At 42.2% G+C, this 72,089-nt stretch overlaps 3 protein-coding genes across 6 annotated transcripts; 2 read left to right on the top strand and 1 right to left on the bottom strand.

The window, feature by feature from the left end:
- Window positions 1–15,718: 15,718 nt before the first annotated feature.
- LOC121572545 (forkhead box protein H1-like) lies at window positions 15,719–16,839 on the top strand. The gene is made up of 3 exons (XM_041884597.1): window positions 15,719–15,892; window positions 16,003–16,098; window positions 16,186–16,839. The coding sequence occupies exons 1-3, from the start codon at window positions 15,719–15,721 to the stop codon at window positions 16,837–16,839; spliced, it is 924 nt and encodes a 307-aa protein (XP_041740531.1).
- Window positions 16,840–18,672: 1,833 nt separating this feature from the next.
- On the top strand, window positions 18,673–61,226 carry LOC121571815 (protein NDRG1). 4 transcript variants are annotated; one of them, XM_041883510.2, is made up of 16 exons: window positions 18,673–18,887; window positions 50,992–51,050; window positions 51,380–51,415; window positions 54,309–54,414; window positions 54,786–54,906; window positions 55,434–55,496; window positions 55,759–55,819; window positions 56,246–56,332; window positions 56,514–56,558; window positions 56,741–56,844; window positions 57,264–57,326; window positions 57,931–57,982; window positions 58,470–58,517; window positions 59,121–59,156; window positions 59,457–59,508; window positions 59,882–61,226. In XM_041883510.2, exons 1-16 carry the CDS (start codon window positions 18,689–18,691, stop codon window positions 60,094–60,096), a joined length of 1,347 nt encoding a protein of 448 aa, XP_041739444.2. In that variant the 5' UTR covers window positions 18,673–18,688; the 3' UTR covers window positions 60,097–61,226. The 4 variants fall into 4 exon arrangements, with proteins under 4 accessions (XP_041739444.2, XP_041739446.2, XP_041739447.2 ...); XM_041883512.2 differs by lacking the exon at window positions 18,673–18,887 and adding an exon at window positions 40,763–40,917; XM_041883513.2 differs by lacking the exons at window positions 18,673–18,887; window positions 50,992–51,050; window positions 51,380–51,415 and adding an exon at window positions 40,766–40,917.
- Window positions 61,181–69,435, bottom strand: LOC121571816 (CCN family member 4). Its single transcript, XM_041883514.2, has 5 exons — window positions 69,233–69,435; window positions 65,636–65,924; window positions 64,777–65,031; window positions 62,934–63,127; window positions 61,181–62,720 (listed from the first exon to the last, which is right to left on the bottom strand). Exons 1-5 carry the CDS (start codon window positions 69,278–69,280, stop codon window positions 62,415–62,417), a joined length of 1,092 nt encoding a protein of 363 aa, XP_041739448.1. The 5' UTR covers window positions 69,281–69,435; the 3' UTR covers window positions 61,181–62,414.
- Window positions 69,436–72,089: the final 2,654 nt, after the last annotated feature.

Raw genomic sequence — 72,089 nt, 5'->3', positions numbered from 1 at the left:
TGATTGGAGTCTGTTGTGCATGGCTATGTTGGGGATAGGGGGATATGTTGGGTCAGTTTCAGCCTTGTAGCATTTTGGACATGGGTGTGTCTGTGGTCCATTTGGCCTGGAATGATGGAGTCACAGACCTCTGGATACATTTATTAATAGAACATCAGGACAACAGAATATGTGCATTCCAGGTTAAGTAGGACCTTTTCATACCGAGAGAAAGTGTTAAAGATGGGGCAGGGCCCTGAGGTGGACACTTCCCACAGACATTTTTAATTCAACTGGATTAATCTGTTTTTAGATTTAATTTAATTTTTCATTTATTAATTAGGCTATGTGGTTATTTTAAAATAATACAGATCAAAATCATTAATCTGTTTTAGTTTAGATTTCCTTTTGTTTTTCATTCATTAGGCTATGTGGTTATTTTTAAAATCTGAGGTTAAGGTTATCTTTCTGAACATACTGTATCTTTTAATATATCACGTCATGTGATAAAACAGTCAGCGCAGTCCATTTTGTTTTCTAATCATAGTCTGATTTTCTTCTCAAATAGGCTGTTTATTTTCCTTCTTTTTACTAATAACTGGATTGCTAAATGGACAGCTGCAATGTAATTGATAGTTATTTCACTGTTCCATCTTGGTCAGGTCGTTATTGTAAAAGAGAATGTGGTCTCAATGACTTACCTGGTTAAATAAAATACCAATAAAAAATTGAGTTATGAGATAAAGGACGCTGGCGTTCACTGTCCCCTTTTTGGCATTAAATTGATCACAAATGAGATGTAGTACTGTAAAAAAAAAAAGTATACTAGGCACACATTGATATTACATTTAATATGTAGATTTTGTATTTCAGCCTAATATTTATCCTAATACAGTCTACTCGAATCCCAGGGATGATTTGATTTGGGTAGGATTTTTTCCACAAACTACTAGTTATAAAGTTAGTTACCAATTAAAAAATAAAGGTTTGGCAAATGAACAAAAGAGGGCAGAATCCTAACAACAAAACATAACTGTAGTCTGCTATTTGTTTTAAATTACTATATATCTGTAAGTCGCTCTGGATAAGAGCGTCTGCTAAATGACTAAAATGTAAAATGTAATGTAAATGTATATATATTTTTACAACTAAACCGTGTAGGCTATTGCATACTGTGCGTGCATGTAGGAGGAACATTAGCCCTGTTTCCACACGCCTATAAGGGTAAACATAAGTAAGTAATCCTGACTACTTTTCTCGGGTATTAAACTTTAGTCATTTAGCAGACGCTCTTATCCAGAGCGACTTACAGTTAGTGAGTGCATACATAATTGTTTTATGCTGGCCCCCTGTGGGAATCAAACCCACAACCCTGGCGTTGCAAACGCCATGCTCTACATCCCTGCCAGCCATTCCCTCCCTTACGCCAAATTGTGCGCCACCCATGGGTCTCCCGGTCACGGCCAGCTACAACAGAGCCTGGATTCGAACCAGGATCTCTAGTGGCACAGCGATGCAGTGCCTTAGACCACTGCGCCACTCAGCGACATCGACAACCAAATACGTCCACTCCATGAACAATCGTGTACTAAATTGAATTGTCTGCTTCTGGTCAGGTAAAAAGATGGCTTTGTCAACGAACCCTTGGTGCACATACCCACAAACTTCCAGCGAGCCTAAGCATTCCTTTTGGGGACCATTTCTGTAGATTAAAAACTAACCCATTCTAAAGACTTTAATAGACATGTGTTGGCGTAAGAAGAAATTGATTTCACTTGAGATTTAAATTAGTCTATGGTCGCAATGTTACAGGCACCCATAACGGAATCAAATATTTCCTCAATAAAGAGAGAAAGACACAGTTATTTCTTGGTTGCAACAAACATGTAATGTATTAATCTGACCAGGTATACTCCAGATAATAACCTATAAAAAGATTCCACGTGATATTGATAACAAAACCATAACTAAAAAATATACATAAAACTGCAAGGTAAAAAGTATGGGGGAAAAAATATGGATACATTAAGTGGTATCAACGGTTGCAAACTATTTATCTTGGCATCTTTCTAACCAAGCTCCTATCACCTGTTCCAATTATATTTTACTGACGCCATCTTCCTATTAACCTCTTAAATGTCATTGTACAGGTAAGCTCATGGCCACCAGGTGTCAAAATAACAATGAATAGGCTTTCCATAAAAACATTTCCCATAATAAACCGTTTCCATACATTTCTATATCTTTCTCTCCAATAATAATAATTTATATATCAACCAATATCATTTATATACATTCATATTCAATAATAAACCAACCAAAAACAAATTCAATACATTTAATTTTATGCAAAATGGCTCTAACAAATGTTTTACTGTCCCTTCTTGGCAGATTAGACATTGATTACAAATATGCCCATCTTTTTGAGAATAACTACTGATGAAATTATACTGGCAACAGTAGCAAGAAATTAAATTTCAATAGCAAAAATGTACCTCATTTAATTCTGCTCTGTAATTCATTTCATGTAGATCTTCTATACTATAGGCTTCAACTGTGAGTGTCCAGGCAGGGCGAGGCAGCACTTCACAACATTCCAATGTTATAGTCCTGTGAATCTCTAATACATATTTAGTGAATGCAAAAGAGAGACCCAGCCCCCCTTCTCTCACCATCACCGCTCTAGCTCAGCCCAGTTAATCACAAAGACTAATGGTTGATGCAGAAAAACTAGACGAATCCAATGGTGCAACCCAGAAGTTTAAAAAGGTCCTAAATCATGCCAGCGCAACGGTGGGACTCTACCAAGACTTACAATGGGAAACATATAAACCATACAAAACGCATTAACTAGTACTGGACAATATCAGCATTTTGAGTAAACAGGCTTGCACGTTTGTCATATAATTGTTTACTTATAAATAACGAAAAGTCTAACACTGATAAACTAAAAAGAAGAAAATCCTAAAGAGAAGGACCAAATGGACATGTCACCCCTCAGCGCCCCGCCATTTAACACCTTCTCCCAGTATGAAAAGGTCCTATAGGCCTAGTTAATGTAGAATGCACACGTTCTGTTGTCCTATTGTTCTAGCAGGACATATATCCAGAGGTCTGGGACTGCATCATTCCAGGTCCACAGTTCCACTGAGCAAGGTCCTAATATCAGTGCTCTATGTGTGACTCGGTGTGAGAACAACTCTACAACGAACAAGATGCAGAACATGACAGAGAACATCATGGGAACTCTCCTACCTCTCCAGGCTCCATCCAACGTTGTTCAGCGAAGGAAGAACCAACGTTATGGCAAGAAGAAGAGCACAACCTATCTGGGACTGATTGCATATGTCATTCAGGACTCTCCAGACAAGATGCTCACATTTAGTCAGGTAAAACCAATATCTTTTAGCACCCACGGTGTAATTTCGATGTTGATCTGAAAAAGAATACTGGTGCCTAATTAATGACGAGTGCTAATATGGAGTGTTATCATTTGCAGTTGATGGACAAGTTGGGAGCATTCCTCTCAGGAGACAGAAAAGGCATCGAGAACAACATACGGGTCTGCTTATCATCCAACGATTGTTTTGTCAAGGTATGTCCACAATACTTATATCAACTATATCAGACATTATTTATTGTCTCTTTGATCAACAGACATTAATTTATTTATCGTATTTATCTATTTCAGGTTCCAGTCAGTCCATATATGCCACACTCAAAGAAGAACTTCTGGAAAGTCGATGAGAGTCAAATTACAGCGAAGATGGCGAGACGCCACTTCAAGGGCATACTGGACTTGTTCCCCGAGTTGTCCACCAAAGTGCGAATGGAGGCAGACAGGATATCAGAGCGCTTTGCCGCGGTCTACTCACCAACACCAACCCTCACCAGCCCTCATACCCAGAAGAGAAGTGAGGTGAAGTTCAGCAGTCCTTTCTCCATCGAATCCATCTTGAACAGAGACAGTCCTTCTCGTCTGTGCCCAAGACCCGCTGCATTGTCGGTTGTGTCCAGCACGCCAACGGATGAACTGCCATTGCGCGCTGAGAGGAGTTGGAACCAAGAGGATGAGCTGGGACTCTCCACCTGTGGAGATGGAACCCTGTTTCCCGCGCGGGTAACAGTTACTCCAGCTACCCCACAGTGAGAAACACAGTCCACTGACTGGTGATGATGATGGAAGGCCTGTCAAGAAGACGCCCATGTTTGCTGAGCCCTCCTATCTGATCTACTCCAGGTTTTACCGTCCCACTACGTAACTGTTATTTGAAGTACCCTGTGCCTACATATGCCTATGATGTTCACCTTTTTTTCACTTATTATCATTGTGCACTTTTAACTTGTATATATGTTTTCAATAAAGTCTGCTAGGAAAATACATTCGGTTATCTAATTATTTTAATTGATACGATAACTGGTTAAAAAGCGCCCCACTTCGACCTCTATTTTTGATTTACATTTGGTTGAGTTGTCAACTAACATGAATTCAACGTGAAATCAACAAAACATGTCATTGGATTTATGCTAAAAGTTGGGCATACAAAAGACGAAATGCACTTACATTGATGACTTTTCTCAAATCCAGTTAAGTTTCCCATGTTATTTCAAAGTTAGCACATATTTTGGGGGGTTGAAATGACATTTTACCAGACGCTCTTATCCAGAGCAATTAGGGTTAAGTGCCTTGCTCAAGGGCACATCGACAGATCTTTCACCTAGTCGGCTCGGGGATTAGAACCAACGACCTTTCGGTTACTGGCACAACTCTCTTAACCACTAAGCTACCTGCCGCCCATATATGACTTGGAAACAACGTTGATTCAACCAGTTTTGGCCCAGTGGGGCAGCGCTGTATATGCTCATGTTTCTTCCAGGCACTAATCAAGAGATATCCATGGCTAAATAGACAATATTTAGGCCTAGGTCTATACACTTTTTTTCCTATAGAAAATATAATGGCCTATGTTTAGCCTATGTTGTTAAACAGTTTGAACGTGTATTTGAAGAAAAATAGCGCAGGCCTATATCCTATTATATAACACAGGAAGCTAAGACACGGCGAATGTGTTGCCATAACGTGAATGGTGAGAAAGTTATATTAAATTCACATTTTGCAAATATTACACAAAAAATAGTATAGAACCTGATTTCATTTTCCATTTTCAACAGTAGCAATGGACATATCCATGCGCCGTGTGTTGTCTAATTTAATTACTTTAAGAACTCAAATTGATTATGAGAATGCTGAAGACCCCTTTCACTTCAGAAACCCTTTTCACTTCACATTATGCACTTTAAACTTGTTTTGTGTTTGTGTGATGTGTGTTCAATGAATTTCACTTTGAAAATTGTAATATTCGGTTATAGCTGTGTTTTGAATGGTAAATACAATTTTGTCCAACACCAAAAACTTTCCCATGAATAAAGAGTGGTACCAACACATCCTCCGAGAGCAACTTCTCCTAATCATCCAAGAACAGTTTGGTGATTTGGGGTCCATGGCCAGGAAACTCCCCAGACATGCGGATGCCTCCGAGCGGTCAGGTAGGCTGTTTGGAGTGTTTATCCGACTGAACAAAAAATAAATAAATAATGTCCCCCCCCACTTCTAAAGTTGCGTCCCTGTATATTACAGTATGTGAGGTTCTTTTCTGCATATGTATCCATCTCTTGATGTCAAATCCACCTCTGGTGTGCATGGCCAATTACCTCTATTTCGTGTCATATCACCATAGCACCTGGTTTCAATCCAAGTGCCAATGCTGTTTAACAAGCTCCTGATGTTTACATGTGTTGGTTACTCTCAATACTTTTCTTTACCTCCAGAACCATCTTCCTCACTGTGTGTGGGGACAAGATACACATCCATCGTCTACCAGGCAAGTTTACCACTGTGGTTTTAAACTTCTTAAAGGTTTTTAAAATATCAATATCAAATCATTTCTGGATAACAATTAAGTACCTTACTGTGATTGTTATCAATTAAAATGGTCAGAAGGAAACAAAAATAGCTTATTAGCAAAGAGCCATTTCTCAAACAGTCTGAGTGGGTAGGGAAAAACAAAAATAGCTGTTATTGGCAGAGAGGTTAGGAACTCTTTCTTATTGGTCTGTTAAGTAATTTACCACCTGGTGATGTCACCAGGCAGGCCAAAACTCCATCCCACCAAAACAGGTTGAAATATATAGCAAGATCTATCAAGAATGACTTCGAAATTGGATGTCTATCCATGTCCTGAGGATGTTGGGAAATGCCGTCAAAACTGGCCACCAGGGGCAACAGTGGGCGCTATTACCATCAAGTAATCCCATGACTGGATCAGAAGGTTGCATTTTCATCCTTTGTTCTTTAATAGGATGTAGGCCTAGGCTATTTATCATTGACTATATTTTTATTCATATAGAGATTCAAACTATGTAATTATATACATTAATAAACAGGCCATGGACATACAAGTGTATAAACCTAAATATTGTCTATTTAGCATGATGTCCCTTTATTAGTACAGTGACCACATACTGCACGTGTCAAACTCATTCCACAGAGAGCCTAGTGTCTGGGGTTTTTCACTCCACCCTTGTACTTGATTGATGAATTAAGGTCACTAATTAGTAAGGAACTCCCCACACCTGGTTGTCTAGACCTTAATTGAAAGGAAAAAACTAAAACCTGCAGACACTAGGCCAGCCCTCCATGGAAGGAGTTTGACATCCCTGATATACTGCATGCGTCAAGTAGGTCTATACCTTTTAACCGTTTTTTATAAATCAATTAAAATCAATAGATATGGCAGAATTTTCTTTTTCCAAGTAAACTTTATTGAAAACATATCAACAAGTTCAAAGTGCTTAATGTGAAGTGAAAAAGGTTTTTACTATGTAAAATGGTGATCATCATAAGCATATGTAGGCACAGGGTACTTCACATAACAGATACGGGGAGGGTCGGCAAATGGAGGAGCAGCGCTGGGTCTGGAGTAGATCAGGTAGGAAGGTTCAGCACCACAGGAGGTTGGTGGCACCTTAATTGGGGAGGACGGGCTTGTCGTAATGGCTGGAGCGGAATTAGTGGAATGGTATCAAATACATCAAACACATGGTTTTATGCCATACCATTTGCTCCGTTCCAGCCGTTACTATGAGCCGTCCTCCCCTCAGCAGCCTCTACTGTTCAGCACACATGCGCATCTTCTTAATGGGTTTTCCACCATCATCTCCAATGAGTCCTTGGGCTGTGACTCCCCCGTCGCATAGCTGGGGTAACCGTCACCTTCAAGGTGCATCTCCACAGGTGGAGAGACCCAGCTCATCCTCCTCTTGGTTCCAAGTCATCTCTCTGTGCCCAATGGCAGTTGATCCGTTGGCATGCTGTACGCAAGGCTGGGTGGATGTCTTGGGCACAGACGAGAAGGACTGTCTCTTTTCTGGATGCATTCGATGGAGAAAGAACTGGTGAACTTCACATCGCTTCTCTTCTGCATATGACGGCTGGTGGGAGTTGGTGTAGGTGAGTAGAATGCGGCGGAGTGCTCTGGTATCCCTTCTGCCTCCATCTCACTTTGGTGGACAACTCGGGGAACAGGTCCAGTATGCCCTTGAAGTGGCGACGCACCATACTCGCTGTAATTCGACTGTCATCAACCATCCAGAAGGTTGTTTTTCATTTACTGGAACCTTAAATAGATAAGCAAACAAAATAATAAAATGAATATTTATTTTGACCTCCGGGTGGTTTAATGAAATAGTCTATATTAGACAGCATAATGTCTGAAATAATAACCATTGTGGACATGTTGTGAACGTACAGTACATTCAGAAAGTATTCAGACCCCTTCCTTTTTTCCACATTTTGTTACGTTACAGCCTGATTCTAAAATGAATTAAATAATTTTTTCCCCTCATCAATCTACACACAATACCCCACAATGACAAAGCGAAAACAGGTTTTTAGACATTTTAAAAAATCTGAAATACCTCATTTGCATAAGTATTCAGACCCTTTTCTATGAGACTCGAAATTGAGCTCAGGTGCATCCTGTTTCCATTGATCATCCTTGACATGTTTCTACAACTTGGAGTCCACCTGTGGTAAATTCAAATGATTGGACATTATTTGGAAAGGCACACATCTGTCTATATAAGGTCCCACAGTTGACAGTACATGTCAGAGCAAAAACCAAGCCATGAGGTCAAAGGAATTGTCCGTAGAGCTCCGAGACAGGATTGTGTCGAGGCACAGATCTGGGGAAGGGTACCAAAACATTTCTGCAGCATTGAAGGTCCCCAATAACACAGTGGCCTCCATCATTCTTAAATGGAAGAAGTTTGGAAACACCAAGACTCTTCCCAGAGCTGGACTCCCAGCCAAACTGAGCAATCGGGGGAGAAGGGCCTTGGTCAGGGAGGTGACCAAGAACCTGATGGTCACTCTGACAGAGCTCCAGAGTTCCTCTGTGGAGATGGGAGAACCTTCCAGAAGGACAACCATCTCTGCAGCACTCCACCAATCAGGCCTTTATGGTAGAGTGCCCAGACGGAAGACACTCCTCAGTAAAAAGCACATGACAGCCCGCTCTGAGTTTGCCAAAAGGCACCTAAAGGACTCTCAGACCATGAGAAACAAGATTATTTGGTCTGATGAAACCAAGATTAAACTCTTTGGCCTGAATGCCAAGCGTCACGTCTGGAGGAAACATGGCACCATCCCTACGGTGAAGCATGGTGGTGGCAGCATCGTGCTGTGGGGATGTTTTTCAGCGGCAGGGAGACTAGTCAGGATCGAGGGAAAGATGAACGGAGCAAAGTACAGAGAGATCCTTGATGAAAACCTGCTCCAGAGCGCTCAGGACTTCAGACTGGGGCGAAGGTTCACCTTCTAACAGGACAACGACCCTAAGCACACAGCCAAGGCAACACAGAAGTGGCTTTGGGACAAGTCTCTGAATGTCCTTGAGTGGCCCAGCCAGAGCCCGGACTTGAACCCGATCAAACATCTCTGGAGAGACCTGAAAATAGCTGTGCAGCAACACTCCCCATCCAACCTGACAGAACTTGAGAGGATCTGCAGAGAAGAATGGGAGAAACTCCCCAAATACAGGTGTGCCAAGCGTGTAGCGTAAAACCCAAGAAGACTCAAGGCTGTATTTGCTGCCAATGGTGCTTCAACAAAGTACTGAGTAAAGGGTCTGAATACTTATGTAAATGTGATATTCCCGTTTTTGATTTTTTATACATTTGCAAACATTTCTAAAAACCAGTTTTTGCTTTGTCATTATGGGGTATTGTGTATAGATTGATGAGGGGAAAAAACGATTTGATCCATTTTAGAATAAGGTTGTAACAGTAAAAAAAATTGGAAAAAGTCAAGGAGTCTGAATACTTTCCGAATGCACTGTACCTTGCCAAAAATCCTTGGATGATAAGCATACCCTGATGCTGTTCTCGACGAATTATGTGACTTCCGAGGACAATGCTCCCAACTTCTCCATCAACTGCAAAAGAAAGATACAATTCCATATAATCACTGGACAATAATATTGCCATATTCCGTTTCAGATCAACATGAAAATTACTACAATGTGATTGCAAAAAGACATACATTTTTACCTGGCTAAATGTGAGCATCTTGCCTGGAGAATTCTGAATGACATATGCAATCAGCCCCAACCAACGGTTCTTCCGTCGATGAAGACCTTCACTGAACACTCTCCAGGCTCTATACATGGATGGAGCCTTGTGAGGTAGGAGAGTTCCCGTGATGTTCGCTGTCGCGTTCTCAAATCAAATCAAATCAAAAATGTATTTGCCACATGCGCCGAATACAACAGGTGTAGACATTACAGTGAAATGCTTACTTACAAGCCCTTAACCAACAATGCAGTTTTTTAAAGATTTTTTAAAAATAAAGTGTTAATTGAGAAAAATTCAAAGCAAATAGCTAAAATAGTCCGGGTAGCCATGATTAGCTGTTCAGGAGTCTTATGGCTTGGGGGTAGAAGCTGTTGAGAAGCCTTTTGGACCTAGACTTGGCGCTACGGTACTGCTTGCTGTGCGGTAGCAGAAAGAACAGTCTATGACTTGGGTGACTGGAGTCTTTGACAATTTTTAGGGCCTTCCTCTGACACTGCCTGGTATAGAGGTCCTGGATGGCAGGAAGCTTGACCCCAGTGATGTACTGGGCCGTACGCACTACCCTCTGTAGTGCCTTGCGGTCAGAGGCCGAGCAGTTGCCATACCAGGCAGTGATGCAACCAGTCAGGATGCTCTCGATGGTGCAGCTGAATAACTTTTTGAGGATCTGAGGACCCATGCCAAATCATTCCAGTCTCCTGAGGGGGAATAGGTTTTGTTGTGCACTCTTCACGACTGTCTTGGTGTGTTTGGACCATGACAGTTTGTTGGTGATGTGGACACCAAGGAACTTGAAGCTCTCAACCTGTTCCACTACAGCCCCGTCGATGAGAATGGGGGCGTGCTCAGTCCTCTTTTTTTTCCTGTAGTCCACAATCATCTCCTTTGTCTTGATCACGTTGAGGGAGAGGTTGTTATCCTGGCACCACACGGCCAGGTATCTGACCTCCTCCCTATAGGCTGTCTCGTCGTTGTCTGTGATAAGTCCTACCACTGTTCTGTCGTCGGCAAACGTAATGATGGTGTTAGAGTCGTACCTGGCCATGCAGTCATGGGTGAACAGGGAGTACAGGAGGGCACTGAGCACGCACCCCTGAGGGGCCCCCGTGTTGAGGATCAGCGTGGCAGACGTGTTGTTACCTACCCTTACCCCCTGGGGGCGGCCCGTCAGGAAGTCCAGGATCCAGTTGCAGAGGGAGGTGTTTAGTCCCAGGATCCTTAGCTTAGTGATGAGCTTTGAGGGCACTATGGTGTTGAATGCTGAGCTGTAGTCAATGAATAGCATTCTCACGTAAGTGTTCCTCTTGTCCAGGTGGAAAAGGGCAGTGTGGAGTGCAATAGAGATTGCATCATCTGTGGGGGCGGTATGCAAATTGGAGTGGGTCTAGGGTTTCTGGGATAATGGTGTTGATGTGAGCCAAGCCCAGCCTTTCAAAGGTACAGACGTGAGTGCTACAGGTCGGTAGTCATTTAGGCAGATTATCTTAGTGTCCTTGGGCACAGGGACTATTGTGGTCTGCTTGAAACATGTTGGTATTACAGACTCAGTCAGGGACATGTTGTAAATGTCAGTGAATACACTTGCCTGTTGGTCAGCACATGCTCGGAGTACACGTCCTGGTAATCCGTCTGGCCCTGAGGCCTTGTGAATGTTGACCTGCTAAAAAGTCTTACTCACATCGGCTACGGAGAGCGTGATCACATATTCATCCGGAACAGCTGATGCTCTCATGCATGCATTCTGCATCTTGTTCGTTGCAAAGTTCTTCTATAATAATAATAATATGCCATTTAGCAGACGCTTTTAGCCAAAGCGACTTACAGTCATGTGTGCATACATTTTTACGTATGGGTGGTCCCGGGGATCGAACCCACTACCCTGGCGTTACAAGCGCCATGCTCTACCAATTGAGCTACAGAGGACCAAGTCACACACAGAGCACTGATATCAGGACCTTCTGTGGACCTGGAATGATGGAGAGCAGAGACGCTAGACACTGGGCCTGATTTGACAGCTCAGAGTTTCTGCTCTTTTCTGTTCATATAAACACATGGATGGGTGGGGGAAGGAGGGGGGTGGGGGGAATACAGACCCTTGTTAGGGTAAGGGGTAGGGGTTCGGGTGGGGGGTGGTAGAGGATACGAACCCAGATTAGGGGAAGGGTTAAATATCTCTAAATCGGATAGATGAAGAAAAAATTAAGAACTTTTTAAAAAAATTTATGAAAGAAAATATGGTAATATGTGATTGGAGTCAGTTGTGCATGGCTTTGTTGGGGATAGGGGGATATGTTGGGCCAGTTGCAGCCTTGTAACATTTTGGATATGGATGTGTCTGTTGTCCATTTGGCCTGGAATAATGGGTCCTCTGTAGCTCAGCTGGTAGTTGGATAAAAGCGTCTGCTAAATGGCAAATTAATTAATTATTATTATTAATTAATTAACCTCTGGATACATCTCCTAATAGAACAATAGGACAACAGAAGGTGTGCATTCCAGGTTAACTAGGACCTTTTCATACCGGGAGAAAGTGTTAAACGACGGGGCATTGTTAATTCAACTAGATTAATCTGGTTTAGATTACATTTTGTTTTTCATTTGTTAATTAGGCTATGTGGTAATTTTAAAATAATACAGATCAAAATCATCATAAATCAAGATCTAGGCCTATCTGAGGTTCAGTTTCTGAACATACTGTATCTTTTAATATATCACGTCATGTGATAAAACAGTCAGCGCAGTCCATTTTGTTTTCTAATCATAGTCTGATTTTCTTCTCAAATAGGCTGTTTATTTTCCTTATTTTTACTAATAAGTGGATTGCTAAACAGACAGCTGCAATGTAATTGATAGTTATTTCACTGTTGCATATTGGTCAGGTCGTTATTGTAAAAGAGAATGTGGTCTCAAGGACTTAACTGGTTAAATAAAAGACCAATAAATAAATAGAGTAATGAGATAAAGGACGCTGGCGTTCACTGTCCCCTTTCTGGCATTAAATTGATCACAAATTAGATGTAGTACTGTAAAAAAAAAGTATACTAGGCACATATTGATATTACATTTAATATGTAGATGTTGTCTGTCAGCCTAATATTTATCCTAATACAGTCTACTCGAATCGCAGGGATGATTTGATTTGGGTAGGATTTTTTCCACAAACTACTAGTTATAAAGTTAGTTACCAATTAAAAGATAAAGGTTTAGCAAACGAACAAAAGAGGGCAGAATCCTAACAACAAAACATAACTGTAGTCTGCTATTTGTTTTAAATTACTATATATCTGTAAGTCGCTCTGGATAAGAGTATTATACCGTATAGGCTATTGCATACGGTGCTAAAGTGACTTTGTGTGCTTGTAGGGGAACATTAGCCCTGTTTCCACACGCATATAAGGGTAAACATAAGTAATATTATATTATATTATTATTAATCCTGACTACTTTTCTCGGGTATTGAACTTCAACTTGATTTTGTGCCTCAGCAACATCGACAACCAAATACGGCCACTCCATGAACAATCGTGTACTGAATTGAACTGTCTGCTTCTGGTCAGGTAAAAAGATGGCTTTGTCAACTAACCCTTGGTGCACATACCCACAAACTTCCAGCGAGCCTACGCGTTCCTTTTGGGGACCATTTCTGTAGATTAAAAACTAACCCATTCTAAATACTTTAATAGAAATGTGTTGGCGTAAGAAGTAATTGATTTCACTTGAGATTTAAATTAGTCTATGGTCGCAATGTTACAGGCACCCATAAAGGAATCAAATATTTCCTCAATAAAGTGAGAAAGACAGTTATTTATTGGTTGCAACAAATGTAATGTAATGTATTACTCTGACCAGGTAGACTCCAGATAATAACCTATAAAAAGATTCCACGTGATATTGATAATAAAACAATAACTAAAAAAGATACATAAGGATAAGATAAAAATGATTAAATAAATAAAAATATATGGATAAATTAGGTGGTATAAACGGTTGCAAACAGTTTCTCCTGGCATCTTCCTAACCAAGCTCCTATCACCTGTTCCAATTATATTTTACTGACGCCATCTTCCTATTAACCTCTTAAATGTCATTGTACAGGTAAGCCCATGGCCAGCAGTTGTCACAACAACAATGAATAGGCTTTCCATAAAACCATTTCCCATAATAAACAATTTCCATACATTTCTTTCTCTCCAATAATAAGAATTTCAATATCAACCAATATAATTTATTTACATTCAAATTCAATAATAAACCAACCAAAAACAAGTTAAATACATTTTATTTAATGCAAAATGGTTCTAACAATTTTTTTACTGTCCCTTCTTGGCAGATTAGACATTGATTACAAATATGCCCATCTGTTGGAGAATTATAAAATGTACCTCATTTAATTCTGCTCTGTAATTCAGTTCACGTAGATCTTCTCCAGGCTTCAACTGTGAGTGTCCAGCCAGGGCGAGGCAGCACTTCACAACATTCCAATGTTATAGTCCTGTGAATCTCTAATACATATTTAGTGGATGCAAATGCAACAGAAGCCCTTGTTATACAGAACGCATTACCCGGGACAATGGAAGAGATGAGTGAGGTGAAAATCGTTAGAATGTGGTATAGGGCCTTTGCATTAAGGAACTAAAAAATAAAAAAAATACACTGTGTGTAGACAACACAAATGAAATAATCTCGTATTACCAGTTATTTTAGTAAATACAATTTGACATTGAGAGGACAAATACTGATTACAAAACAACATGGACTACTCATTCTCATTCATCTTATCAAGACATGAGGGGATGTATAAAAATAGAGTTTTCAAAGATGCCCTTGGAACCTCCGATCTTACACTATATTTTCATTATCAAATTACATTTGGTCTATATATTAATTTAAAATGTGAATTACCCTGTTATATATTCTAACATTTGTTTTTGGAATATTACATCTCTATATATGGAAAATGGATAACCAGGGTAAGAAAATAAAGCAGTGCGGATTCAAAACGTTGAATAGACTTGATTCCTCTTGGGCAGGTTTAGGAAAAGTGCACAGGCCTACAAAACCTATAAGCACCAATACGTTTCGAGAGACCAGCAAAAATCGGCTTTCATTTATTTTACTTTAATTTATCTGCATGTCCAGCCGTTATAATGTGCTTATAAAAGTGTTTCCCAGTTTATTTTCAGGACAACCAGGGTTAGAAGTACAACACAATAATTGCATTGATGAGTTTTATTGACAAAGCAAAAACCTGATAGAAAGGAATTCATATGAATGCTGTAAGTACAGAAATTGTTTGCTCAGAGTGATATGAATATCCAACTAGTCAGTGACAACTCTTTGGAGTTTTGTTCTTGGGGGTTTTCAGTTTGTGACAATGTTCTGGATTTCATATCATATTCTATGTAGAATAACCCCTTACCTTCTAATGACTCTTGTGTAGCTTGGTTAGCCTTACTGATCAAAACATGTGACACGTGCATGTTCGTGAGAGCTTTTCATAGATAGCTTTTCGTAGCTTTTAATTCTGACTTTACCGACGTTTTTGTAAAAAAAAAAAAAAAAAAAAGAACCGGCCCCCATGCCCCTTCAGGATCCGCTCTCACATAGACTAATGGTTGATGCCAACGGATGCAGAAGAGAGACAAATCCAAAAGGTACAACCCAGACGTCTGTAGCTCAAACACACCATTTTAAAAAGGGGTTAACATTCCTAAATCATGCCAGCGCAAAGGTAAGAATGCATGAACTAGTACTGGACAATATCAGCATTTTGAGTTCACAGGCTTGCATGTTTGTCATATAATTGTTTACTTAATAACGAAAATTATGGTCTAACACTGATAAACTAAAAATACAATCTTAAAGAGAAGGACAAACTGGACATGTCCTCTGGACCCCGCCCCGCCGATTAACACCTTTTCCCAGTATGAAAAGGTCCTATAGGCCTAGTTAATGTGGAATGCACACCTTGACCTATTGTTATAGCAGGACATATATCCAGAGGTCTGGGACTGCATCATTCTAGATCCACAGTTCGACTAAGCAAGGTCCTGATTTCAGTGCTCTGTGTGTGACTTGGTGTGAGAACAACTCTACAACGAACAAGATGCAGAACATGACAGAGAACATCCTGGGAACTCTCCTACCTCTCCAGGCTCCATCCAACGTTGTTCAGAGAAGGAAGAACCAACGTTATGGCAAGAAGAAGAGCACAACCTATCTGGGACTGATTGCTTATGTCATTCAGGACTCTCCAGACAAGATGCTCACATTTAGTCAGGTAAAACCAATATCTTTTAGCACCCACGGTGTAATTTCAATGTTGATCTGAAAAGGAATACTGGTGCCTAATTAATGACGAGTTCTAATATGGAGTGTTATAATTTGCAGTTGATGGACAAGTTGGGAGCATTCCTCTCAGGAGACAGAAAAGGCATCGAGAACAACATAAGGGTCTGCTTATCATCCAACGATTGTTTTGTCAAGGTATGTCCACAATACTTATATCAACTATATCAGACATTATTTATTGTCACTTTGATCAACCGACATTAATTTATTTATCTATTTCAGGTTCCAGTCAGTCCATATATGCCACACTCAAAGAAGAACTTCTGGAAAGTCGATGAGAGTCAAATTACAGCCAAGATGGCGAGACGCCACTTCAAGGGCATACTGGACTTGTTCCCCGAGTTGTCCACCAAAGTGCGAATGGAGGCAGACAGGATATCAGAGCGCTTTGCCGCGGTCTACTCACCAACACCAACCCTCACCAGCCCTCATACCCAGAAGAGAAGTGAGGTGAAGTTCAGCAGTCCTTTCTCCATCGAATCCATCTTGAACAGAGACAGTCCTTCTCGTTTGAGCCCAAGACCCGCTCCATTGTCGGTTGTGTCCAGCGCGCCAACGGATCAACTGCCATTGCGCGCGGAGAGAGGACTTGGAACCAAGAGGATGAGCTGGGACTCTCCACCTGTGGAGATAAACATTTCCCCCCGCGCAGGTAACGGTTGCCCCAGCTCCCTGACAGTGGGAACCACAGTCCACGGTCTCATTGGTGATGATGATGGAAGGCCTGTCAAAAAGATGCGCATGTGTGCTGATCCCTCCTATCTGATCTACTCCAGACCCACCTTTGCTCCTCGTTTTGCCGACCCACCACTTAACTGTTATTTGAAGTACCCTGTGCCCACATATGCTTGTGATGTTCACCATTTTGGATTGTAACAAACGTTTTTTCACTTATTATCATGGTGCACTTTTAACTTGTATATATGTTTTAAATAAAGTCTACTAGGAAAATACATTCGGTCATCTAATTATTTTAATTGATAAGATAACTGGTAAAAAAGCACCCCACTATTTACATAGGTAGAGTTGTCAACTAACATGAAATCAACAAAACATTTCACAATGTCATTGGATTTATGTTAAACGTTGGGTGAAAAAAAATATGAAATGCTCTTACAGTGATGACTCAAATCCAGTTAATTCAACGTCAGTACATACATTTTTGGGATTGAAATGACTTGGAAACAACGTTGGCCCAGTGGGACAGTACTGTGTGTACTCATGTTTCTTCCAGGCACCAATCAAGAGATATCCATGACTAAATAGACAATATTTAGGTCTATACACTTTTTTTCTATAGAAAATGTAATGGCCTGTGTTTATGAATGTATGTTGTTACACAGTTTGAACCTGTATTTGAAGAAAAATAGCGTATGCCTATATCCTATTAAATAACACAGGAAGCTAAGCCACAGCGAAGAAGGTGCACTGCTACGCATAAAGCCCCTGGCATATGTGTTGCCATAACGTGAATGGTGAGAAAGTTATATTAAATTAACATTTAGCAAATATTACACCAAGAAATAGTAAATACCCTGGTTTTGTCTCCTGAGTGGCGCAGTGCTAACTGTGCCACAAGAGATCCTGGTTCGAATCCAGGCTCTGTCGCAGCCGGCCGCGACCGGGAGACTCATGGGCGGCGCACAATTGGCCCAGTGTCGTCCATGGTAGGGGAGGGAATGGTCGGCAGGGATGTAGCTCAGTTGATGGAGCATGGCGTTTGCAACGGCAGGGTTGTGGGTTCGATTCCCACGGGTGGCCAGTATAAAAAAATATATGTATTCACTAACTATAAGAGCGTCTGCTAAATGACTAAAATGTAAATGTTTCTCGTCCATTTTCAACAGTAGGAATGGACATATCCATGACGCATGCGGTTGTTATCTAATTTAATTACTTTACGAACTCAAATTGATTATTTGTATTCATACAGTTCTACTGTTTATCGCGTGTGCAATGATGCCCGGTGGAAAAAACAACAAGTGTTTGTTGTTTTGCAGTAACTTCTTTGTTGTAATACCGCAAATGTACGTGAAAGATTCACCATCAAGGATTACAGTTTTAAGGCTTGATTCAATCAAAGGCCTACTACAATGTAGTTCTAGTTCGTTTGCCAAAATCAATTCCCCATTTTATTATTGTTTATAATACTATTTCAGTAGGCCTATTTGGTCTTGACATGTGCAATATACCTGGTTTATGGCCTACACTGTAACTGCATGTAATATGATTAACCACTAGATGACAGTAGTACGCCTACTTGAACACTTCACCACAACCTTTAGCAAAGCCCTGGCAGAGTAAGCTATATATTTCAAAAGTCAGTTCAGTCACAAAGCAACTCCTTTGGCAAATATACCAGTAAAAACATTGTAAATGAGCACTACTTGATGATGTAGCTATTCTGCAGCGAATAATATTCATTGCATAATTTTCAATAAACAATGTAGGTATATACTGTATGAATTTGGAACCATAGACAGCAACTTGCTGGAATATTTGGGCAACCTCAATTCTGACCATTCTACTTGATCAGTGTTCTCGGTTGGCTCCAGTTATCAACACAGTTGAAGGATGATGTAATTCAAAGTTGACTGAGCACCTGACCACCATCAAGGTTAGCAAATATGTGAGTGAAATCCATGTTTGCGGTTCTATCTAGAGTTGTCTGTGCAGGGTGTATGCTACGTGGTCGGCACCTTGCCGCACTGCATCTGACTGACACATGGACTATATGCCAGATGAGTTTGTAGAGGGTATAACGGCATTGTGTGAGTGTGTGCGTTTGTGCCTGCAGTCTGTTAGGCTACTTCTGTGGCCCATTCAACTCAGCAAGGTGGCCGACTTGACCTGCAACCACTTCCTGAATGGCACCAAATTCTGCCGGGTCAATGCAAGAAGATGCAAAGGTCAAGAACTAAAAGGTATGATGGAAACCACCTTAAATATATGCCCCTCTCCACTAGTGTGTGGCAATATGGCATGTAGGCCTACACTTAGTCTGTTTGTTGTTCTGACACACCCACTGTTCAGAGGACACATTAGGTTTACTCACCCACAAACCGACAGGCCACAGGTGAGATGTATCATAAAGTCTACGTCCTGCTGTAAAGTCACAATCCAGGATGATGTGGATCTTTATGACTTTATTTGAGACTTTGCCGGCATCCCAAATGGCCCCCTATTCCCTACATAGTGCACTACTTTTGACTAGAGCCCTATGGGCCCTGATCAAAAGTAGTGCACTATATAGGGAATAAGGTGCCATTTGGGACAAAGCCTCAATCAGAGTCAGACATGTTTGCTACCATGTGTATAGTACAACAGCATCTGTGCTAACTGGCACATTGTCTGTTTGCCTCATAGTCCACAGGAAGGCCTCAGTTGGTTTTATGACCATAAAGCCTTTAACATACTTATTGTGTTTTTATCTTTCTCACCTTTTAATATTTAGTTTGTTAAGCACTTTAAATTGCATTTTCTGTAAGAATTGTGCCGTATAAATAAAGTTTGATTGGTTGATTGATACATCTCATGAAAGAGCAGCACAAGGTGATCCTACCTTATACTACATGTAGGATATCTTGTCTATAACAATATCAGAGACATGCTGTTTTGAATTTTGTCAGACTAAGAACATAATTCAGCCAATGACTTTCAAAATATATATGCCATTTAGCAGATGCTTTAATCCAAAGCGTGCGGGTATGGGTGAATGAGATTCGTATGGGTGAATGAGATTCGTATGGGTGAATGAGATGTTATGTTATGACACCTATCACAATCTTTGTTCAAGTTTTTATTGTTACACCACATATTAGCTTTGCATTCCAGCCTGGTATAAGAGACTACCCACATATCAGTATTATGAACAGAGATCTGTAGGCATGACATTAGTCTTAGCTGCCTCGTGTGAATGTGTGACTGTGGAGGGAGCTAGTCCCGGGTCTGCAGTCCAGAGAGGAAGAAAGAGAGGAGGATGGTGCAGTCAGTCAGCACTCTGTGTCCACAGCATAATTCCATGCTATGGATTACTGATGGCCGACCTAGATTGCTCTCTCTCTCTCGCTCTCTCGCTCTCTCTGTCTCTCTCTCGGCATGGGAAACATATGTTAACATTTCCAAAGCAATGAAATAAACAATCAAAATGAACAGTAAACATTACACTCACAAAAGTTCCATAAAATAAATACATTTCAAATGTCATATTATGTCTATATACAGTGTTGTAATGATGTGCAAATAGTTAAAGTACAAAAGGGAAAATAAATAAACATAAATATGGGTTGTATTTACAATGGTGTTTGTTCTTCACTGGTTGCCCTTTTCTTGTGGCAACAGGTCACAAATCTTGCTGCTGTGATGGCACACTGTGGTATTTAAATATGGGAGTTTATCAAAATTGGGTTTGTTTTCGTATTCTTTGTGGATCCCTGTAATCTGAGGGAAAATAGTGTCTCTAATATAGTCATACATTTGGCAGGAGGTTAGGAAGTGCAGCTCAGTTTCCACCTCTCTCGCTCTCGCTCTCGCTCTCGCTCTCTCTCTCTCTCTCTCTCTCTCTCTCTCTCTCTCTCTCTCTCTCTCTCTCTCTCTCTCTCTCTCTCTCTCTCTCTCTCTCTCTCTCTCTCTCTCTCTCTCTCTCTCTCTCTCTCTCGACATTGTAGCGTATTAATGAGATTTCTTTAAGTGTTTCCTGCCAGATGTGGTCTCTCTCTCTCAGCTTTTTGTTCCAAATATTGACTTCCCATGCAAACAGGATGATCACACCAATACGATGTTTATAAAGGTAAATATGATGAGATGTGGTATCAGAAGTGCATTTTAGGAAAACAAACATCCAATCCAGATTACTTAGATGTCAGAGGGAGAGAGAGAGTGAGAAACAGAGAGGGTGATAGAGAGTGAGAGATAGACAGACAGAGAGAGAGAGATGTGGATGGATGGCCCTGTGTGGTAGTAGGGTCTAGTATACTTCTCATTTTGGCAGTAAACCTGTAGTGCTTTTTTCACTTTCACTATATTTTTTGCTCATGTCCTTTTAGCAAACTGTGGGAAAACTAGGTCAAATCCATTAAAACAGGCTATAGAAGTAGGCTATTGCACAATACTGCTGCAGAGTATGATACATTGATAAATTAGCTGCTAAAGGCATGTTCTCAATGGTAGCATTTCATCCACTTGTTATGAAAGTAGAAATTAAATTAGGTTCAACACATTAGACATAATAACCAACCCCTTAGTGCAAGTACTGTTCGATTGCCTCAAGCTGCGCCACAAGCTTGCAGACGCAGGAGGATAAAAAACACAAAACACACACTTTGCGCCCCGCCAAATAATAGTACTACAGCAAACACGCGGCAGTCACGCTGCACTCGTCTTTCACGTCAGGACAACGCCTTGTGATTCACACCACTTTGATAAAACGACCAAGCTGCGGTCCAGGGATAAGCGAATGTCACCTTACTGTTCCAAGTTACATTCTAGCTTATCCCACTGCCATGCGCATTTGCACGCGCCAAAAAATGACACTCATAAAAGGCCTACATTTGGTTAATTAAACCAAATGTAGGCCTTTAATGAGTTTCTTATGTGTTGCTCATACTTGTCAATACTCTATACTGCATAGAGACTAATATTCAGTGCTGAAAGATGAAGAGAGTAGAATTGCAATTCTGTTTATTTGAATTGGCTTTTCTTTAGACTTTTTTTAACTAGATAAAATGTTGTGTCTGTAGGTCTATAAGAACTCCCATTTTGAGATAAGAAGCCATTGATAGTTTGGCTTCTAACAATATTATCCACATTTACAACTTAATTCATAACTTTTAATAACCCTATTTATAATGCTTAATGAATGATAGATAATACAACAACAATGTAACCTTGTGTGTGTGTGTGCGCGCTCATGCAGGAAGGGGAGTGTAAAAACGCTTAAAGGCATCTCATGACTAAGGTTAGGATAGGTTAGGTTAACAAAATCATTAACAGGTCTCTTCTGATATCCAGGCCAAATACTCAAGTGCCCACCGACTCCACCTCAAACTATAATCATTAACCTCGGTCACAAGCAAGTTAGGGCAGTCTGTATCCATATTTACTGAATAACATGGAGCATATCAAAGATAACAAAAGGGTAATTGTTTACCTATTTTGAGGGGGAAGTTCTTTTCAAGGATGTAAGGGCTGTAGTGAAAACCAATAGATCAGGGGTCTCCAGCAGGTTGATCGGGAGCTACCAGTAGCTACCAGTAGCTCGCAGCCCACCTATGAGTAGTATCAGACACCGCAAACTCCCAGCTACTATCTAATCAACGCAACTTTTACATTATCCCACCCCTGGTTAGCTACTATTGGCTTAAAAAGCCAAACCTAACACAATATCTGCCAATTAATTTCCAGCAATATTGCCCCTGTCTGTCTGTATGGTGCTTGCGTTTGTCTATCACTCCGTGTGTAGCCAGTTGATGTCATGGTTATCGTGGTAGCTGTGGTCGGGAGAGGTTGTGTTTTCTCTAGCAGGAGGTAAGCTTGGCTTCTTATATGGTGTTGAGTAAAGCTTAAACCATGTATTTAGATTGTAGGTAGGTAGTTGTAGTTAGGTATTGTAGGTAGTTTATTTAGGTAGTTATTGTAGGTTTCTGTAGGTAATTATTGTAGGTAAGTATTGTTTACGGCGGAGCCCGGCGAAGCACGAGGCTAGCTATCTAGCGGGTAGCTACTGGTAACGTTTAGCAACGGTGGAGAGTTGTTTCCAATGTTATTTCACGCTTAAAGAGTACCTGTAATTAAGCCAGCTAGCTACCTACCATTCAGCCGTTTTTCTAACCTCATTATCTGAGCCATCAACGTTAGGTAGTTAGTAGCTACTGTACTTAATTACACCTACTGATTGCAGAAGACAAATGTCAGCTGGTGTCGGGTAAGGTTGGCTTTATACATAGCTTGGGCTTTGTCGAGTAAGGCTTAATTATGTATTTAGATTGTAGTTAGGTACTGTAGGTAGGCCCGCAGCACGAAGCTAGCTAGCTAGCCGTTTTTCAAACAAAGTCAACACAGTAGCCATTGCTAGCTAGCCAACACGACCAGCTAACTGTACTGTAGCAGCTAAATACAATATATTTGTGCTAGCTAGCCAACGTTTAATTTTTGCTGCGTTATGAAAGGAACTAGACACGGACACGAATTATCTGTTTAGTGTGTTAACACACTATTGGTAGTTTGTTGTAACCAAGTATTGGTGCTAAACTGTGTGTTATTGGATGCTAGCATGCTAGTTAGCTATGGCGTCATAGTTAGGCATCGTGGGCTGTTGTGGGTAGTTATTGTAGGTTAGCATTGTTTTCCGGCGGTGCCGGGTGTAGCACGAAGCTAGCTAGCTAGCCGTTTTCAAACAAAGTCAACACAGTAGCCATTGCTAGCTAGCCAACACGACCAGCTAACTGTACTGTAGCAGCTAAATACAATATACTTGTGCTAGCTAGCCAACGTTTAATTATTGCTGCGTTATGAAAGGAACTAGACACGGACACAAATTATCTGTTTAGTGTGTTAACACACTATTGGTAGTTTGTTGTAACCAAGTATTGGTGCTAAACTGTGTGTTATTGGATGCTAGCATGCTAGTTAGCTATGGTGTCATAGTTAGGCATCGTGGGCTGTTGTGGGTAGTTATTGTAGGTTAGCATTGTTTTCGGCGGTGCCGGGTGTAGCACGAAGCTAGCTAGCTAGCCGTTTTTCAAACAAAGTCAACACAGTAGCCATTGATAGCTAGCCAACACGACCAGCTAACTGTACTGTAGCAGCTAAATACAATATATTTGTGCTAGCTAGCCAACGTTTAATTATTGCTGCGTTATGAAAGGAACTAGACACGGACACAAATGATCTGTTTAGTGTGTTAACACACTATTGGTAGTTTGTTGTAACCAAGTATTGGTGCTAAACTGTGTGTTATTGGATGCTAGCATGCTAGTTAGCTATGGTGTCATAGTTAGCTAGCTGAATAAAGTAAGTTGAGTCTATTCCCTGAAACATTGAACTGCTGTAGTTCACAACAATTCTAATTTCTAAAAGTGGAAGTTGGGAGAGTTTTTGTTCGGGTGGTTCAGTGAAACAATTATAGTTTCTGAGGTGGAAGTTTTGGTGAGGGAGGCCCTACTCTCTCCTTTCCCAGATGTTTAGTTCATTTCATTCCGATCTCCTCTGCATTATTGTAGCCATTTGCTACAGCCTGTCAACTATGCCTCTGCCTATCCCTGTTCTCTCCTCTCCGCACAGGCTACACAAACGCCTCACACCGCGTGGCTGCTGCCTCTCTAACCTGGTGGTCCCTGCACGCACCCCACACCTGGAGTTCCAGGTCTCAGGCAGCCTCTGGAACTGCCGTTCTGCTGCCAACAAAGCTGACTTCATCCCAGCCTATGCTAACCTCCAGTCCCTCGACTTCCTGGCGCTGACGGAAACATGGATTACCACTGAAAACACTGCTACTCCTACTGCTCTCTCAGAGGGGTGGTGGCACAGGAATCCTCATCTCTCCCAAGTGGACATTCTCAATTTTTCCCCTAACCCATCTGTCTATCTCCTCATTTGAATTCCATGCTGTCACAGTCACTAGCCCATTTAAGCTTAATATCCTTGTCATCTATCGCCCTCCAGGTTCCCTTGGAGAGTTCATCAACGAGCTTGACGCCTTGATAAGTTCCTTTCCTGAGGATGGCTCACCCCTCACAGTTTTGGGGGATTTCAACCTCCCTACGTCTACATTTGACTCATTTCTCTCTGCCTCCTTCTTTCCACTCCTCTCCTCTTTTGACCTCACCCTCTCACCGTCCCCCCCTACTCACAAGGCAGGCAATACGCTTGACCTCATCTTTACTAGATGCTGCTCTTCTACTAATCTCACTGCAACTCCCCTCCATGTCTCCGACCACTACTTTGTTTCCTTTTCTCTCTCGCTCTCCTCCAACACTACTCACTCTGCCCCTACACAGATGGTAATGCGCCGCCGCAACCTTCGCTCTCTCTCTCCCACTACTCTCTCCTCTTCCATCCTATCATCTCTCCCCTCTGCTCAATCCTTCTCCCTCCAATCTCCTGATTCTGCCTCCTCAACCCTCCTCTCCTCCCTTTCTGCATCCTTTGACTCTCTGTGTCCCCTATCCTCCCGGCCGGCTCGGTCCTCCCCTCCAGCTCCGTGGCTTGATGACTCATTGCGAGCTCACAGAACAGAGCTCCGGGCAGCGGAGCGGAAATGGAAGAAAACTAAACTCCCTGCCGACCTGGCATCTTTTCACTCCCTCCTCTCTACATTTTCTTCATCTGTTTCTGCTGCTAAGACCACTTTCTACCACTCTAAATTCCAAGCATCTGCCTCTAACCCTAGGAAGCTCTTTGCCACATTCTCCTCCCTGCTGAATCCCCCCCTCCTCTCTCTCTGTGGATGACTTCGTCAACCACTTTGAAAAGAAGGTTGACGACATCCGATCCTCGTTTGTTAAGTCTAATGACACTGCTGGTCCTGCTCACACTGCCCTACCCTATGCTTTGACTTCTTTCTCCCCTCTCTCTCCAGATAAAATCCTGCGACTTGTGACTGCAGGCCGCCCAACAACCTGCCCGCTTGACCCCATCCCCTCCTCTCTTCTCCAGACCATCTCCGGTGACCTTCTCCCCTACCTCACCTCGCTGATCAACTCATCCTTGACCGCTGGCTATGTCCCTTCCGTCTTCAAGAGAGCGAGAGTTGCACCCCTTCTCAAAAAAACCAACACTCGATCCCACTGATGTCAACAACTACAGACCAGTATCCCTTCTTTCTTTTCTTTCCAAAACTATTGAGCGTGCCGTCTTTAGCCAACTCTCTTGCTATCTCTCTCAGAATTACCTTCTTGATCCAAACCAGTCAGGTTTCAGGACTGGTCATTCAACTGAGACTGCTCTTCTCTGTGTCACGGAGGCTCTCCGCACTGCTAAAGCTAACTCTCTCTCCTCTGCTCTTGTCCTTCTAGACCTGTCTGCTGCCTTTGATACTGTGAACCATCAGATCCTCCCTCTCCACCCTCTCCGAGCTGGGCATCTCCGGCGCGGCTCACTCCTGGATTGCGTCCTACCTGACCGGTCGCTCCTACCAAGTGGCGTGGCGAGAAGCTGTCTCCGCACCACGTGCTCTCACCACTGGTGTCCCCCAGGGCTCAGTTCTAGGCCCTCTCCTATTCTCCCTATACACCAAGTCACTTGGCTCTGTCATATCCTCACATGGCCTCTCCTATCATTGCTACGCTGACGATACACAACTAATCTTCTCCTTTCCCCCTTCTGATAACCAGGTGGCAAATCGCATCTCTGCATGTCTGGCAGACATATCAGTATGGATGACGGATCACCACCTCAAGCTGAACCCTGGCAAGACGGAGCTGCTCTTCCTCCCGGGGAAGGACTGCCCGTTCCATGATCTCGCCATCACGGTTGACAACTCCGTTGTGTCCTCCTCCCAGAGTGCGAAGAGCCTTGGCGTGACCCTGGACAACACCCTGTCGTTCTCCGCTAACATCAAGGCGGTGACCCGATCCTGCAGGTTCATGCTCTACAACATTCGGAGAGTACGACCCTGCCTTACACAGGAAGCGGCACAGGTCCTAATCCAGGCACTTGTCATCTCCCGGCTGGATTACTGCAACTCGCTGTTGGCTGGCCTCCCTGCCTGTGCCATTAAACCCCTACAACTCATCCAGAATGCCGCAGCCCGTCTGGTGTTCAACCTTCCCAAGTTCTCTCACGTCACCCCCCTCCTCCGCATACTCCACTGGCTTCCAGTTGAAGCTCGCATCCGTTACAAGACCATGGTGCTTGCCTATGGAGCAGTGAGGGGAACGGCACCTCCGTACCTTCAGGCTCTGATCAGTCCCTACACCCAAACGAGGGCATTGCGTTCATCCACCTCTGGCCTGCTGGCTCCCCCTCCTCTGCGGAAGCATAGTTCCCACTCAGCCCAGTCAAAACTGTTCGCTGCTCTGGCACCCCAATGGTGGAACAAGCTCCCTCACGACGCCAGGACAGCGGAGTCACTCACCACCTTCCGGAGACATTTGAAACCCCACCTCTTTAAGGAATACCTGGGATAGGATAAAGTAATCCTTCTACACCCCCCAAAAAAAAAAAAAAAAAAAAAAAAACATTTGGCTATAGGGTGAATGCACCAATTTGTAAGTCGCTCTGGATAAGAGCGTCTGCTAAATGACGTAAATGTGCCCTTGAGCAAGGCACTTAACCCTAATTGCTCCTGTAAGTCGCTCTGGAAAAGAGCGTCTGCTAAATGACTAAAATGTAAAATGTAAATGTATAACCATCTTGTGGGTTGACAGAAATACTTTCATCAAAACCTTCTCAATAAAATGTTAACTGCAAAGTAGGCTTACCTGGCAGAAGTACACTATATATACAAAAGTATGTGGACAGCCCTTAACATTAGTGGATTTGGCTATTTCAGCCACACCCGTTGCTGACAGGTGAATAAAATCGAGCAAACAGCCATGCAATCTCCATAGACAAGCATTGGCAGTAGAATGGCCTTACTGAAGAGCTCAGTGACTTTCAACATGGCACCGTCATTGGATGCCACCTTTCCAACAAGTCAGTTCGTCAAATTTCTGCCCTGCTAGAGCTGTCCTGGTCAACTATAAGTGCTGTTATTTTGAAGTGGAAACGTCTAGGAGCAACAACGGCTCAGCCACAAAGCGGTAGGCCACACAAGCTCACAGAAGCACGTAGCACGTAAAAATTGTCTGTCCTCGTTTGCAACTCACTCACTATGAGTTCCAAACCCCTGTACCCCCTGTACCCCCTGTATATAGCATCGTTATTGTTATTTTATTGTGTTACTTTGTATTATTTTATTTTAGGTTATTTACTAAATATTTTCTTAACTCTATTTCTTGAACTGCATTGTTGGTTAAGGGCTTGTAAGTAAGCAGTTCATGGTAAGGTCTACAACTGTTGTATTTGGCGCATGTGACAAATAAAATAAAATGTGATTTGAAACTGCCTCTGGACGCAACGTCAGCACAAGAACTGTTCGTCAGGAGCTTCATGAAATGGGTTTCCATGGCCGAGCAGCCGCACACAAGCCTAAGATCACCATGCGCAATGCCAAGCGTCGGCTGGAGTGGTGTAAAGCTCGCCGCCACTGGAGCAGTGGAAACACGTTCTCTGGAGTGATGAATCATGTTTCACCATCTGGCAGTCTGACGGATGAATCTGGGTTTGGCGGATGCCAGGAGAACACTACCTGCCCGAATGCATAGTGCCAACTGTAAAGTTTGGTGGAGGAGGAATAATGGTCTGGGGCTGTTTTTCATGGTTCGGGCTAGGCCCCTTAGTTTCAGTGAAGGGAAATCTTAACGCTACAGCATACAATTACATTTTAGACGACTCTGTGCTTCCACCTTTGTGGCAACAGTTTGGGGAAGGCCCTTTCCTGTTTCAGCATGACAATGCCCCTATGCACAAAGCGAGGTCCATACAGAAATGGTTTGCCTGGTACAACATTTACAACACTAGTTAGATGTGGCCTACATCTCTCTGCGTCCTAAATGGCACCCTATTCTCTACATAGTGCACCACTGGCAGCCTGTACCCTACATAGTAGTGCACTACAAAACGAAGGAGCTGATCGTGGACTTCAGGAAACATCAGAGGGAGCACGCCCCCATCCACATCGACAGGGCCGCAGTGGAGAGGGTGAAAAGCTTCAAGTTCCTCGGTGTGCACATCACTGACAACCTGAAATGGTACATCCACACAGACGGTGTGGTGAAGATGGTGCAACAGTGCCTATTCAACCCCTAAGACCGTCACAAACTTTTACAGATGCACCATTGAGAGCATCCTGTCGGGCTGTATCATCGCCTGGTACGACAACTGTACAGTCCGAAACCACAGGGCTCTCCAGAGGTTGGTGCGGTCAGCCCAACACATCACCGGGGGCACACTGCCTGCCCTCCAGGAAATCTACAGCACCCGGTGTCACAGGAAGGCCAAGAAGATCATCAAGAACCTCAGCCATCTGAGCCACATCCTGTTCATCTCACTACCATCTAGAAGGCGGAGACAGTACAGATGCATCAAAGGTGTGACTGAGAGACTGAAAAACAGCTTTTATCTCCAGGCCATCAGACTGTTAAATAGTCACCATAAAATATTGATTTGATTTGAATAGGGTACCATTTGGAACGCAAACATACTCTGTCTAATTTTTCATCTCAACTGCTGAGCATATGTTTTTTTATGGCACAATAATAGGGAAAGCGGTGTCATCATCCCTAACATTTCTTCTTTGTTTGTGTTGGATGTGTTCTTGTGGAAACCCACATAACAAATATTACAGTTTACTATAGAATAATACAGTACTTACTATAGAATTCTGTAGTTAACTGTAGTATACTGTAGAATACTATACTACACACTGTAGTATCCCTCGATCATGTGTAGTACTTAGTATAGAATTGTGTAGTATACTGTAGAATAGTATAGTAAATACTACAGTATTATCCCCCAAAAACACTGTAGTAAATGCTACAGAAATGTTCGCAAAAACACTACAGTCCGCAAAAACACTACATGTTTTAAACTATAGTAAACACTACAGTATTTAATTGACATATACCCTGCCCAGTCCCCTCCCCATATCCCAATTTGTGCCACTCCTAAGTGAGAAACCTACATGCCAAGTATAGACCATATATTGTGTTCCCTATGGTCATAGAAAAGAGCAGAAGCTCTGAACTCGCCGTTCAGAACCCAGTCCTACATACAGTTGAAGTCGGAAGTTTACATACACTTAGGTTGGAGTCATTAAAACTCGTTTTTTCAACCACTCCACACATTTCTTGTTAACAAATTATAGTTTTGGCAAGTCGGTTAGGACATCTACTTTGTGCATGACACAAGTAATTTTTCCAACAATTGTTTACAGACAGATTATTTCACTTATAATTCACTGTATCACAATTCCAGTGGGTCAGAAGTTTACATACACTAAGTTGACTGTGCCTTTAAACAGCTTGGAAAATTCCAGAAAATGATGTAATGGCTTTAGAAGCTTCTGATAGGCTAATTGACATCATTTGAGTCAATTGGAGGTGTACCTGTGGATGTATTTCAAGGCCTACCTTCAAACTCAGTGCCTCTTTGCTTGACATCATGGGAAAATCAAAATAAATCAGCCAAGACCTCAGAAAAAACATTGTATACCTCCACAAGTCTGGTTCATCCTTGGGAGCAATTTCCAAATGCCTGAAGGTACCGCGTTCATCTGTACAAACAATAGTATGCAAGTATAAACACCATGGGGCCACGCTTCCGTCATACCGCTCAGGAAGGAGACCCAGTCTGTCTCCCAAAGATGAAACTACTTTGGTGCGAAAAGTGCAAATCAATCCCAGAACAACAGCAAAGGACCTTGTGAAGATAGTGGAGGAAACAGGTACAAAAGTATCTATATCCACAGTAAAAAAGTCCTATATCGACATAACCTCAAAGGCCGCTCAGCAAGGAAGAAGCCACTGCTCCAAAACCGCCATAAAAAAGCCAGATTATGGTTTGCAACTGCACATGGGGACAAAGATCGTACTTTTTGGAGAAATGTCCTCTGGTCTGATGAAACAAAAATAGAACTGTTTGACCATAATGACCATCGTTATGTTTGGAGGAAAAAGGGGGCCCCTTGCCAGCCGAAGAACACCATCCCAACCGTGAAGCACAAGGGTGGCAGCATCATGCTGTGGGGGTGTTTTGCTGCAGGAGGGACTGGTGCACTTCACAAAATAGATGGCATCATGAGGAAGGAAAATGATGTGGATATATTGAAGCAACATCTCAAGACATCAGTCAGGAAGTTAAAGCTTGGTCGGAAATGGGTCTTCCAAATGGACAATGACCCCAAGCATACTTCCAAAGTTGTGGCAAAATGGCTTAAGGACAACAAAGTCACGGTATTGGAGTGGCCATCACAAAGCCCTGACCTCAATCCTATAGAAAATGTGTGGGCAGAACTGAAAAAGCGTGTGCGAGCAAGGAGGCCTACAAACCTGACTCAGTTACACTAGGTCTGGCTCTATCAGGAGGAATGGGCCAAAATTCACCCAACTTATTGTGGGAAGCTTGTGGAAGGCTACCTGAAACATTTGACCCAAGTTAAACAATTTAAAGGCAATGCTACCAAATACTAATTGAGTGTATGTAAACTTCTGACCCACTGGGAATGTGATGAAATAAATAAAAGCTGATAGAAATCATTCTCTCTACAATTATTCTGACATTTCACATTCTTAAAATAAAGTGGTGATCCTAACTGACCTAAACAGGGAATTTTTACTAGGATTAAATGTCAGGAATTGTGAAAAACAGAGTTTAAATGTATTTGGCTAAGGTGTATGTAAACTTCCGTCTTCAACTGTACCTACCTACCTACCTACCTACCTACCTACAGGTTATGGAATATTTGCTATTTTGGTATTTCTCCAGTAGGTTTCCTCAAGGAGAAACCTCCCCACTTCTATGGGAAAGACAATTGTCACGCCCTGGCTCTGGGGACTCTGAAATGTTGAGCCAGGGTGTGTAGTTTCTGTGTTATATTTTCTATGTTGATGTGCTAGATTGTTTAGATCAATGTTGGCCAGGGTGGTTCCCAATCAGAGGCAGCTGTATCTCTTTGTCTCTGATTGGGGACCATACTTAGGCAGCCTGTTTGGCACTAGTCGGTGTGGGATCTTGTTCCGTAAAGGTTTGTTTTGTGTAACCTAGGACTTCACGTATCGTTTGTTTGTTGTTTTGTGTCGTGTTAAGTACTTAATAAAATGTACGCTTATCACGCTGCGCCTTGGTCCGTATCTTCCGTTAACGATCGTGACAACAATAAAACAAAAACACTTTAGTAAATACTACAGTAATGTCCCCAAAAACACTACAGTAAATACTACAGTATACTACAGTCCGCAAATATACTACAGTAATTACTATAGTATATAGTACTATTTTTTTTACTACAGTATTTATACTATAGTAAACTGTAAATACTACAGTATACTGCAGTAAATACTACAGTAAAGTCAGCAAAAACACTGCAGTGAATACTATAGTATTTGTACCATAATATACAGTATAGTCTTTTTTCATGTGGGAATGCTAAGTACCATCAATGGAAAGAGCCTCACTACATCATTGGCCTGGCCAGCATTTAAGATGCAATCCATACTTGCCTAACTGTCATGTCACAAGTGTCTGAGTCACAAGCCCTCATCATTGTTACACACCAGTTGCATCACTCTACCTCTGAATGCTGATTCGATCCAGTCAAAATGGATATCCTGATGACATCGCCACAGACTTATGCACACACTATACTGTAAGTGGCTTTGGAAAAAAGTGTCTGCTAAATGGCATATTATTACTGAATATCCATACTCCCTCTGAAGAGTGCTACAGACTAAAGACCTACATGCAGGAATGGAATTTAAGGATTTTGGCCACTGGCTAGTAGACTGCAATTTTTACTAGCCCGCGTCCAAAATCTGTGCCATGCGATATATGAAAATACAATATTTGACTAGCCGAGTGGCTAGTTAGGCACATTTTCTACTTGCCGGTCTGAAAAGTACTAGCCACGGGCTAGCGGGCTAGCTTAATTTCCATCCCTCCATACATGTCCTCTCTACTCTACCTTGTTTCCCAGGAGCCTGGGGTGAGGGGAGAAAGGTTCACTCCTACACATCCAATAGATTTGACCTCACCACAAAGAGAGGACAGGTGAGGTGGGACAAACAGGACTTGAATTGTATTTACAGTGAAGATCAGGGCAGTAGAGCAATGCATGAACACAGCGTGCTCACAAATCAAACAGGACCCTAAACTCTATGACCCTCAAATGGTAGGGCGGCAGGCATCCTAGCGGTTAAGAGCATCAGACCAGTAACTGAAAGGCCGCTGGTTTGAATCCCAAAGCCGACTATGTGAAAAATGTGTTGACGTGCCCTTAAGTAAGGCACTTAATCCTAATTGCTCCTGTAAGTCGCTCTGGACAAATGTAAATCAGAAAAGTTTGCAAGGGGGAAAATAGAATGTGGAAAAATATTGATGATGATTATAAATCAAATAAATTACCACTCAGCAAGTCCTACACCCCTCATAACCTGAGTCCCAATGTCCCAGACTCTTGTTCACATACATAGTGCACGTAAATGTCAGACACCAGATAGTGTGTGAGGAACCCTGGCCCTCTTTCAGCTGCGTATACATGAACACACACACACACACAGTTGCCAGGAGAGGCATTTCTGACTTCTCTCACAAACACCGTAATCAGCCAGGTAGAAGTCCACTATTCTTATCAAGTGTTGAGACAGTCTTTGACCCAAATACACAGTCCTAAATCTCCTATTAACTACTCACGTCCTGCACTATATCAAACATGAAATCTATTGAGAATCATCATCATTCAAGACTGAAGTTACAGGTAACTGCCAAAATAAAGGAAACACCAAGATAAAGTGTCTAAATAGGGGGTTGAGCCGGAACAGCTTCAATGTACCTTGGCATAGATTCTACAAGTGTCTGGAACTCTATCGGAGGGATGCGACACCATTCTTCCACAATAAATTCCATCATTTGGTGTTTAGTTGAAGGTGGTGGAAAACGCTCTCTCAGGTGCCGCTCCAGAATCTCCAATAAGTGTTCAATTGGGTTGAGATCTGGTGGCTGAGATGGCCAATCTGGAGGCAAAAGAAATGCACACCTGCCAGCGGAGCAGAACACTTGAAAAAGAAAATGAGAGCCTCACACTCAAGGAGCTCAGATGCAACAACTCTACAACCAACATTTCGACAGACAAGCTGTCCCCATTCGACTGAGACTGAGACTGCCATGGCATATGGTTTACATTGTTTTCATGCTCATAAAACCATTCAGTGACCACTCGTACCCTGTGGATAGGGGCAGACAAAATAATGACATGCCCAGCATTTTTATACATGACCCTAAGCATGATGGGATGTTAATTACTTAATTAACTCAGGAACCACACCTGTGTGGAAGCATCTGCTTTCAATATACTATTTATATTTGTATTTATTATGGATCCCCATTAGCTGCTGCCAAGGCAGCCAAGGCAGCAGCTACTCTTCCTGAGGTCCAGCAAAATTAAGGCAGTTATACATTTTAAAAACCTTACAATTAATTCATAACAGATTTCACAACATATTAAGTGTGTGCCTTCAGGCCTCTACTCTCCCACCACATATCTATAACACAAAATGTATAGTGCGTATGTTATTGTGTGTTTGTATGCATGTGTCTATGTTTGTGTTGCTTCACAGTCCCCGCTGTTCCATTAGGTGTATTTTTATCTGTTTAAAAAAAAATGAATTTTACTGCTGGCATGAGTTACTTGATGTGGAATAGAGTTCCATGAAGTCATGGCTCTATGTAGTACAGTGCGCCTCCCATAGTCTGTTCTTGACTTGGGCACTGTGAAGAGACCTCTGGTGGCATGTCTTGTGGGGTATGCATGGGTGTCCGAGCTGTGTGCCAGTAGTTCAAACAGACAGCTCGGTTCATTCAATATGTCAATACCTCTCACAAATACAAGTAGTGATGATGTCAATCTCTCCTCCACTTTGAGCCAGGAGAGATTGACATGCATATTATTAATGTTAGCTCTCTGTGTACATCCAAGGGCCAGCCGTGCTACCCTGTTCTGAGCCAATTGCAATTTTCCTAAGTCCCTCTTTGTGGCACCTGACCACACGACTGAACAGTAGTACAGGTGCGACAAAACTAGGGCCTGTAGGACCTGCCTTGTTGATAGTGCTGTTAAGAATGCAGAGCAGCACTTTATTATAGACAGACTTCTCCCCATCCTAGCTACTGTTGTATCAATATGTTTTGACCATGACAGTTTACAATCCAGTGTTAGTCCAAGAAATGTAGTCTCCTCAACTTGCTCAATTTCCACATTATTCATTACAAGATTTAGTTGAGGTTTAGGGTTTAGTAAATGATTTGTCCCAAATACAATGCTTTTAGTTTTTGAAACTAACTTATTCCTTGCCACCCATTCTGAAACTAACTGCAGCTCTTTGTTAAGTGTTGCTGCCATTTCAGTCGCTGTGGTAGCTGACGTGTATAGTGTTGAGTCATCCGCATACATACAGTGAGGGAAAAAAGTATTTGATCCCCTGCTGATTTTGTACGTTTGCCCACTGACAAAGAAATGATCAGTCTATAATTTTAATGGTAGGTTTATTTGAACAGTGAGAGACAGAATAACAACAAAAAAATCCAGAAAAACGCATGTCAAAAATGTTAGAAATTGATTTGCATTTGAATGAGGGAAATAAGTATTTGACCCCTCTGCAAAACATGACTTAGTACTTGGTGGCAAAACCCTTGTTGGCAATCACAGAGGTCAGACGTTTCTTGTAGTTGGCCACCAGGTTTGCACACATCTCAGGAGGGATTTTGTCCCACTCCTCTTTGCAGATCTTCTCCAAGTCATTAAGGTTTCGAGGCTGACGTTTGGCAACTCGAACCTTCAGCTCCCTCCACAGATTTTCTATGGGATTAAGGTCTGGAGACTGGCTAGGCCACTCCAAGACCTTAATGTGCTTCTTCTTGAGCCACTCCTTTGTTGCCTTGGCCGTGTGTTTTGGGTCATTGTCATGCTGGAATATCCATCCACGACCCATTTTCAATGCCCTGGCTGAGGGAAGGAGGTTCTCACCCAAGATTTGCTGATTTTGTACGTTTGCCCACTGATCAGTCTATAATTTTAATGGTAGGTTTATTTGAACAGTGAGAGACAGAATAACAACAAAAAAATGTCAAAAATGTTAGAAATTGATTAGCATTTTAATGAGGGAAATAAGTATTTGACCCCCTCTCAATCAGAAATATTTCTGGCTCCCAGGTGTCTTTTATACAGGTAACGAGCTGAGATTAGGAGCACACTCTTAAAGGGAGTGCTCCTAATCTCAGTTTGTTACCTGTATAAAAGACACCTGTCCACAGAAGCAATCAATCAATCAGATTCCAAACTCTCCACCATGGCCAAGACCAAAGTGCTCTCCAAGGATGTCAGGGACAAGATTGTAGACCTACACAAGGCTGGAATGGGCTACAAGACCATCGCCAAGCAGCTTGGTGAGAAGGTGACGACAGTTGGTGCGATTATTCGCAAATGGAAGAAACACAAAAGAACTGTCAATCTCCCTCGGCCTGGGGCTCCATGCAAGATCTCACCTTGTGGAGTTGCAATGATCATGAGAACGGTGAGGAATCAGCCCAGAACTACACGGGAGGATCTTGTCAATGCTCAAGGCAGCTGGGACCATAGTCACAAAGAAAACAATTGGTAACACACTACGCTGTGAAGGACTGAAATCCTGCAGTGCCCACAAGATCCCCCTGCTCAAGAAAGCACATATACAGGCCCGTCTGAAGTTTGCCAATGAAAATCTGAATGATTCAGAGGAGAACTGGGTGAAAGTGTTGTGGTCAGATGAGACCAAAATCAAGCTCTTTGGCATCAACTCAACTCGCCGTGTTTGGAGGAGGAGGAATGCTGCCTATGACCCCAAGAACACCATCCCCACCGTCAAACATGGAGGTGGAAACATTATGCTTTGGGGGTGTTTTTCTGCTAAGGGCACAGGACAACTTCACCGCATCAAAGGGACGATGGACGGGGCCATGTACCGTCAAATCTTGGGTGAGAACCTCCTTCCCTCAGCCAGGGCATTGAAAATGGGTCGTGGATGGGTATTCCAGCATGACAATGACCCAAAACACACGGCCAAGGCAACAAAGGAGTGGCTCAAGAAGAAGCACATTAAGGTCCTGGAGTGGCCTAGCCAGTCTTCAGACCTTAATCCCATAGAAAATCTGTGGAGGGAGCTGAAGGTTCGAGTTGCCAAACATCAGCCTCGAAACTTTAATGACTTGGAGAAGATCTGCAAAGAGGAGTGGAACAAAATCCCTCCTGAGATGTGTGCAAACCTGGTGGCCAACTACAAGAAACGTCTGACCTCTGTGATTGCCAACAAGGGTTTTGCCACCAAGTACTAAGTCATGTTTTGCAGAGGGGTCAAATACTTATTTCCCTCATTAAAATGGAAATCAATTTATAACATTTTTGACATGCGTTTTTCTGGATTTTTTTGTTGTTAGTCTGTTTCTCACTGTTCAAATAAACCTACCATTAAAATTATAGACTGATCATGTCTTTGTCAGTGGGCAAACGTACAAAATCAGCAGGGGATCAAATACTTTTTTCCCTCACTGTAGACACACTGGCTTTGGTCAAAGCCAGTGGAATGTCATTAGTAAAGATTGAAAAAAGTAAGGGGCCTAGACAGCTGCCCTGGGAATTCCTGATTCTACCTGGATTTTGTTGGAGAAGCTTCAATTAAAGAACACCCTCTGTGTTCTGTTAGACAGGTAACTCTTTATCCACAATATACAGTAGCAGGGGGTGTAAAGCCATAACACATACGTTTTTCCAGCAACAGACTATGATCGATAATGTCAAAAGCCGCACTGAAGTCTAACAAAACAGCCCCCACAATATTTTTATCATTAATTTCTCTCTGCCAATCATCAGTCATTTGTGTAAGTGCTGTGCTTGTTGAAACTCCTTCCCTAAAAGTGTGCTGAAAGTCTGCTGTCAATTTGTTTACTGTAAAATAGCATTTTATCTGGTCAAACACAATTTTTTCCAAACGTTTACTATGGGTTGGTAACAAGCTGATTGGTTGGCTATTTGAGCCAGTTAAGGGGGCTTTACTATTCTTAGGTAGGGGAATAACTTTTGCTTCCCTCCAGGCCTGAGGGCACACACCTTCTAGTAGGCTTAAATTGAAGATATGGCAAATAGGAATGGCAATATCGTCCGCTATTATCCTCAGTAATTTTCCATCCAAGTTGTCAGACCCCGGTGGCTTGTCATTGTTGATCGACAGTAATACTTTTTTCACCTCTTCCACACTTACTTTACAGAATTTAAAATTACAATGCTTGTCTTTCATAATTTGGTCCGATATTCACTACCACTTGGATGTGTAGTGTCAGTGTTTGTTGCTGGCATGTCATGCCTAAGTTTGTTAATCTTGCCAATGAAAAGATAATTAAAGTAGTTGGCAGTATCAATGGGTTTTGTGATGAATGAGCCATCTGATTCAATGAATGATGGAGCGGAATTTGCCTTTTTGCCCAAAGCTTTTTACCATCAATCTTTATGTCATTTAGCTTTGTTTCATAGTGTAGTTTATTTTTATTTTATTCAGTTTAGTCACATGATTTCTCAATTTGCAATACATTTGCCAATTGGTTGTGCAGCCAGACCTATTTGCCATCTCTTTTGCCTCATCCCTCTCAAACATACAATTTTTCAATTCCTCATCCATCCACGGGGATTTAACAGTTTTTAAAGTCATTTTCTTAATGGGTGCATGCTTATTAGTAACTGGGATAATAAAAGTCGTATTCCTATTAACTTCCAGTGTAGTGAGAGCGACTTTATCACGGTGCTACGTCATACCGGACGGATTTCTGCCTGCTTGAATGCCAATAACTCAGTTACACATGAACACATGAAATGACCCAGGGAATCAATAGAACATCACTCACAGATGCACAAAAACAATATATAATTCAAAATAGGTGAACCTTTCCTTTAATATAATCAAACTTGATTTGCTAGATTGCAAGAATGTTTTCTGTGTAGTATGAATTGAATGTTCCTGAATGGGAAACTATATTTTTGTAATGGATCTATTGTTATTTGCTCTTATTCAGTTTGTTGGTCTAGTACTTAGTGACTTAGTGATTAGCATAATGGTTATATTTTCTATCCAATGCTTCCATTGTATTCCATGTGTTCCAATTGAGGGCCTCACATTACATACCCACAGTGAAGGCATTGTATTGCCCCAGTGACTTTACACACAGACACACAGTTATGCAATGCAACAGTTTATTGACGGAACAACATTGCTGTTATCTATCAAAGTGTTATGATTTGTACTAATAAGTGTGAATGATCGTATACACAGTATCTCTCAGAACAAAGAAGACACATCAAGTATGAATTAATCCAATACAGTACAACTTTACAAGCTTAACTCTTCCTAGGTCATTGATGCGTCCCAAACAGCACCCTATTCCCTACGTAGTGCACTACTTTTGAGCAGAGTTCATATAGTCTCGAAAACCTGACCCTAGGGTCGGGTTTTCGAGATGAGAGCTCATAGGGCTCTGGTCAAAAGTTGTGCACTACATAGGGAATAGGGTGCCATTGGGCCCTGGTCAAAGTAATCAGTGTTGGGGAAAAATGAACTACATGTAGTTCAATTTGTAAAATAAACTACATTTTGCAGTAGCTTGGTAAAAAAAAAAAATACAATCTTGGTAATGTTTTTAGTAGGTAATTACTTTTTTGCCATGTAGCGGTGAAGATAACTACTGGAACTACCAAGATTTTTTTTGCAAAAATCAAATAATATACGGGTGAAGTAGGCAAGAATTTCCTTTCTTTTTCGGCCTCAGACCTGCCTCATTCTCACTTCAAACATCATTTTTGTGTTTAAAACTGACAAATGACAAAATTCTGTTAATAAGAGTGATCTGTTCTTGCACTTTTGTATTCTTTGACATTTCAGATTTAGAAAGGATAATTTTTCATGAAGTAGTTTGGATGTAGTGAACTACTTTTTCAACGTAACTTTAATTAAGTAAACTACATTTTTATTAAGGGTAGCTTTAGCGTAGCTTAACTTCTTCCAGTGTGAAGAAATTGGTAGCTTGGTAAACTATATTTTCAGAGTAGCTTCCCCAAAACTGAAAGTAATGCACTATGTAGGGAATAGGGTGCCATTCAATAGGTCACCAGGAAACTGAAGTCAATGACATAGGTTAGTATTGATTGGAGTATTGATTGAGCAACACAGAGATAGAAAGCACTATTTATAGAGGATCCCTAATACCATATCCAGAAATGCTGAGGGAAGAGGAAAGGCTTCCCTTGATACAGACTTCTCTCTGGGTAGCTCTGGTCAAGGGCGTAAGTGTGTGATCCTTAGTGAAGGAACATGCTCTAAAGACCTGGACCAGAGCTACTCTGGAAAATAAAAACCCAAGGTTGCATTCCTTCTCTTCCTCCTCTTCCCATGCCGGATGTTAACGGTTGCTTAAAGTTTGTGCTTAAAAGTTGCCCTTGGCAGGTTGACAGGCAGTCAGAGGGAGTGAAGAAAACCTCCCTGACTCCCTTTCGCTTTAAGATACAATATAGATGAATTAGTTTGGCATGGCCTTGTATAAATAAGACAGGGTTTCCAAGATTCCAGTACACACCCAGCCTGTCTAGTGAAAGTGTAATCTAGTAATATCCCAGTAATTATCACCTAACTGACTGTTGACAAATTAACAAGCGTTCCCGAAATAAACCCACATCAAAAGTAATCCTCTCAGATGCCAAACACGTTGCAAAATTTGTAAATGTAATAATTGCACTACAAATGCAAAAAATGTCCGGATAAATACATGTAGGTAGAGGTGAGAAGTGGGCATCGATGAATGAAGGCTAGTACTAGGCTACTTCACTACAACTGTCAATCAGCAGTCTCTGCGTCATCCCTTTTGTCATGCAACCGCTGGAAACAGTATAGCAGTATTACCAAATGCAGTGATATTGCCCAATAGCAAGTGGAGGAGAAGAGGAATGGGGATGGGCTGTCTCCTAATGCTTTATAAACGCCCGGATACATCTTCCGTCAGATGCACGTAGCGAGAAAATAGAACCAACCATTTGTTAGTGAATACATTTTACTGAGGCGATTTGCAAACAATTTAAAGTGTTTAACTACTTTGTGTGGGTGTTCAACAGTGGACAATCAAACTTAACAGGTAAGTGTTTTTTCATCGATCTCTGGATATTACGTCGCAATTTAATTGACCTAAATGCAGGTCATTTAAACTTTCCAGATGTTAGTGGCAGTGTAGCTACTGCGTCAAACCAGCATGTGCACGCACCACGAGCTCCATTATGCCAAACAGGAAATTTGTTGTTAACAATTTCAACAGTTTAAAAAAAAACTTTTTTTGTTGTAATTTTACGCCTTTTTTTCTCCCCATTTTCGTGATATCCAATTGCGATCTTGTCTCATCGCTGCAACTCCCCTGCGTTTGTGTATTAGTGTGTAGTGATGGGAAACCGAGGCTTTCTAGAAGCCTTTGGGACTTCCACCAAAATGTGCCGGAAAACTGTTTATTACTCGGAGCTTTTAACACAATGCACATTAGTGATATCTGCTGGCCAGCAATGAAAAGCAGCGTTTGATGTTCATATATAAATATTGTCCATAAAATTCATCAAATCACTGTGGCGTAGTGGTTAGTCTTGGGTTTTAGTAGCCTATTATCAGTTACTGTTACAGGTTTTCACCTTCTGTCATGCTTCACTTTTTTGCTGTGAATCCTTTTTTTCTTTCTGTAAAACTGTGAATCATTATTTAAGCTAGAAGCCTATACTTTATTAAATAAAATGAATTGTTTTAACAACAATGTGCAGAATTACTACACTGAACAAAAATATGAACAAAACATGGAAAGTGTTGGTTACATGAGCTGAAATAAAAGATCCCAGAAATTGTCCAAATGCACAAAAAGCTTATTTCTCTCAAATGTTGCGCACAAATTTGTTTACATCCCTGTTAGTGCCAAAATAATCCATCCACCTGACAGGTGTGCCATATCAAGACGCTGATTAAACAGCATGATCATTACACAGGTGCACCTTGTGCTGGGGACAATAAAAGGCCACTCTAAAATGTGCAGTTTTGTCACACAACAATGCCGCAGATGTATCAAGTTGAGGGAGCATGCAATTGGCATGCTGACTGCAGGAATGTCCACCAGAGTTGTTGCCAGAGAATGTAATGTTCATTTCTCTACCAAAGCCCCCTCCAAAGCCGTTTTAGAGAATTTGACAGTACGTCCAACTGGCCTCATAACAGCAGACCACGTGTAACCACGCCAGCCCAGGACCTCCATATCTGGCTTCTAAACTTGTAGGATCATCTGAGACCAGCCACCCGGACAGCTGATGAAACTGTGGGTTTGCACAACTGAAGAATTTCTGCACAAACTGTCAAAAACTGTCTCGGGGAAGCTCATCTATGTGCTTGTCGTCCTCACCAGGGTCTTGACCTGACTGCAGTTTGGCGTCAGTGGGCAAATGCTCACCTTCGATGGCCACTGGCACGCTGGAGAAGTATGCTCTTCACGGATTAATCCCGGTTTCAACTGTACCGAGCAGATTGCAGACCGCATGTATGGCTTTGTGTGGGTGAGCGGTTTGCTGATGTCAACGTTGTGAACAGAGTACCCCATGGTGGCGGTGGGGTTATGGTATAGGCAGGCATAAGCTAAGGACAACGAAGTTAATCACATTTTATCTATGTTCATTTGAATGCACAGGAATACCGTGACGAGATCCTGAGGCCCATTGTTGTGCCATTCAGCCTCCGCCACCACCTCATGTTCATCGAGAGCATCCTGATCGATTGCATCACCGCCTGGTATGGCAACTGCTCGGCATCTGACCATAAGGCGCTACAGAGGATAGTGCGTATTGCCCAGTACATCACTGGGGCCAAGCTAACTGCCATCCAGGACCTATATACTAGGCGGTGTCAGAGGAAGGCCCCAAAAAAATTCTAAGACTCCAGTCATAGAATGTTCTCTCTGCTACCGCACGGGAAGCAGTACTGGAGCACCAAGTCTAGGTCCAAAAGGTTCCTTAACAGCTTCTACCCCCAAGCCATAAGACTGCTGAACAATTAATCAAATGGCCACCTGTGATAATGTTACTTTGAAACGAGCATCGGTACATTTGGTCGGATCCGTAGTGCTTTGAAAACCGCATCGGAGCTCCGGTATCAATCGTCCCATCACTAGTTCTTGACATGGTTTCTCTCGTGAATGATTTGATTTCTTTCTAGAGAAACGGCGCGTTGGGCTCACAAAAGAAACAAACTAAAGGGAATTAAAGTAATTTGAACTGACTCTGTCAAAAAAGTTTTTATATTAATTTTTATTGGTTAATCGCTCCGCACTAATTAGGAAGCAATAGGCCTACATGTATATAATATTTCCAGGTCTCATCCCAGTGTTTAAAGATATTATTGGAAAATAGATATATCAATGCATAGGATGATGTTTTGATAATATGCTTAGCAGATATCTCAAATGAAGGTAGTTAAGTCAAAAGTAGTAAGCTAGGCCTACACCATAACCCTCTAGCCCAAAGGCCAGCAGATGGCGATTTTGAGTCATTTCCATCTTACTGTCCAAACGCATTGTAAATCAAATCAAATTGTATTGGTCACATACACATATTTAGCAGATGTTATTACGGGTGTAGCGAAATGCTTGTTTTCCTAGCTCCAACAGTGCAGTAGTATCTAACAATTCACAACAATAAACACAAATTTAAAGTAAAATAATATATAAATATTAGGATGAGCAATGTCGGAGTGGCATTGACTAAAATACAGTAGAATAAATACAGTATATACATATGAAATGAGTAAAGCATTATGTAAACATTATTAAAGGGGCTAGTGTTCCATTATTAAAGTGACCAGTGATTCCATGTCTATGTATATAGGGCAGCAGCCTCCAAGGTGCAGGGTTGAGTAACCGGGTGGTAGCCGGCTAGTGATGGCTAATTAACAGTCTGATGGCCTTGAGCTAGAAACTGTTTTTCAGTCTCTCGGTCCCAGCTTTGATGCACCTATACTGACCTCGCCTTCTGGATGGTAGCGGGGTGAACAGGCCGTGGCTCGGGTGGTTGATGTCCTTGATCTTTTTGGCCTTCCTGTGACATTGGGTGCTGTAGGTGTCCTGGAGGGCAGACAGTGTGCCCCCGGCAACGCGTTGGGCAGACCGCACCACCCTCTGGAGAGCCCTGCGGTTGCGGGCGGTGCAGTTGCTGTACCAGGCGGTGATACAGCCTGATCAGATGCTCTCAATTGTGCATCTGTAAAAGTTTGAGGGTCTTAGGGGCCAAGCCACATTTCTTCAGCCTCCTGAGGTTGAAGAGGCGCTGTTGCGCCTTCTTCACCACACTCACTATGTGGGTGGACCATTTCAGATTGTCAGTGATGTGTATGCCGAGGAACTTGAAGCTTTTCACCTTCTCCACTGCGGTCCCGTCAATGTGGATAGGGGCGTGCTACCTCTGCTGTTTCCTGAAGTCCACGATCAGCTCCTTCGTTTTGTTGAGGGAGAGGTAATTTACCTGGCACCACTCCGTCAGGGCCCTCACCTCCTCCCTGTAGGCTGTCTCGTCATTGTTGGTAATCAGGCCTACTACTGTTGTGTCGTCTGCAAACTTGATGATTGAGTTGGAGGCCTGCGTTGCCACGCAGTCATTGGTGAACAGTGAGTACAGGAGGGGGCTGAGCACGCACCCTTGTGGGGCCCCTGTGTTGAGGATCAGTGACGTGGAGGTGTTGTTTCCTACCTTCACCACCTGGGGGCGGCCTGTTAGGAAGTCCAGGACCCAGTTGCACAGGGCGGGGTTCAGACCTAAGGCCCCAAGCTTAATGATCAGCTTGGAGGGTACTATGGTGTTGAATGCTGAGCTATTGTCAATGAACACCATTCTTACATAGGTATTCCTCTTGTCCAGATGGGATAGGGCAGTGTGCAGTGCGATGGCGATTGCATCGTCTGTGGATCTATTGGGGCGGTATGCAAATTGAAGTGGGTCTAGGGTGTAAGGTAGAGGTGATATGATCCTTGACTAGCCTCTCAAAGCACTTCATGATGACAGAAGTGAGTGCTACGGGGCAATAGTCATTTAGTTCAGTTACCTTTGTTTTCTCGGGTACAGGAACAATGGTGGACATCTTGAAGCAAGGGGGACAGCAGACTGGGATAGGGAGCGATTTAATGTCCGTTAACACTCCAGTCAGCTGGTCTGCGCATGCTCTGAGGACGCGGCGGCTAGGGATGCCGTCTGGGCCGACAGTCTTGCGAGGGTTAACACACTTAAATGTCTTACTCACGTTGGCCACAGAGAACGAGAGCCCATAGTCCTTGGGAGCGGGCTGTGTCGGTGGCACTGTGTTATTACAAAGGGGGGAGGAGCTCCATTGGACATGAATTAACATTAATTTCGTGAACAAGCAGTACAATATTGCAAATCTTTTCCGAGATGTGAGATAATTAACTTGTTCTCTGTAATATCGCTTTGGAATTGTGACATTACGTACTTTAGAGGAAAATAGGCAGTTTCTCGACTCATACAGTGCCTTGAGTTTGAGAAGGGATTACGTCACAATTAGCCTAGCAACCGTGTGACTTAGCATGACACCATGAACACGATTGGTCGATAGTCTGCTGGGTGGGGCATTATACGTTTCTCCATTCATTACCCAATAGGATTCCTTTCCCTAATATATCTGTCTGAACGCAGGGCACAACGTCAGGATGTAGCATTAGCAACTAGAATGGTGGTGGGAAATGGTTTTTCATAAAGAAAGTATGCGGTTTCCGCCTTCTTGCCATTAAATCTAGTTAAGGAGGAAATCGACGCCTTTGCAGCCTGAATGGAAAATGTTTTAGTTACGAACCGGTCCACGGGGGATACGAGCGTATTGCCACCTGCATATAATGCGTGTAGATGGTAAGATGAAACAATCAATATCGCCATCTGCTGGCCTTTGGGCTAAGTGACCCTCTGACTATCTAGCACAGGGGTTCCCAAACCTTTTCGCTCAGGCCACCTTTCGAGCATTGGGGAACATCCGGTCTATTTCTATGGGCAAAAGCACTGTTGATGACGCAAATTGTTCACACCCTTCTTGTTGGTGGAGATGATTTTACAGGTTTAAAGCTTATTTCCTGCAATTCTATACATTTGCCATGGGATGGGTACTTTTTTGTTAATTATTTTTTGCAATTTTTAAGCTAATTTCCAGCTTTTCTACACCCTTTGCCATGTCTTAAGTGTGTTCATGTGATATAGCAGTGACATGCCCATTCCCTGGTTGCTGTAGCATTAGGCTTAGTACATCACAAGTTATCCTCTCATTTCAATTGGGTCAACCTTTTGCCTTAGTAGCATATTTTATGTGGTACCCTCGGACCACCCTTATGATCTCCCTACTATGAGCCGTATCAGATAATGCACCTACATTCTGCTGTGTTTACATGTGTAAGTCTGTAGGAGCTTAGATTAGCTAGTAGGAGTCTGCCCTGCTGCTAATATTTCAGAATGGGGGGGGCAGGGGATTTGACGGATTAAATGAGTAACGAAAGATTAGTGAAGCAATCATTGTTTCTACAGATGCAGCTGGTTTGGTTTTTGGATTGAATTTATACGAACAAAAAAGGATGGTGGCGGTGTCCTTAATTCTAGCTATCTAAAAGGGAGACTTTGCTTCCCAATTCCAATCAGTACGGTTTTGTCAACCAAGTAGTGGAGAGTAGGTGTTTTGTAACATTATTTAAATAATCTGGTTTTAAACTGTCGCTCCCTCTGTCTCCCTCAACATTTAGGACTACTCAGTCAGAATGTGATAAATGGAGTATTGTGCCAATATTTGTCACGCAGACTCTTTATCGTTCCAATATTTCCTGTATTGGATGATTGCATAAGGCAGTCTCACTTCTGCACGCTAAGATTATTTTAGTTGTCTGTCTTCATCTACGCACAAGTTCTAGAAAAACAGAAGTGTGGAAGGAGAGCTCAGGATCTGATACGTGGTAGAGCACCACACTGTAAGAAAAATATATGTTGTGGATGTGCTTAGGAGGTAGTAAGATCTTAATCTCCCATAGATACAGTTGAAGTTGGAAGTTTACATACACCTTAGCCAAATACATTTAAACTCAGTTTTCATAATTCCTGACATTTAATCCTAGTAAAAATTCCCTGTTTTAGGTCAGTTAGGATCACCACTTTTATTTTAAGAATGTGAAATGTCAGAATAATAGTAGAGTGATTTTATATCAGCTTTTATTTATTTCATCACATTCCCAGTGGGTCAGAAGTTTACATACACTCAATTAGTATTTGGTAGCATTGTCTTTAAATTGTTTAACTTGGGTCAAACATTTCATGTAGCCTTCCACAAGCTTCCCCACAATCATTTCGGTGAATTTTGGCCCATTCCTCCTGACAGAGCTGGTGTAACTGAGTCAGGTTTGTAGGCCTCCTTGCTCACACACACTTTTTCAGTTCTGCCCACAAATGTTCTATAGGATTGAGGTCAGGGCTTTGTGACGGCCACTCCAATACCTTGACTTTGTTGTCCTTAAGCCATTTTGCCACAACTTTGGAAGTATGCTTGGGGTCATTGTCCATTTGGAAAACCTATTTCCGACCAAGCTTTAACTTCCTGACTGATGTCTTGAGATGTTGCTTCAATATATCCACATAATTTTCCTTTCTCATGATGCCATCTATTTTGTGAAGTGCACCAGTCCCTCCTGCAGAAAAGCACCCCCACAGCATGATGCTGCCACCCCCGTGCTTCACGGTTGGTATGGTGTTCTTCGGCTTGCAAGCATCCGTTCTATTTTTGTTTGATCAGACCAGAGGACATTTCTCCAAAAAGTACGATCTTTGTCCCCATGTGCAGTTGCAAACCGTAGTCTGGCTTTTTTATGGCGGTTTTGGAGCAGTGGCTTCTTCCTTGCTGAGTGGCCTTTCAGATTATGTCGATTATAGGACTCATTTTACTGTGGATATAGATACTTTTGTACCTGTTTCCTCCAGCATCTTCACGAGGTCCTTTGCTGTTGTTCTGGGATTGATTTGCACTTTTCGCACCAAAGTACGTTCATCTCTAGGAGACAGAACGCGTCTCCTTCCTGAGCGGTATGATGGCTGCGTGGTCCCATGGTGTTTATACTTGCGTACTATTGTTTGTACAGATAAACATGGTAATTTCAGGCGTTTGGAAATTGCTCCCAAGGATGAACCAGACTTGTGGAGGTCTACAATGTTTTTCTGAGGTCTTGGCTGATTTCTTTTGATTTTCCCATGATGTCAAGCAAAGAGGCACTGAGTTTGAAGGTAGGCCTTGAAATACATCCACACCTCCAATTAATTACATTTTAGTCATTTAGCAGACGCTCTTATCCAGAGCGATTTACAGTTAGTGCATACATTTTTCACACTGGCCCCCCGTGGGAATTGAACTCACAACCCTGGCGTTGCAAGCGCCATGCTCTACCAACTGAGCTACAGGAGGACTCAAATGATGTCAATTAGCCTATCAGAAGCCTCTAAAACCATGACATAATTTTCTGGAATTTCCCAAGCTGTTTAAAGTCACAGTCAACTTAGTGAATTTAAACTTATTACCCACTGGAATTGTGATACAGTGAAATAATCTGTCTGTAAACAATTGTTGGAAAAATTACTTGTGTCATGCACAAAGTAGATGTCCTAACCGACTTGCCAAAACTATAGTTTGTTAACAAGAAATTTGTGGAGTGGTTGAAAAACAAGTTTTAATGACTTCAACCTGAGTGTATGTAAACTTCTGACTTCAACTGTAGCAAGGAAGAGAGGGAGCATTTCCTTAGAGAGACACAGAGAGAGAGGGGGCAGAGAAGGAGAGGGAACATGTTCTGTACTCTTGAGGTGTCCCATTTGGACCTAAGTGAGGTATTACTGATGTCCTGAGAGGTAGTTTTTTTTATACAGCCAGGTAAAGGATTAGCTTAAGGGAGTCAGAAGGGCATCCTATCTTGTAAACAACATTTGGCCTAGTAGTCTCAAACTGCCTGTTAAGCACTTAGCATATCTACAGGTCTGGAAACTGGTTTGGGTTTAATGGTATTTGGTTTACTTGGCCATAATTTCACACATGGAGTTAAAAATGGAAGGTTTAAAAATACAGACATAGCTTTCAAGATCCCGGCTAGCCTCTTTAGCACCAGTAGGATTAGCTGTGCTGCTATAAATACAAAACTGTTTTTTGTGTGGTTTTTTTCAGACTTTTATCAACATTTCCAGATTGTTTGGTTGTGTAACTTCTCTAAAATGGTTGGATTGATCTGAATGTTGCAATTTCAGTGGGAAATGGCGAACAGTTTCTCCAACAAAGGACTTGCAGTGCAAGGCGTCCATGTCTTAAAAAAAAACACAGCAGAAAAATTAACCTGTTTGCTTGATACTCTTCCTCTCTGTACTATTGTGAGGCCTGGCAGAGGCCTCTGTTATAGGCTGTGTCCCACATTGCACTCTATTCCCTATGTAGTGCACTGGGCCGAATAGGGTGCCATTTGGGATGTAGCCCTAGAGTCCGGATGCTGTTCTGTTGGAAACCTGCCCAAACACCCAAAACTCCACGTGTGTGTTAAACGAAACGCTTCCTTTAAAGATTACCCTGGAGAGGCACATCTCAAACCTGTACGTAGATCAGATCCAAAGGATATTGTTATAGCTGTACAGCAGAGAGAGGGAAAGACAGGAATATGGTGTGAGGCAGGAAGAGGGGGAGAGTACTGTGAGAGTTAGTCAGCGAGAGTGTGTGTGAAGGAAGCTATGCAGTGTCAGTAGCTTCCTGTGTGTTGGCCAAGCCCAGTTAGCACACCACACCACAGAGGAAGAGCCTGACTCTTGGCCTTTACCAGCCTCGCCTGCCTCGGCCTGCCTGCCCTGCCTCGGCCTTGCCGGACACAAAGACCCTGTCTGTTTACCATCTAATTTGATTTGCATGCACAGCAGAGCTCCCACAATCCAACCAAAATGGCATCACGATCCACAGCAGCATGATCTGCAGACAGCAGCTTGATTTCATTTCTCGCCCACTCCCTTGCAATAGCCGGAGCGACTCTCATTTCACAGTTCATTTTGGTTTAGAATGCTTTGAAAAGTATAGCTGTAGCTAGGGCTTGGTGTACTGCTAGTGTTCTAGTCTTCAAACCGTGTCATACATCAATCCCTACGAGAGGACAACACTGATGTTGTGTTTCAGTTATCTATCATTCCTTTGTGTAAAAATCAGGTGGTCATGGCTAACTGTGTGCAGTGGAAGTTTGGTTAATAACTCCTGTCAAACACTTGGAGTTCCCCCTCTTCAAGTTGTTTTTGAGACGTTTAGATCCGTAGAAGTATCATACAAAGGTTGGGAAAGGAAAGGAAAGCATGGTACCTATAAGATCCAGACCTGGGTTCAAATACTATGTCATGTTTTTTTAGTAAAAAAAATAAAAATTGTTTCAATTATTTAGAAGTCAGTATTTAGATATTATTTACTTGAAAAGACAAGTAGTTGAATATTGGACTGTATTTGTAAATGCACTGTTGAATGAGAGTGTACCAGTGTTGTTTTCTCACTGTTAAGTTATCGTAATAACATGATATCAAAACAAATGTACAAGGATCAGAAAGGTACACTACCGGTCAAACGTTTTAGAACACCTACTGTGCTCAGCATATGTGGGAACTCCTTCAAGAATCTTGGAAAAGCATTCCGGGTGAAGCTGGTTGAGAGAATGCCAAGAGCTTGCAACGCCAGGGTTGTGGGTTCGATTCCCATGGGGGGCCAGTATGAAAATGTATGCACTCACTAACTGTAAGTCGCTCTGGATAAGAGCGTCTGCTAAATGACTGAAATGTAAGTGTGCGCAAAGCTGTCATCAAGGCAAAGGGTGGCTATTTGAAGAATCTCAAATATCAAATATATTTTGATTTTAACACTTTCTTGGTTACTACATGATTCCATATGTTATTTCATAGTTTTGATGTCTTCACTATTATTCTACAATGTAGAAAATAGTAAAAATAAAGAAATACCCTTGAATGAGTAGGTGTTCTAAAACTTTTGACCGGTAGTGTGTGTCATATGAAATTTCCTCTCAAACACGGAGGAACGCTCCACCACTGGTTGAACCAGTCAGCGTATATCTAAATAACAGTCCTCTCTCACTCTCACTCTCTCTCACTGAAAGACATGGATGACATCCAAGTTGCGTCAAAAGCACCCCTGCTTGTTGACCGGGAATTGCCAGTAAGTAAACACACGATCATTAATATTATCATACATTTGATTTGCATGTACTATAGACTACGGTTTATTTGTCTGTGAAAAATGTAGTTTAAACTTTGTTATAGGACAACTGAACTCCATACATAAATTATGACTGTTTAGCTGTCAGGAACAGTCTGAAATGTTTGTGCTGTACATTGATACTGGTCCTTACCGATACATTTTTTTCCCTCAACTTTCTTTATATTTAAAACACAATGCAGCCCATAGGACAATTAGGTATTCTCTATTTCATCATATCTTATTGGAAGGACTTAACTCTCTATAACCGTTGTCTCTGTCATTTTTAGGGGTTGAGAGCGGCTGTAGCACAACTTGTGATAAAGGTATGTCCCTATGGTACACACATAGATATCCACACTTTTTTCTATTTAACTAGGCAAGTCAGTTAAGAACAAATTCTTATTTACAATGACTGCCCGGACGATGCTGGGCCAATTGTGCGCTGCCCTATGGGACTCCCAATCACGGCCGGTTATGATACAGCCTGGAATCAAACCAGGGGGTCTGTAGTGACGCCTCAAGCACTGAGATGCAGTGCCTTAGACCGCTGCGCCACTCGGGAGCCCACATGTTGACATAACCCACAGGTTTCAGTGTAGAGTAGTCAGATTAATGTCCACATGGATTAGGTTGTGATAATTTAGTATTTAGCCACATCTGGTGGGCAATGTAAAAGGACAATTAATTAATTAATCATCTTGCAGTACTTGCTGCCCCTTAGGCGTTTCTGGTGGAAGTTTTGCACACATTTAAATCTCTTTGATACTGACAGATGACGTTACATGACTACTGCACTAATGTTTTATCTGTAGCCCTTTGTGTAATCTGAAGAGGAAAAAGTATAATTTAATTTTGAGCACTAGTATGAGTGTGTATGTTGTCTTGACATACAGCCAGCAGCATACCAACTACATACATTCAGGACCTTGGACTGCACCACTGGGAACCCACTACCTACCAATCAATGCTTTCATTCTTAACTTATAAATAGCCTATCATGTGCTAATATCCTGAAAAATTCGACCTGGGAATTGTCAGTGGTGCCAGTAGAGGGATTCTCCCTGCAGCTAACCATCTCGTGCAAACCGACCCTCATGCCGGTTGGGATTAGTCAACTCAGGTTTCCAGGGCAAGCGTTTAATATCACTTTGTGTCTTAGAGCCCTACTGACGTAGGTAGAGGAGGGACACCTCGGACACCTGTCCCGTTCCCAGGCTGCCTCCCCCTCCCCCGTTCAGCTCAGGCACACTAGTTACACATGTATCCCTCCTCCTTTCTCCTCTCCCTCCTCTAGCTAGCTCAATGGGATTAGCTCAGCATATGTCTATATCAAACTGCCGCCAAATAAGCCGTGGCTACCTAGACGATACTGCCATCAGATGTTTACCTTATGTCATGTAAATAGGTTATGTGAACCTGGAGGGAAGCCTTGGTTGAACTGGATTTGACTACATTGTTGACTCTTATTGCGTCCCAAATGGCAACCTGTTCCCTATGTAGTGTACTACTTTTGACCAGAGCCATAGGAATTTTGAAAAATGTGTGCACTATGTAAGGAATAGGTTGCCATTTGGGACACACCTACTCAGGGTCTTAAACTGGACCTAACTACCTTCCTTGTAAGATTTGTTTTGGTCAGTGTATGGGGTTTATGACGTCAGGATTCCTCCGCTATTCCAGTGGCAATAGTATTTCATTGGTAACCACTCATACTTGCAGTATCAGTAGGTCCAGTGAGCTAGGCCTATGAAATTGAACGTGCCGCAAACAAAATTGCACCTAGGAGCCAATAGTCTATCTTATCTTTGGAATAGTAGACTAAAGATTATGATCTCCCCACACTGATAACATTGAGACATGAACTGATGTATTTGTACAGTATCTCATAATGATCCTGAGTGAATCATTTTCAATCTATTGAAACATTGCCACATAGACATACCTAACAGAATGACTTAATACACTATAAAGGCTTCAGACATGATTATGCCAATGCTATTACAAAAAAATACTTTATTTTTCTCTTTCTTGACCGCCTGATATGTCATCAAATTAGGATATTTTGACAACTGGGTTAAAGGTTATTCATTGCTCTTGTATACTGGATTCCTATTGATCTGATGGCTTGCTTACTCTTCACTTTGGACTATTCATTAAATATCCCTTGCTGCCCCACTTTCTGACATTGTGCTGATCCAATTTAGGGATCTCTTCAGCTAGAATTATCTTGTTTTGACCACCTTGCAAAGCACCATGGGAGGCCATGGGCTTATGCAGAGTAGTAAGTACCAGGGGTATAAAACACAACCCTCAGACAAGTCCCCTCATAAGCACCTTTTACAGAAGCTTACCTTCAATTGGATCTATAGCTCAGAGCAGTACCTCCGTTTACTACTCAGTACGGGTGACCAAAAGCCACTAGAAAACATGGTTCTTGAGGGGGATTCGGACATGGAGAGTGTTGCTGAGATTGAAACCTCTGTGAGTACTGTTGGATCTCTGTCTGTTATGGAGTAGTTGATGGTGTGCTTTGACGGGTCGTCTTGGGCTTGTTTACCTTCAGTTTGTACTATTGTGGGATTGAAATAAACAATCTCAGATTGGGAGAAACATGGTGGACTGATGGTCCTTTTGGAAGTAATACGCATCAGTCAGAAATCATAATTGTTGAAGCATTATTGCCAGACGCTCTGGTTGATGACTCCTTGAGAAACAGTACTGAATGCAGAAAGGCTAACGGCTTTTGCATGAGCCAATTGTCTGTTTCACTGAAAGTTGGATATATTTGTTTTGTTTTCAATGGCACTTTCTGATGAAGCCTTTACATTTTGGTCATTTTAGCGTTTGCTCTTATTCAGAGCGAACTTTAAGTCTGTTTGGATGTGTTCTGATTTACAATGTGTTGAGTGTTGGAGAAAATACATGCGGCCCAAATGAAAAACAAGTGATTCTGAAGGGCAAAACTAAATCCATAATGATTCATTCAAGTGTTTTCTCTGCATCTTCAAAGCTGACATGAGCTTAGTGTATTCTCATTCTCTGCTAAGCATGGATACTTTGGTGCAGTTCAACTCTGTTTCGCTTAGGGTTTACCTTGTCCAGGTCGAGTAGAGTTCTTCATTGTTTTTTTGTTTGTTATGGATAATATTTTCTTCTAAAGTTTAACAGAGTTTTGTGGTACCCCTATTTGCTAACCGTGGTTTACTCCATCTTTAGGAGCACGATGTGGAGACTCCCCATGGAAGGATCCACTGCACCATGAAGGGGATGCCCAAAGGAGACCGGCCTGTCATCCTCACCTTCCATGACATTGGACTGAACCGTAAGCCCCATACGCTTCACTCATCCCATCCTAGTTAATGGATTTGATGTCACCCCTCAATGTAAGACTAATGTCCCCATGCTCTTTGGTATTACTACCTTCAGTATGTTAAGTTTGAGAATGAGAACGTCTGTTTGTTGACTGTAACGGCTAGTCAACATCATGAAAAGTTAATTTACTTTGTTTGTAAAAGATAATTGATTCTCAATGACTTACCTGGCTAAATAAAGATAAACATTTAAATAAATAGATACATCGAAAGTTGAGAAGAAGCACACAATGCCCACCATGTTAGACATCTGTCATCCACAAATCATGTGAGATCCAGCCTCATCACTAACATCCTGTACCTGATCTCCATGTTGTTTCAGACAAGACGTGCTTTGACCCCATGTTCCAGCATGAGGACATGCAGGAGATCATGCAGCACTTTGCTGTGTGCCACATTGATGCCCCTGGGCAGCACGAGGGGGCCAACACGTTCTCTAATGGGTGAGCCCAGTCGTCTAGCCTTATCTCACATCTTTTTTGTTGATTGGATAGGACAGATGGAAAGATGGAGGAGAGAGTGCTGAAACTGCAGTGGGCCGTATTCAAACCCATGCTGCAGCGGTATGTGTTCTGGAGGCAGCGGCTTAGACCACTTGACCACCCTAGACCTCACCGCCTTTGCACCAAATGTAGGCCAGCCTGTTCGTCTGTTACCCTTTGACCTCTGTACTGTACAATCTAGATCTGTTGTGACCCATTTACACTGATGTCTTGATAAATCATTAGCTAGTTAGGTGAATATAGTTTTTTACCTGATTGCTTTGCTGCTTCATTTTTATGACCGTCTGCATCTTGAGTCCATATCACCATTGATCTGAATAGGAGAGATGATCAAAGTGAAAAAAGGATCGGAGAAACCAGTATAAGGCTGTTGCTGGAATAGAGATCTGGAGGGCAGTGATAAGAAGCATTGTATAGTGTTGATAATGGAAGTACTTTAACCCTGACGGTTGTTGTTTTCTGTCCAGGTACGAGTACCCCTCCATGGATCAGCTGTCTGAGTCCCTCCCCCTGGTCCTCAAGCATTTTGGGTAAGTCCAAACAAGGACTATAAGATTTAGAAATTGATCAAATATTTTCATTATGAAATATATTTCTCCTCATACATTTGAACTGTTCAGGATCTATATTCTGAAAGTGTCTCAGATTAGAAGTGCTGTTTTGCCTTCTAGATCATAATGAATAAGACTCCTATTTTGAGATGCTTTATGAAAAAAGACCATGATGTCTTAGACCTCCATCCATTTTGGCTCAAAAAAGATTCTGATGATATTGTGTTTTTGTTAACCACAGCCTGAAAAGCGTCATTGGAATAGCCGTCGGAGCTGGAGCCTACATCCTGGCGAGATTCGCTGTGAGTTTGACGCCCTCCTACCTTCCCCTTTCAATCATGCTTAAGTATGCTTCATTATGAAGAGTTTTAATCAAACTGGGATTAGAAGTTACAGTAGACTAATGTTCCCGGTGATGCAGTGCTGATTTTGGGTGTACAATCCTGCTTATTGCTTTAGCCTGCTGCTGAGAGTGTGGAAATGTTCTAGACTGGCTCCGCACCAAAACACCCGGCTCTGTAGGGACTCCCGTCTCAATGTGCTGAAACGCAGATGAGGGAGGGATACAAATAATGTTTTAACTCCTAACTGACCTCGCTCTGTTACGAAACGTTGAGGTTTCAATGCGTATAGTGAATTAAATGGACCCCTATGAGGTTTCAATGAGCACTGTTTGTATATTTTCACCATTACGAAGTCATTGACCGAATGTTTGTTTCTGTTTTTAGCTGGACTACCCAGTGTTGGTGGAAGGCCTGGTTCTGATTAACATCAACCCCTGTGCTGAGGGATGGATGGACTGGGCTGCAAACAAGGTACAATACAGGACCATCTCCACAGATCCACAACAATCCATCAACTTTGATTTATAAAGCCCTTTGTCAACATTGTCACATAGCTTGTTTATACAGTATTAACGTAGCTATGTATATGATTGATCTTTGCTATTTGACCCATAAAAAAAAAAAAAAACTCTGCTTTTGAATCTCTTTTCAGGTCACTGCTTTGCCCGAAATGCTCATCGGCCATCTCTTCGGAAAGGTGAGCAGTGGGCACCCAGATAGACAGTGATTGAAACTGCAAATCACATCAACATAATCCTATTGAATCTATTCCAATTATGGGCTACATAGATATAGGACAGTTCACAGCAGGCTTACATGTTGCAGTACTGTGTCACTAGGTCACAGAGTCTGAGTAGGTGTTTATTTCTGTCTCTGTAGGAGGAAATCTCCAACAACCATGACCTTATCGCCACCTACCGCCATCACATCATGAACGACATGAACCAGTACAACCTGCACCACTTTGTCAAAGCTTATAACAGGTAAATACACTGGGCTCCTGCAGAGAATAATCATAAAATGGTATCCATGAGTTAATCTGACTCTAGGGAAGTAGATAAAGGGCTTCATTGTCAAAATCCTGATGTATCCCTTTCAATCAAGTCTTACAACATGTAAATACACTAGACTCCTCGCTGCAGAGAATAACACGGATTACCATGAACATCCTTTGACTCCGCATAAACATGTATATATTTTATATACATAATCAAGTCTTACAAGTCCTCCAGAGGACACCTGTATATTCATTATAGACATACTGTGTCTTATTTATGTATTTCTATATCATGTCTTATATTACATATCTATAATATAAAATGTGCATATGTAATATCATATTTGTAATATGTCAATATGTTCAGTTTGGGCCTCACTGATATCCCACCTTTTTCCCTCCCAGCCGGCGGGATCTGGAGATTGAGAGGCCCATTCCTGGTGGGAAAGTCTCCGTCAGAACCCTGAAGTGAGTTCCAAACCTTCTGACCTTTCACCATACCTCAATCATCTCACATGGCATATTGCTAGAGCCCTGAGTTTTCCCTGACCTGGAAACTCTGGGCCCTAGTTATAGCCTTGTGAGAACCTGGAAACTCTGGGCCCTAGTTAAAGCCTGGTCAGGTGGTTACTCGGTCCGGGAAAAACTCCTGACCCTGTAGTAATATAACCAGAAATTGATATAATGACAAGATGCTAGTCTCCGCCCTAACAATGGGATTCGTTGACCACAGAGCGGAACGGCGGGCTGTCAAGCTCCCTCCTGTTCCTCTCTTTGGATTGGTGGATACATCTCGTTATTTGACTACTTTGTTGAATAGTCGATGAGAGGTGTTGACGTCAACCGCCTGTATTCAATGGAGAGTGAGATGCTAGCCTCATGAATATGCATAGACCGTCTCGAATTTCAACAGGGACAACTCAGATATAAAGTGTTTTTTCTCAAAGTTGCCGGGATGTCACGTGCATCACACTTATATCAGTACAGTCGTCACAACCTAAGCATTACCAAACTTCTATTAAATCAAATAAGCCTCACGTATCAAAATAGCAATTCATTTTTTTGCCCTCAGGTGTCCTTCTCTGTTGGTGGTAGGAGACAGCTCTCCAGCCGTTGACGCTGTGGTAAGTCCAAGTACACACTCTGTAATCCTAACGGCCATAAACAAATCATTAACAGTAATACCTCTGGTCTTCAGTTCCTAAGAACACGTGTTGTCCATTCATCTAAATCAGGGCTCTCCATCCCTGTTCCTGGAGAGCTACCGTCCTGTAGGTTTTCACTCCAACCCTAATCTAGCGCACCTGATTCTAATAATTAGCTGGTTGAAAAACTGAATCAGGTTAGTTACATCTGGGGTTGGAGTGAAAACGTACTGGAGGGTAGCCCTCCAGGAACAGGGTTGGTGAGCCCTGACCTACCCAACAAGGTATTTACAACATTAACAAAGGTTAACTTTTAGGATTCAAACATGGGACAAAATAGGGAAAGAAATCAAACACCACAAAAGCTATTCTAGCAATAAAATATTACTCCTCCAGTTACCTATTTATTTCTCTACTAGGGTAAATATTTAGTCGCTCAATTAGACTCTGTACTTTGCATCCACAGGTAGAGTGCAATACTAAGCTGGACCCGACAAAGACCACACTGCTCAAGGTGAGTAGCCTCTACCTCCTCCTGCTAATAATAGGTCTGATCTTGGCTAGGCAGTCTGATGAGCTTCCAGAAGCTCCGCAACTACCTGGTGACTGATTTACTAGCCTTGCCTTGGACTCCTGAGACCGCAGGTTGAGGCTATGCTGCTGTACCCAGCCTCCAGGGTATGTTCATTAGACACGCAATGGAAAATGTTTTGCAAAGAAAAATTTGAGTTTCTTATTGGACCAAGTCCAGCCCTCCCTGTTTGAGTTTGTTTACTGCTGTTTGGTTCCTGATAAACATGACCCAGGTCACAATCCTTCCTGTCTGGCCTACCTAGGACGTGCACACCCCTGGCTGTGACCAAATGCGTTCTGTAAAGCCCTGAAATGGGCACATTTTATAGACCATAAACTGTTAACTGTCCAGAGGCTAATGGAAAACACTTGTTGTTTCACGTTGAGACAGTGTTAAAAAGGGAGGTTGTTTTGTGTAATGGGGGGTGACTAATGTCGTACTGCTGCTGACCTGCTACCTTAACTCTTTTCTCTTGAATGACGTGCTCCTGAGGTGTTAACGGACCCTAATCTCATGGCCTCTTTATTTTGTATTTTCATCCAGATGGCCGATTGCGGAGGCCTGCCCATGGTTGACCAGGTGCGTTTCTAACTTGTTAGCACGTTCACGCAGGCGGGGTGGGTTGGCAAAGGGATAATCGTTAGTGGGCTAATACACGGGCAGCTTCACTTAAGAGCATTAGTGACAGTAGCAATGAGGCACAGACGTCAGGTCTGGAGAGTTAATACCCAGCTCAGCACCTGCTGCTACAACAGCGGTCATACATATGCCTCTCATTATCACAGTTTGTAGGTTAGGACATGAATCCATCTGTTGATATGTCATGTGTATAATAACAGGGAAACAAGTGGCAAACTTTCTCCTTTGCTCTCCCAACAGCCTGCAAAGCTGACGGAGGCCTTCAAGTACTTCATTCAGGGAATGGGCTACAGTAAGTACACACACTCTGTGTAACCAACGCTGACCAGTAATTATATTAACATAAGTATTTAATTATGTAGAAAGATAAAAGCCTGGTTACCCTATTACTGTTTGCAAAAAACATAGGTGTTCACATCAACCTGTAAGAATGAGTTTTCCTGCCACCTGGTGGGTGAGATTAGAAACTGCACCTTCAGATAACAACAGGATGGCAGTTAACCTGTTCTATAATGATTTAAAGATAAATATTAAATATAGTGCCTGCAATCAGACTTCAGTTGACCATGGATACAGGAGTGTGAATGGATCTTTAACCTCCTTCTCTGGCTCTGTTGTTCTTCCTTTTCCTCCTCCTCCTCTCCTCTTCCTCCTCCTTTCCTTAGTGCCCGCCGCCAGCATGACCAGACTGGTCCGGTCTCGCACTGCATCCGGCTCCAGCATCCACTCCATGGATGGCAACCGGAGCCGGTCTCACACCAACGAGGGCAACAGGAGCCGGTCACACACCAATGAGAAGCGTGGTCGCTCCCACACGGACAGTATGGAAGGCACAGCGAATAGCAGCGCTGCGCTCAAATCCACCGAAGTGTCCTGCTAGATGACCCTTACATGACACTCAACCTCTGACCCCCTGCCCCCCTGGTTCCCGCTGCGCTGCCACTAACCACACCTACAAACACACATACACAACTAGAGAATATTGTCTCTATGCCAAAGAGTTATGCGAAGAGGTTGTGTGTAAGGCTATGCAAGTGTATATACTACTGCATTATAAAGGAAATTCCTTAGAGGGGAAATATGTATTCTGAAATAAACAGATCCCTTCCCATCTGCCGAGTCAGGTGGAATGTCTAGTTGTTAGGGGCAACGCAGCAGAGTGACACACCGCAACGGAGAATGTGAGAGAAAGCTGTGGCTGCAGAGCGAGTACCTAGTACAGCAGTTTAAATCTATCGTGACATGTTTCTTTTTTGTCTGTAGTTCTTGAGTGCATTTGACACAGCTTTCTCAAATGTGCACCTGACTGTTTCTAATTGTTCATCATTAACTTTTCAGTGTTCTGATTCATGTACTAGAAGTGGAGTAAGAATAGGGAGGAAAGTGGCAAGGAAAGAAAGTCGGCTTTTTTATCTTCTCAAATTGCTATTCGTCTTTGAAACTGGAAAGGAGGGAATTGAAGAGTATCATCATGTACATACAACACATTCATGTAACGCTTCCTCTGTTTTAGGATGTTTCGTCTGGAGTTAAGTCTTCTGGATGTATCTGTTAACTCTCTGGAATCAAATGATTGTAGCCATTCTATTGTAGAACATTCCAAGAGACTACCCTTCCATTAATCAAACAAACACAAACTGTTGCTTTATTAACAGATCATGGCTTCAGGCACAATTGTTCTTTTGGATATTTCTTCTCGTGTATGTAAATGATTATCTTTGTTCTGCCGTGATTACATAGAAATAATGTGCCATGGAAACCCTCTTTGACTTATTAAGGCTCCTTTGTTGTGATGGATTTGAGAAAGTCAAGCCGATCCACATGATGTAATATAAAGATTGAGTTAGCCATAGAGCTTATCAAAAACCCTCTCCAACTATTACGTGCACTAGAGCAACACTTGCCGGCTACATCGCTTTATAAAGCTACACTACTGCCTAATGCTGTAGACGAGAAGCATTAAATATGGCATAACAGTTTATTTACTAAGAAAATAAAAACATAACTTTTTGTCCTGGTGTTGTCATCATTTTATGTAGAATGTGGCCTTGTAAGATCAAACGATACCACAGTTCCACAGGATCATATTAACCATATATAGCACATGCATTCTATAGTAGCATCACCATCTCTTACTCATTCAATTCAGAGCCACACGATCAAATCAACTTTACATGAGATTGAATGAGATTTCATGAAACTTGTTACTGTGAATATAGAAATACCTGTATGACAAACCATTTTTTCAATCATTTAGTATTCAAGATATACTTCAATAAATTATAACTAAAATATTTCACACACTTGGTTTACTTGTAAGTCAATAAACTCTTTCCCAAAGCAACCATATACAGACCATAAAGACGTGCTTAAAAAACCCTCTGAAGTTTCAAAACACAAAAAAACATTTATTTACACATTTTTCCAATAGGAAAAAAAGCATAAGAAAAATCCCCTTGAAAGAAAAATACTTTGACCGGTATTCAATCCAATGGACGATCTAGAGGAGCGCACTATAACAGACTGAATGAAATCTCTGCGAATGCTGGGACTGTCTTCTGTATGATGCACTGTTCTATAACGTGCCTTGGATTGAATATCGGCCTTTATGTATGAAATAAAATATATAACAGAGTTTCTGAAGTTCTGACAAACCAAAAAAACTTTGAGAAAGGGAAAAGTAAGTGAAAATAGGGGTAGATGGAAGCTTAGGCCTAGATTCAATCAGATCAGGCATTAACCAGCGATAGCAGACACCTGCATAGCGGATGTTTCAGAGGTGGAACTGCATTGGAGCTGTCAAATCGGTGAGCAGCTGCTCTTGCGATCATTGTCAGGAATCCACACCCACGCCACTCCTGTTAGAAGTTCAGAACGAGAAAGTTTAGGCTATATAGAAATAATGACGCTCAAAGTGAAAAATCATTGAACTAAATAATGAGGATTTCTATCATCCTAATGGAGGTGTAGATTATGTCTCGCATTCCAGTGGTTGCTTGGGGATTTCTGTTCACGTGACTCCGTGTAGCCAATGGCAATGTCCGCTTTAGGTATAATGCCGGGAGCCACTTGTGGATTTGACAGCTCTAAAGCAGTTCCACCTCTAACACCATCAAAACAACCGCTATGCAGACGTTGGCTAAGCGTATCTGATTGAATAAAGCCCTTAATAAGCTTATGGCTTATTATTGAAATGTCTCAGTTCACGATCTCAGGGTAGCCATAGTAATTCTCCAGCTCGGCGAAGATGTCGTTGGGGTTCCTGCAGCTGAGGTTACAGAAGCAGGCGTTGATCCACATGACTTGCCAGGTGAACACGGCCCCGTTGGGACACACAAACTCCACGTCGATGGTCTTGGACTTGTAGGGAATGCAGCAGCGATCGTCCGTGGCCATGCAGACACCACAGTATTTAGGCCGGTAAGACTTCTTACTAACACAGCCTGATATGGTAAAGTTTTTGGGCTGCTCTTCTCTGTAGATGTTCATACAATTCTTCCCTGGCTGAGAGACAAGAGCGAGAAAGAGGACAAGTTAAATGATTAAATCAATGTTATTGATATTTTCTTTGTAATGTTCCTAGAATCTTGGGAATGTGGTCTTTTTTGCAATGTGAACTCTTCAATATAGATATCATAACGAACAAACATTTGACCTCTATGCAATGCGTACGTGTATCCATGCATGTGTGTCCGTGTCCACATACTGTACATGTACCTTGATGTGCTTGATGATGTCCACCTCACAGGGCCGTATGTTGCAGAGGCGGGACTCTTTTACCATCTCACACCTCTCGTTGGCGTTGGAGACACGCAGGGACAGACCTCGACCACAAGTCTTAGAGCAGATACTCCATGAGGTGGTCTGGATCACACAGTTCCTGCTCCGACCCTTCGCCTCAGCAGGAAGAGCTATGTCAACAGAGACAGGCAGAGAGGAAGTGTGTGTGAGTGAGCGAGCGAGAGAGAATAATAACAATTGAATATGGGCAGTGATAGAAGTGATTTATAGACATTATTAATCAAAACTGGAGCTGATACAATACATGACCAAAGGTATGGGGACACCTGCTCGTCGAACATCTCATTCCAAAATCATGGGCATTAATATGGAGTTGGTCCCCTCTTTGCAGCTATAACACAGGACGATAGCTCTCCAGGAACAGGGTTTGCGTTAACCTACAGGATGGTAGTTCTCCAGGAACAGGGTTCGAGTTAACCTACAGGACGATAGCTCTCCAGGAACAGGGTTTGCCTTAACCTACAGGACGGTAGTTCTCCAGGAACAGGGTTGGAGTTAACCTACAGGACGGTAGCTCTCCAGGAACAGGGTTAACCTACAGGACGGTAGCTCTCCAGGAACAGGGTTCGAGTTAACCTACAGGACGATAGCTCTCCAGGAACAGGGTTGGAGTTAACCTACAGGACGGTAGCTCTCCAGGAACAGGGTTAACCTACAGGACGGTAGCTCTCCAGGAACAGGGTTAACCTACAGGACGGTAGCTCTCCAGGAACAGGGTTAACCTACAGGACAGTATCTCTCCAGGGACAGGGTTAACCTACAGGACGGTAGTTCTCCAGGAACAGGGTTAACCTACAGGACGGTAGTTCTCCAGGAACTGGGTTAACCTACAGGACGGTAGTTCTCCAGGAACAGGGTTAACCTACAGGACGGTAGCTCTCCAGGAACAGGGTTAACCTACAGGACGGTAGCTCTCCAGGAACAGGGTTAACCTACAGGACGGTAGCTCTCCAGGAACAGGGTTAACCTACAGGACGGTAGTTCTCCAGGAACAGGGTTAACCTACAGGACGGTAGCTCTCCAGGAACAGGGTTAACCTACAGGACGGTAGTTCTCCAGGAACAGGGTTAACCTACAGGACGGTAGCTCTCCAGGAACAGGGTTGAAGTGCCCTGCTCTAGTACATCCAAGTTCCCTTTTGGCTTTGCACACTACTGGCCAGGATCGCTGAGCACTTGAACTACCCAAGAATAACCCTGAGAATGAGAGCGAGAGAGTGTACAGGAAAAGGGTTTAGTATTTTCTTACACACAGCTGCACCTCTTCTCCCCCCTGGAGTAACAACCTACACACCCTAGTCCACCGCTGATAGTGTTTTAAGATCCCACACAACTACTGCTGCAACAGCAGTACTACCTGTGAGCTACTGTGAAGCACTGTCCTCAAACTATTTTGCTTCACAATTCTCAAAGTATTGCCCAATATTACCATGGTTATTAGTGTTACAAGATTTTCAATACATGAGACTCTATCCATACATATCAACTGTATTAGACTGATTTATTTATTGATCGATTGATTGATTGCAGTGGAGGCCAGCTCATAGTAATGACTGGAATGGAATGAATGGAATGGTATTGAACACATTAACTATTTCTCCATCACTAATGGAAACCATGTATTTGAAAGGTTCCATTCATTCCATTCCAGCCATTACAGTGGTGACACCGCCACCACTGATTAATTGATTGACTGACTACTGACTGAGTGATTGATTGCTTGATCAATTGTTTGATTGATTGATGGATCTGTGTCCTACCTTCCACTGCATGTCTTGGAGCAGTCTTCCGCCCCTTCTTGGGCTCGTCACAGATCCACTGTTCACAGCAGCGTCCTGGGATCTTGACCCTCCTCGGGTTCTGGCACCACACCCGGGGGGGCTGGGAGTCTGTACACAGGGACACGCACCCGATGGCCCCGTTCACACACAGACACTGGTATTTACAGCTGGGCTTGAAGCTCTGTCCATTACGGTAGATCACACCGTCATGCTCGCAGCCCGTGCCAACCATATCTGGTAAAGAAGGTCAGGACAGCAGTAAGAAAGATACACAGTGAATAAGGTAATGATGACAATGTAATGTAGCAGCCTATGTTTTTAGTGTTATCTGAACAAAAAAAAAACATGTCATGACATTGGGTAATATGATTGCGAAACCTATTCACTTTTCCTTTGATAATTGTTACTTTGTCATTGAATTTCTAATTTCCTTCTAGGATGAAATGTTACTAGATGTGCAATTAGTGTGCTGGGACATGATCATAGTAGTGTTACTATGACTTAAAGGAATAATCAACTCAAAAACGAAAGGTTGGTATTTTTTTCATTAGTCCACTGTTGATACAGTCCCAAAATGTTTTGCATGTCAGCAATCCGGTTTTCAAGATATAGGACTTTCAGAAAGCAAATTGTAACTTGCCACATTATCATGATGATGTGGCAAGTTACAATTTGCTATATCTTGAAATCCGGATTGATGACATGCAAAACATTTTGGGGCTGTATCAGCAGTGGACTAATGAAAAAAATACAAAAATATAGTTTTTGAGTGGATTATTCCTTTAATCATGATTGGTGTCTTTAGTAGGTTAGAGTAGGTGTGGTGAGTGACACTTACATGCACACACTCCTTTTTCGTACCTAGGCTTGTCTGAGCTGTAATCGCAGTACAGTCCCTTATGGTAGTCACAGGTGTCTGCCTCGTTGCACTCCTCCCCCACCTGCCTGGCGCAGGCCTTGCAGCAGTCACAGCCGTCCATGAGCAGGCTCACCCCTGGGGGGCAGGAGGGGGGGACCAGGGGGCACTCACAGGGCCAGTGGCAGTACTGGGTCCGGTTGTACGGCTCCAGGTCTGTGGCTTCTGCTAGGGGCAGCATGGCAGTAGAATTCTGGGTCTGGGAGTAGGCCTAGAAGTGAGGGACAAAGAGGAGTTATTGTTATGCACTTTGATATACATAATACATATTTTAGTTTGGTACGGTCAAACGCTATGACTTTTGGTAACACAATAAACCATGTAAGTAGAGAACAGACATTCCTAAAGCATCAAAGATGTACAGTATGTTATCTGTGTTTCCATGTCTAGGACAATTAAAAGCACAATCAGTGGAGGTTGCTGAGGGGAGACGGCTCATAATAATGGCTGGAACGGAGTAAATAGAATGGCATCAAACACATGGAAACCATGGAAACCATGTGTTTGATGTATTTGATACCGTTCCACCAATTCCGCTCCAGCCATTACCACAAGCCTGTCCTCCCCAATTAAGGTGCCACTAACCTCCTGTGAAGCACATGTACTTGTTAGCAATCACATTATATAAGTGCCACCCAAAAGACTGTTGCTAGGTTGACGTAGCAACAGTTACAGGGGAATAATATCCTGTTGCCCCAAGGAACAAAGTCTTAATTAGCTTCATGTCCTTAATCTTTTTTTATTTCCATCATGTCCTATATCGGCCTAAGATCTAATAGACCCAAATCCCCTATTTGGCTAGATAAGTGTTGCACCTCCTGAATGTGCTAAATGGCTGGCCTCCTTGTTCGGGCTGTCGGATTGTACAATAATATCAAGGTTGATTAACAGGGTAAGGGAGGTGCAAAATGATTTCAAGGTTGATTAACAGGGTAAGGGAGGTGCAAAATGATTTCATCAATATGACGCTGATTAGTCAAAGTACTTTTTGTTCCTCTGTCTACACAATATTCTGCCTGAAGGCCATTTTTCATAGTTTATTTGAAAATTTAAAAGTATTTTCACAGCTGAAGTGACAAAACAATAAAACGTGTCCAACATTTCACCCCATGAATATTGCCTGTACAAACGGTATATATTTATGCCAAGATCAGAAACCCAATTTTTGTGTGTGTGATCAAATGAAAAACACCACATTTTTAAATCACTCAAACAGATGTGCTATCTGAACAAGCCCCCAGGAAGAGTTTTACAACCAAACAAATGGCGGTTGGTTTTGGATCCAGACTGTTTAAGTCCCTACAGACGAAACTGTCTCGTCCGCTGGCTCAGACTGACTCAGTATTTATAACTCCAAAAATGATTCTCAGTCTTGGCTCCACATTATAAGAGCATGACTTCCTCATATGAGTCAGGACACAGAGTGTTCCACAACCCATTATTACACATGGAGTAGCCAGATTGCCTAATGGGCTACTTTAAAATGTCATACTTTGTGAACGAGACACTCTACTTTGGCCCTGTAATGTCTGAGGGCCAAACTTTCATTTAAGATGTATGAACATTCAACAAACACATTTTTTGCAGGGAACTTTTTGGGGCTTGTTTCCCAGACAGATGAAGCCTATTCCTGGACTAAGAAACCTGCTCAATGGAGATTCTCAGTTGAAAACACTTTTTTAGTCCAGGACTGGGCTTAATCTGTGTCCAGGAAACCGTCTCAATGAAAACAATAATAACTCATGTTGATGCTGTCATAACAGCAACCGCTGCCTCCAGTATGGGCCGACCAACAGTGCTAAATTAACTTTTCTTGGAGATTCCCATGCAGGTTACTGCAGGGTCTAATTCTGTATTAAACCTCTCTAATTACATTGCAGCCTCAACATGTTTATATTAATATAATAAAAGCCAAAGAGCTTCTGATCCAGGTAGGTTATACACAATGAATCTGCAATTAATTACATGTGAAAAAGACCCCTTAATCATCTTATGTTGCTCATTTTTGTTCTCCTAAGCTTGTTCTTGGCAGCCCATCAGTCGCCTTCACGGTTTTCTAATAGAATTCTGCTAATAAATAATAAATCCATTGACCGCATAGGAGGTTTAATGCAGATAAATGAGGTTTAACCATGGGTGTACCACAGAGCCAGTACCCAGGGGATCTGCTACTGAAGCGTAGTCAGCTGTCATCAGGCTCAGTCATTACACAACAACACCAGAGAACACAGATACATCCCAGATGGCACCCTATTCCCTATATAGTGCACTATTTCGGAATAGGGTGCCATTTGGGATGCAGTCAACGTGTCACTTTTAGCATTAAAGGGCGTTCTGGGGGTGTTTCACAAGGTAATGAAAAAGACACGGACAACAACAACGACAACAACAACAACAACTGATCATGACATTAACAGTCTGTCGTCTACATCGAGCTTTCCTTCTTTAATCTAAAAATGAAGGGAAATTGGATGAAGAGAGTACTAAAACATTTCCTAATATCCATATCCATATAGCATAACATGAATTTGAACTTGGTTTTATGTTGAGATGAGAAGCTTTGTGATGTCGGTTTAGGTACATTTATACAAAGTTGTATTGTTCCTTACCCCCATCATATCTAGACAGCTAAAATTGGTATTGAGATTAATGTGAATACCATCACCTGTTCAAACTTATAACGCCTTGACCTTTTGTGTGACCTTTGTGTGACCTTGTGACCAATGTGACTTCAAGCAGACACACATAACATCAAACGCTGTTTGGGCGTCTGGGACTGCAAAAGTGATCAATCGTTTATCAAATATCTTGATTGACTTCTAATGTGACCTTGACATTACTGCCATATAGGTCAGATAAGAAACTTGGAACTTTCTTTCCTCAGATGTGGAGTGTTCCACTGATTTGACCTCTAACCCCTGCCAAGCCTGGGTGAAATGACCAATGTTGTGTCACACATGCATCGTGTTGTCAGGTTGAGAAAGTGCAAGCTGAATGTTGAGGGTAGACCATGAGCACAACTCTGGTCAAATCAACATAGAGCACCATAGACTCTCATCTCCATCTCTTTGTGTAAGCAGTTGTTTTTTCTCTCACATTTAGATAACGTCTGAGTGATATAACTTAAGTTTGAGGCCAGACATTTGTAGACTGTGTGAGCAATGAAGTATTGAATTAATGAAACATTATTTCATAACTTGGCAGATAGGGCAAAATTAAACTACAACATACTATTTGATGTTTGTTGATGGCACGCTATTACAGTATTGTCCAATAACTTGTTGAATCTGCAGTAAAATGCAAAACCTAACTCCACACAACCACATGGTGGCAGTAAAGTACAACTAACAATGGGATGGATAACTCGGGAATACCCGGTGAATTTACTGGAAGCATCAATAGTCTTCTATTCTAAAGAAATCATGAATCAGATCTGGCACTTCAGAAAGAAATATATTTGCTAAACAAGGCTTAAACCATGTGTTGATAAAAAAAAGTATTATAATGGCACTTTCTCACCTGTTGAATCCCTGCTGCTATAAGAATCCACTTTAGCAGCCAGCTCATCACTGGTTAGGAATTTTAAATTCATCGAACCCAGAATTATTCCTTTACTAAAAACAAAATATTTCGCACTCCACAAGTCTCAGGCAATCTTTTTCTAGTTGTCATCTCCTCCGCGAGGACCACTGTCTGGGATTGGGACTGGTGATATTATTAAAGCTCGTGCCTGCTGACGTCAGGTTTTAGGACGAGCCCCACATTTTTCTGGCAGCGCGCTCTGTTTTTTCCCTTTCCTCCACTCTTAACCGCTGCTCCTCACGCGCCAAAGCCCGCACTGAAGTTGAGGTGGCTTGTCTATAAACTGAGCAATGTGCATCCCAGCTATGCAATTGACCAGAGGATACTACAAAGCAGGATCAAGGAGTTAGCCAGTTAACTTACCTAAGTATTCTGAAATAACATAACATATACAGGACCATTCAAAAGTTTGGACACACCTACTCATTCAAGGGTTTTTCTTTATTTTTACAATTTTTTACATTGTAGAATAATAGTGAAGACATCAAAACTATGAAATAACACATATGGAATCATGTAGTAACCAAAAAAGTGTTAAACAAATCAAAATATATTTGAAATCAAAATATATTTTTCAAAGTAGCCACCCTTTGCCTTGATGACAGCTTTGCACACTCTTGGCATTCTCTCAACCAGCTTCACGAGGTAGTCACCTGGAATGCTTTTCCAACAGTCCTGAAGGAGTTCCCACATATGCTGAGCACTTTTCCTTCACTCTGCGGTCCAACTCATCCCAATCCATCTCAATTGGGTTGAAGTCGGGTGATTGTTGAGGCCAGGTCATCTGATGCAGCACTCCATCACTCTCCTTCTTGGTCAAATAGCCCTTACACAGCCTGGAGGTGTGTTTTGGGTCATTGTCCTGTTGAAATACAAATGATAGTCCCACTAAGCCCAAACCAGATGGGATGGCGTATCGCTGCAGAATGCTGTGGTAGCCATGCTGGTTAAGTGTGCCTTGAATTCTAAATAAATCACAGACAGTGTCACCAGCAAAGCACCCCCACACCTCCTCCTCCATGCTTCACGGTGGGAATCACACATGCGGAGATAATCCATTCACCTACTCTGCATCTCACAAAGACACGGCGGTTGGAACCAAAACTCTCAAAAAAATCAGACCAAAGGACAGATTTCCACCGGTCTAATGTCCATTGCTCGTGTTTCTTGGCCCAAGCAAGTCTCTTCTTCTTATTGGTATCCTTTAGTAGTGGTTTCTTTGCAGCAATTCGACCATGAAGGCCTGATTCACACAGTCTCCTCTGAACAGTTGATCTTGAGATGTGTCTCTTACTTGAACTCTTTGAAGCATTCATTTGGGCTGCAATCTGAGGTGCAGTTAATTGCTGATTTCTGAGGCTGGTAGCTCTAATGAACTTATCAACTGCGACAGAGGTAACTCTAAGTCTTCCTTCCTGTGGCGGTCCTCATGAGAGCCAGTTTCATCATAGCGCTTTATGGTTTTTGCGACTGCACTTGAAGAAACTTTCAAAGTTCTTGAAATGTTCCGTATTGACTGACCTTTATGTCTTAAAGTAACAATGGACTGTCGTTTCTCTTTGCTTATTTGAGCTGTTGTTGCCGTAATATGGACTTGGTCTTTTACCAAATAGGGCTATCTTCTGTATACCAACCCTACCTTGTCACAACAAAACTGATTGGCTCAAATGCATTAAGAAGGACAGATATTCCACAAACTTTTAAGAAGGCACACCTGTTAATTGAAATGCGTTCCAGGTGACTACCTCATGAAGCTGGTTGAGAGAATGCCAAGAGTGTGCAAAGCTGTCATCAAGGCAAAGGGTGGCTATTTGAAGAATATCAAATATAAAATATATTTTGATTTGTTTAACACTTTTTTGGTTACTACGTGATTTTATATATGTTATTTAATAGTTTTGATGTCTTCACTATTATTCTACAATGTAGAAAATGGTAAGAAATAAAGAAAAACCCTTGAATGAGTAGGTGTGTGCAAACCTTTGACTGGTACTGTATATATAATAAACATTTTAAAGAATTTGAAGTTAGAATAGCCTGAACATGTGAAAGTTGGTTTGGTGTCTCTAGCTTGAATGGTTCAAGAGTTGCTGTTGGTGGGTTATTTTATGCTAATTAATATACAGTTGAAGTCGGAAGATTGCATACACCTTAGCCAAATACATTTAAACTCAGTTTTTCACAATTCCTGACATTTAATCCTAGTAAGAATTCCCTGTCTTAGGTCAGTTAGGATCACCACTTTATTTTAAGAATATGAAATGTCAGAATAATAGTAGAGAGAATGATTTATTTCAGCTTTTATTTCTTTCATCACATTCCCAGTGGGTCAGAAGTTTACAGACACTCAATTAGTATTTGGTAGCATTGCCTTTAAAGTGTTTAACTTGGGTGAAACATTTCGGGTAGCCTTCCACAAGCTTCCCACAATAAGTTGGGTGAATTTTGGCCCATTCCTCCTGACAGAGCTGGTGTAACTGTGTCAGATTTGTAGGCCTCCTTGCTCGCACACACTTTTTCAGTTCTGCCCACAAATGTTATATAGGATTGAGGTCAGGACTTTGTGATGGCCACTCCAATACCTTGACTTTGATGTCCTTAAACTATTTTGCCACAACTTTGGAAGTATGCTTGGGGTCATTGTCCATTTGGAAGACCCATTTGCGACCAAGCTTTAACTTCCTGACTGATGTCTTGAGATGTTGGTTCAATATATCCACATAATTTTCCTTCCTCATGATGCCATCTATTTTGTGAAGTGCACCAGTCCCTCCTGCAGCAAAGCACCCCCAGA

This window comes from Coregonus clupeaformis, chromosome 8, assembly GCF_020615455.1.
Source record: "Coregonus clupeaformis isolate EN_2021a chromosome 8, ASM2061545v1, whole genome shotgun sequence".
Taxonomy (NCBI): domain Eukaryota; kingdom Metazoa; phylum Chordata; class Actinopteri; order Salmoniformes; family Salmonidae; genus Coregonus; species Coregonus clupeaformis.
The sequence above is the reverse complement of the archived record's forward strand: the minus strand, read 5'-3'. Positions and strand labels throughout refer to the sequence as shown.

What these genes read in the sequence shown, in the direction of transcription:
- LOC121572545 (XM_041884597.1), top strand. Translation starts at nt 15,719, where the DNA reads ATGCAGAACATGACAGAGAACATCCTGGGAACTCTCCTACCTCTCCAG. An exon ending in AGATGCTCACATTTAGTCAG is followed by an intron (nt 15,893 to 16,002) that starts GTAAAACCAATA and finishes TATAATTTGCAG; the next exon opens with TTGATGGACAAGTTGGGAGC. An exon ending in CCAACGATTGTTTTGTCAAG is followed by an intron (nt 16,099 to 16,185) that starts GTATGTCCACAA and finishes TATCTATTTCAG; the next exon opens with GTTCCAGTCAGTCCATATAT.
- LOC121571815 (XM_041883510.2), top strand. Translation starts at nt 18,689, where the DNA reads ATGGACTATATGCCAGATGAGTTTGTAGAGGGTATAACGGCATTGTGT. An exon ending in GCCAACACGTTCTCTAATGG is followed by an intron (nt 54,907 to 55,433) that starts GTGAGCCCAGTC and finishes TTTTCTGTCCAG; the next exon opens with GTACGAGTACCCCTCCATGG. An exon ending in TTTGTCAAAGCTTATAACAG is followed by an intron (nt 56,845 to 57,263) that starts GTAAATACACTG and finishes TTTCCCTCCCAG; the next exon opens with CCGGCGGGATCTGGAGATTG.
- LOC121571816 (XM_041883514.2), bottom strand. Translation starts at nt 69,280, where the DNA reads ATGAGCTGGCTGCTAAAGTGGATTCTTATAGCAGCAGGGATTCAACAG. An exon ending in TAGCAGCAGGGATTCAACAG is followed by an intron (nt 65,925 to 69,232) that starts GTGAGAAAGTGC and finishes CCTCACTTCTAG; the next exon opens with GCCTACTCCCAGACCCAGAA. An exon ending in ACATCATCAAGCACATCAAG is followed by an intron (nt 62,721 to 62,933) that starts GTACATGTACAG and finishes CTTGTCTCTCAG; the next exon opens with CCAGGGAAGAATTGTATGAA.